The 72,089-nt window shown below is 44.4% G+C and overlaps 1 protein-coding gene and 1 long non-coding RNA gene across 2 annotated transcripts; both read right to left on the bottom strand.

Annotated features, from left to right (window-relative positions):
* Positions 1 to 9,264: 9,264 nt before the first annotated feature.
* On the bottom strand, positions 9,265 to 18,370 carry LOC143784350 (uncharacterized). Its single transcript, XR_013217767.1, has 3 exons — positions 18,297 to 18,370; positions 9,577 to 9,788; positions 9,265 to 9,383 (listed from the first exon to the last, which is right to left on the bottom strand). It is a non-coding gene; the product is annotated as an uncharacterized LOC143784350 (long non-coding RNA).
* Positions 18,371 to 23,087: 4,717 nt separating this feature from the next.
* On the bottom strand, positions 23,088 to 24,362 carry LOC143784347 (uncharacterized; the record flags this gene model as incomplete). Its single annotated transcript, XM_077272542.1, has 1 exon — positions 23,088 to 24,362. A coding segment is annotated over one exon (1,017 nt), but the record flags the coding sequence as incomplete, so codon positions are not given.
* Between the last annotated feature and the right edge of the window lie 47,727 nt (positions 24,363 to 72,089).

Here is a 72,089-nt window from a genome sequence, read left to right on the forward strand (position 1 = left end):
GGCGCATTCTTCAGCAGCTAGTGAGCTGGTCACATATGCATCCTTTTTCTTCCAATCACCCGTATGCAATCGACTCAAAGCACCAAATTTATTACTTTGTGATCTCAGCATTTTGATCCAGATCCAGTACCAGCTATTCCTATCTATCTAATTGTTTCTCCCTCCACCATGCAGTTTATTTTTAAATAACTGATTGGTGGCTATTCTGGCTTTTTTGTTTCCCCAGACAAAAAGGTTAACATGAGATTGAATACTGGTCAAAAATGGGGTAGATATCATTAATGGAAGGGATTTAAGAACATATAAAAAATTGGGCAAAATAATAGAATTAATGATGACAGCCCTTTATGTTCGTAAAAATTGAGAGCTTTACTGATGGATTTTATGAGAATATCCAAATTAGTAGGGATCAAAGAATTAATGTCTCTTGAAAATTTGAGTCCTAATTATGTTATATGTTTTCCACCCAACTCCAAGGGGATATACTTTTAATATCATGTTTTTGAGGTTTGGTTAGGTTAAAATGGAGGATTTTTTATTTAATCACATTTATTTTGAAATACGAGATAAGTGAAAATGTATGAAGTGGCATCTGTACTTTACGTATGGAGTTAGTTGGATCTGTCAGAGTCAGTAAAATGTCATCATATAGACTTATTTTGTAGTCTCTAGAGTTTGTTCTAATACCTTTTATGTCATCCCTTATCAACTGAGCAAGGGGCTCAACGGCCAAAGCAAACAATAATGGGGAAAGAGGGCATCCCTGTCGTGTTCCATTAGAAATGTTAAAAGGGGAAGAAATTTGATTATTTACATAAATTTTATCTTGTGGGTTGGAGTATAGGGCCATGATTTTGGTACTACAAGTGACATTGAAACCAAATTTTTGGAGGGTAAGTTTGATTATTAAGATTACAAATCAGACTATGGAAGTGCCCATTTTTATCTAAAATTTCTGCTATTCAAAGGATAAAGAATTTTTATTCAAGGTGACAACTCCTGCCCTTTTAGGTGGAGTTTGAAGATTCATTAAGGGGGAACAAGCAACATGAGCTGGAGTTTCGTGACACAATTGTTAGAAGAAATCCATAATCTCAACATTTATTGGAAAAATTTGGCTGACTGTGCTTATAGTGTTCCGCATTGTTCTGACTGTGGTGGGAGGAGAATCCATTTACAATGATGAACAGTCTAATATTGAGTTCAATACTTTGCAGCCCGGCTGTGTGAACAGGTGCTATGATTCGTTCGCCCCCATTTCTCAAATTCTGTTCTTGGTATTGCAGATTATCTTGGTAACCACTCCACCTCTCTTTTACTTGGGCTTTGCATGCGCGGCCCCACTTTTTTTTGTGGGGGAGCAGCTTTTCTCCCTTTTTTAGGTGGTGCCTGGTTCTCATTATGCGCAGTCCCACTTTTTTTTGTGGGTGCTGCAGCTGTTAAGAGGATCAGCTTTTCTCCTCTTTTCAACAGATGGTGCCTGGACAGAATCTACAGTAGTACCATGAGCTGCCCCACTTTTTTATTTTTTTTTGTGGGGGAGCAGCTTTTCTCCCTTTTTTAGGTGGTGCCTGGTTCTCATCATGCGCGGCCCCACTTTTTTTTGTGGGGGAGCAGCTTTTCTCCCTTTTTTAGGTGGTGCCTGGTTCTCATTATGCGCAGTCCCACTTTTTTTTGTGGGGGAGCAGCTTTTCTCCCTTTTTTAGGTGGTGCCTGGTTCTCATCATGCGCGGCCCCACTTTTTTTGTGGGGGAGCAGCTTTTCTCCCTTTTTTAGGTGGTGCCTGGTTCTCATGTGCGGCCCCACTTTTTTTGTGGGGGAGCAGCTTTTCTCCCTTTTTTAGGTGGTGCCTGGTTCTCATCATGCTTGGCTTGAACTTCTGTGAGTGCTGCAACTGCAGAGACATATTTTCTTAAACTATATCTAGTTGTTGAAAAAGCCACTTCAATCCTCAAGGGGCTTTCAAATCCAGGAGTCGTGGAAAAACGTTTATTTGGACTGTTAATCCCCTCACATTATACAGTATATGTGCAACCTAATAGTCATTTATGAAAAGAATGGGCCGTTGACTACTTGCTATGGAATGTGAGGGCCTGTAAATCGAATATATATGAACATAATGACAAAATTACATTTAAGAAATATCACTATAAGAAATCTATCACAGTCCACTACAGGGAAACCAGTACAACGGCTTATCCTTCTTGTTCGAGGGAAAGTCCGTGATTTCATTACTTTGCTGTATAATAGATCAGGCTTTTTCCTTACTGTTAAAAATGGGATGTCGCTTTGTCTGCTGTTATCTGCTTTCTAATCCATGTGTCTGTCCTTTCCAATTTCATCAACCTTGAGATTAGTCATCTAGTTGGACTTTTGCTTTCATCTTTTAGAATAATTTAGGGATGAAGATCTCCAATCAGAAGTTTCTCCATGTCATTAATCTCACAACTATTCCCCCAAAAAATGGCTCACCAGTCTGCTGCCACTTTGTCCTTTCTTCCTGCATTACACATGCACTGGCCAAAAGATAGGTTTACATTTATATTTGCTAGCAAAAATGGTTGCTTGTGTTATGGAGTGTGGCCAGAACTTTTGCTGGTGAAGGTAAAGAGACGTAATAGAGGAGAGAGTCCCTGTGAGAGAGCCAAGTGTAGCAACAGCAGGGGGACTGTGTAACTGAATGAAACTTATCAAAGCACGTCAGAAGGGTTGTGTCTAAAAGCGCTCACGAGTGCGCATCACCTTGAAATCATGTAAGAGCCTGTGGGAATAGATGAAGAAAGAGGACATAAAAGAAATATTGGATGGGTAGAGAAGAATGTTGATATAAAAGACAGATACAAGGAAGAGAAAACAAAGTAATGACTGGGAAATAAAAGTGAAACATGAAAAGATGAAGTATTGATGTTGGGAGTAAAGAGAGTGAAGCTAATTTTTGTATAAACTGCATATCACTCAACATCAAATCTGATTCAGCTCATAAGGCTGTTAGCCATTCTGATGTTTTATGATGGATCACTGTTTTGACTTGAGTGACCCAAATTTGTATTGGTGTTGCCATTGTAGTAAAAATATGCCTTATTGTCAAAGTGAGTCTATGCTTATCTCTGATGGTTTACCATGTTTTGGGGGACAAGTGTCAAGACTCATGGCTTTTAGCATAGGAATCATCCCTGACGTTTTCAATTTCTGATGCATAAATTGAAATAATTAACAACATTTCCTATCTAACTTGGAAATCGAAGTCAGAAGCTGCGACTCAACCTGTTTGACTTTTTGAGATAGCCACCTTTCTTAAAGTTGGAATAACTTTGAGGGCATAATATAAGTCTGTTTGCACCAATGGTAACTTAAATCCTTTCAGGAGTCGAGAGAGGAGGAATCTCCATGACATTGTCATACATTTCTGTAGCTTCCTGACGTCCTTGGATCTCTCTTTGAACCAGTTGATATGACATTTGAGATATTGATCACTGGTTTTGGATAAGCCCATCAAGCCCGCCATGGCACAAGATAATGTTGGTAATATTGAGAACAATGAGGCAATTGAAGTGAGCTTCAGAAATAATTTTGTTGGTCTAGTTTGGTTTCGACATCCAAAGTGTCCATCTTTCATCTCCTAAAAGTAAGGTGATGTTATATTCCCTGTTTTAAGCAATGTGGTGTGTATCTGGCATGACTCCCTTTGTTTTATTAATCTAACTAGTCTCGTATGTCTCTGTACCTGCTCTATGACTTGGAACCTCAATTGAGTGTTTTGCTTTTATCAAGGACATAATGGGTATAAATCATATTAAACAAACAAGCCTGCAGTATTATCAAAGGATAACGTGTAGTCAAATGCATTGAGATATAGGGAGTAAAGACTTGTATTGTAGAGGAGCTGAGTATTAGATGTGGCTTTGTGCAGATTGGAAGGTGTGGACAAATGGTTCTCTGTTGGGTGGCTTTGTGCAGATTGGAAGGTGTGGACAAATGGTTCTCTGTCGGAGTTTGCAGGTGACCGTTGAGTGTTGAGATTTCTATTGGTCATCTGTAGTAAATGTCAAGGATAACTCTTGTTAGGTATTTGTTATATATTCTTGTAATCCTTGTTAGTCTGAAGGTGCCTGCCATCTGACCAAATTCTACAGTGGAAAAATCAGAATGCAGTGGACCCATGTGGTTAAGATAACGGTAACATATGTGCAAAAATACCGATGAAACAGCCAATCTTGACCTATGAATCCGTTGAGGGGGTGGATGCTTTGTATACTAATTAATGCACAGCATCCAGGTTAACGGTCTATTAGTGACGTTCATACTATTCGATCAGGCGGGCTACCCAGTGCTTTCCAAATCCATCCCATATGAACAGACACCACAGTTTACAAGACCAAATGGGCCCCACTGCACCCTAAAAAATAAAGTGCAGAAAATACATATAAAAATATGTGAGGTATTGTTCAATATTTTGGCCAAGATAAACCTAGATGATGGAGCTTGACCGGGGTCATATGCCATCTGGTTAGTATCTTCTATGAATTTTCCTGTAGCAGGATACAGCAAGAAAAACCCTGGGCAAACATCAACATCCTGGAGATCTGATCGTCTGAAAAAGTAGTATTAAATTCAGATTCCCAGGAGTAAATAAAAGACGGTTTAGAGTATTGAGAAGGGGTAATAAGTCGGGAGTATATGCGAGATATTACTTTATATCTAGCTGAACCCGTTTTAAGCATGAGATCCAACCATGACCAGTTGGACTTGTGTGGGAATTGTTTTCTGAATTGCGTAAGAATACGTTTAGTGTGGTGTTCTTGAAGGACATTTTTTAGGGAAGTCAGAGCGTTGCTAGGCCAAATATCGTTTTTAAAAGTTTTTTCATCATAAAAATTAGTAAGAGAATCCATAGGAAGCTTCGACCATAAGTTATATGAATCCTTGAAGTTAGGGTCAACTAGATAAGGAATGACTGCAATGGGGATTAATGATGAAGGGAATGACTCTGATGGTAATTCATTTAAAACGGAGCGTCTGATATGCAGGGTAGCTGAGGTTATATCGTCCAGGACCAACGAATCCAACGGTTTTGAACGCGACCATAAGAATGGAATTCCCCCATTGCCCAATAGAGCCATATCTATCATGTCCGGTATACCCCTCTCGAGCTCTATCATGTCCGGTATACCCCTCTCGAAGCCGAGTGCAATTCTCAGCCATCTACTTAAGTGTATAATAGATATAAGGGTCAGGGACTCCCAAACCACCGCATGAGGTGGGATATGTTAACAATTTGAAGGGTAGCCTAGCTGGTTTATTTCTCCATATGCATTTAGATATTAAGGACCTTATATTTTTGAAGAAAGTAAGGGGAAGACGAATGGGGACCATACTCATACAGTATAATAATATAGGCACCAGGTATGCTTTAAATACGTTGATATGTCCTATCAACGATAGAGTGGGTAAATTATACGATTTCATCAACGTGTCTAATTTCTTTAGTAAGGGTAAAAAGTTAGAACTGAATAAGTCCATGGGATCTTTGATAACCCAGACTCCCAAATATTTTATGGAGGATGCAGACCAAGAGAAGGGGGTTAGTTTACGCAAATTAGATAACTGAAAGTTTGATAAGGTAATATTGAGAGCTTCCGATTTAGCGTTGTTAACTTTAAAATTTGATAATTTACCAAAATAATTAAGTATATTAAGGATAATAGGAAATACTTTAAAAGGATTAGAGATAAGGAAAAGCAAATAATCTGCGAATGCTTATGTTTTTATTTCCATTCTGCCTATCTGTAATCCCCTGACCTGATCCTCCTGTCTAATTCTCTGTATCAGCGTTTCGATAACAAGTATAATGTCAGCAGGATTTTATTAAGTAAACTACAGACACTAATAATCTCAGGCTCCTTATAGAACATGAGTGGAGTGGCCATGATGCATATTGATATGTGACTCTTAATCTCTTTTTCTGTAAATAACCTGGATTTTCTATGGGTGGGTAACAACGTCCGATGTATACTTATGTTTTCTATATGTGTGTTATTGTAATATGTTCTATTTTTTGATAATATAATAAAAGGTTTTATTGGAAAAATTGCTCCTTCGTTGCCTCTATTGGTATACAGACACTGTCAGGTTGGCAGTGTTAAACTGATTCAAATTATACTTGGGGTGAAGAAATCCATCTTGTGATTTGGTTTTCAATTAATAATATGCTTGATCTCCAGGGCAGGACTTTAGACAGAGTCTTATTTTCCTGCTTTAAGCCAGAGAAACAAAGGAGAGACCCGCCCACAAGCTGCCCCAAAATACAAACATGTTCCTCACCATAGATGCCACAGCATCTCAATCAGATTAAGGTCAAGACTTTGCCTAGGCCACTCCAAAGTCATAATTTTTTTTTTCTTAAGCCGTTCAGAGGTGGACTTAGGGTACTGTCACACAGTGCAATTTTGATCGCTACGACGGCACGATTCGTGACGTTCTAGCGATATCGTTACGATATCGCTGTGTCTGACACGCTACTGCGATCAGACATCACGCTGAGAATCGTACGTCGTAGCAGATCGTTTGGAACTTTCTTTCGTCGCTTGATCACCCGCTGACATCGCTGGATCGTTGTGTGTGACAGCGATCCAGCGATGTGTTCGCTTGTAACCAGGGTAAACATCGGGTAACTAAGCGCAGGGCCGCGCTTAGTAACCCGATGTTTACCCTGGTTACCAGCGTAAACGTTAAAAAAACAAACAGTACATACTTACATTCCGGTGTCTGTCCTCCGGCGTCTCAGCTTCTCTGCACTGTGAGCGCCGGCCGGAAAGCGAGCAGAGCGGTGACGTCACCGCTGTGCTTTCCGGCTATGGTGCTTACACAGTGCAGAGAAGCTGAGACGCCGGGGGACAGACACCGGAATGTGAGTATGTACGGTTTGTTTTTTTAACGTTTACGCTGGTAACCAGGGTAAACATCGGGTTACTAAGTGCGGCCCTGCGCTTAGTAACCCGATGTTTACCCTGGTTACCCGGGGACTTCGGCATCGCTCCAGCGCCGTGATTGCAAAGTGTGACCGCAGTCTACGACGCTGGAACGATAATCATACAACGCTGCGACGTCACGGATCGTGCCGTCGTAGCGACGAAAATTGCACTGTGTGACAGTACCCTTACTGTTGTGTTTTGGATCTTTCATGAGACGTACAGGAGGGCCTCCTGAAAAAATGTTCCCATTATAAGAAAGTTGGTCTCCCATAGTGTTTGCCTATGCATTGAATGCAAGGCCTGCCCTGCCCCAAAGTTACAGGCACCAAAATAAGCCTTTGAAACGACGTAGTGGATGGCCACTTGAAAACCAAGTTCACATTCATTTGGTACTCCCATACTGTTTGCTTATGCATTGAATGCAAGGACTGCCCTGCAACAAATTCACACGCACCCCAATAAGCCTTTGAAATGACGTACTGGATGGCCACATCTAAACCATGTTCACATTTTTCATTTGGTACTCCCATACTGTTTGCTTATGCATTGAATGCAAGGACTGCCCTGCAACAAATTCACACGCACCCCAATAAGCCTTTGAAATGACGTACTGGATGGCCACATCTAAACCATGTTCACATTTTTCATTTGGTACTCCCATACTATTTACTTATGCATTGAATGCAAGGCCTGGACTGCACCAAAGTTACACGCACCCCAATAAGCCTTTGAGCCCACTTACTGGATATGGCCACAGGAAAACCAAGTTCACATTATTCATTTGGTACTCCCATGCTGTTTGCTTATGCATTAAATGCAATGCCTGCCCTTCACCAAATTCACACGTACCCCAATAAGCCTTGGAAGAGACGTAGAGGTGGGCGGGCATCCTAAACACCCTTGCCAAAAACTAGAGTGGCTGTTGCATCACGGAATACGTTCACCCTGGTGTTCTAGTGGTGGAGTCTGATGAGACGTGGAGGATGTCCTCCTATGAATCTTTTCCCAACCACCAACCTTTTGACACTGCTCTGGGTTCAATAGTGGTGTGCTGCGGTCCCCTAGTAATTTAGACAGGAAGGTCGAGGAGTTGTGGGAGTTTGTTGTGGCCCACTTTCAGCTTGTCCACGGCCTATGATATGATATCTATATAGCCACATTCAGTGCCTGCATGCCTTGCACTGTGTATACTGTATATGCACATACACTCCCCTGCCTACCTAGCACTGCAATCTATACACTCCGTAGTTAGTCATTACAAGGACTGTTGGTTTAGCTGTATTTGTGGATTCAACGATGGTATAGCCACACTAACTAATAAAGCACAAATCTGACTATCTCAGCAGAACCTCTTCCTACACTGTCTGATTCCAAACGTCTATGCGCCGAGCCGGGCGGCGCCAGGTCTCGCGGCACCAGGTTTCATATAGACCTGATGACGCTGTGTGGACAGCCAATCACTAATAACACAACAAAGATGGCTGCAACATTACATTGCATGGCAGGCAATCCCTGCATGTTGATTGGTTCTGTAAAAAGCGCCAATCATGCTGGGCGGAGACCCAAGATCCCCCTATGCAAACCTGAAAATGCTAAGTGCTCGCCATTTGCCGAGTACCACGAGTATAGCGATGCTCGGGCGAGTACCGAGTATGCTCGCTCATCACTACAATCGACACCAAGAATGTATTACACATCAGGTGGTACAGTTTTCTTGCCAGTGTATGGATCCCTCAGGTGTCGAAAAGTAATCCGCAAGAAGTTCACGAAACCTGGGGCCTGAACGATCCCTGTGTGTCTGGGCAAAGCCTGTGCAATTCAGCCAGGATCGTTAGCCAATCTTCTCATCATCCAGTGACACAGGCGAATCATGTTTATGAGTAAAATTGTGTAATATTATACAGGCCTTAATGACACAGTTGACATTTTGTTCAATTAACTGTAGGGCACTAAGCAGAACCTTCCAGTTGGCAGTCGAAATGCGAAAGGCACATTTTACCAGACGCCGTGCCATACTGTGTCTGCTGAAATGCCTCATCAGCTGCAGTCACAAAAGACATTGGCTGGCCAGCTGAATCCAGAAGATTCCTTGGGGTGGCACATCCAGTTTGTCCCAAAGCCGCCAACCCATTAAGGAAGAGTTGAAGTTCTTGGAATCTCCAGTTCTTCCATATGCCCCAATATCTGCACTGCTGACCTTGTAAATCCCCCAGACAATTTGGGAAATTACATGTCTGGTAGATCCCATTTGCAATGTGCTCCCAGTGTTTCAGGGTTGGCTCCGGCATAACTTTTTCCTTCAGACGCTCCCAGATTAGGCCACAGTTGTGCTTAACTACATTTAATATGGTAGTACATCTGAGGAGAAATTCCAAATGGGGGGAAGCATATGACTGTCCCGTAGCAACAAACCTACAAAAAAATATTTTTTTTTTAGTAAGGTTACACATTGCTTCAAAGTAATATTAATCTTTTAGATGTAGGTGTTGTTAATATTTTAAAGCTTATAGAGCTTAATATTCCAGGCAAATATAGGCTTTGTGAAAAATATCAAAAGTATTTTCAAACGTTCATAATAGGCAAAATTACAATTTAATAAACATACCTCAGTAAGCAGAAGTCGTTGCGGAAACGTGAGGTTTGAAACGTTATGACTGGACGAAGCTCCGCAAGTAGTACTATGTCATAGGTCTTCAGTAACATTCTGGTGTAGGCCATAAATTTATCAGGATGGCTTCTTAGATTTTCATAGAGCCTTGCAAAATGGCCTCTGGTAGGGTGGATGGTGAGTAGTGGATGTACCAAAATCTTCACCGCCTATTCGGAGCAAAAACAGGTGAATAGCCAACCCCATACTCCCGGGATAACACCCAGTTAAATAAAAGCTCCTCGGTAGTATTCAAACTGAGATTCCTAGCAGCCATACTTCCTTTTGGGGGAAAAAAAATCCTGAAGAATGTATGTATGTGCTCTGTATCACACATGTTGCTAAAGGGGTTTATATAGGGATTGCACTGTGCAATTCACCAAACATATCAAGTATAATTTTGCTTTTGTAACTCCTGAGAAAAACGCATGATATACCGATGTCAAACGGATGTTGCGACTAAAAAAACGCATTGCACTTGCAAGCCAATCTCATTTCACTCACATAGCACACATCCGTTTTTGAAGTCCAGATTACGGACTTTTTTTCCACACATATGGGTATGAGCCCTTATTGAATACATGGTTTGGACAGATGGTAGGACTATGGAAACAGGTGCACTCACAATAGAATCTCATCACGTTAAAATTAGGATATGTCCAGTGTAATAGTAGCTGGGCACAACACAGGTAGGACACAAAAGATCCAAAAAATATGATGGACATTGATATATACGCATTGTACGTACAGCAAAATATTAAGGTTGGAAAACTAGGCAATGAGGGCGGGACTATCAAGGTATTTGCAGTACTTAAAGATCATATCATATTGTCAAGTACGTCATAGTTCCCAAACATTGTGGTAATACATGTGAAGGGCTGCATGCCTAAGATTTATACTATTCTATGATATTCCAAAATATAAACAATGTAAAATAAATTGTGACTTAAGTAATCAGATTGCACAATACCTATGTGGTCTAAGAGATATGTGTGGTGCCTACCTCGATGTGCGTTTCGGCGTGAGCTTTAATCGGGGTGGTGTCGGACTGGGGGGCGGTAGTTGAAAAAAGGATGGCAGCCGATGAATGTCAACCGGAAGCGCTATGACGCATCCACCGCCAAAAGGATCCGGAAGTCGACCAGCCGTATCGGGGCCCATGTAAATACACAGATGCCGGGAATCACCCGGGCCACTAGCAGCGCATGCCTAACAGTGTGGTTGTGTGTATTGGCTGCTGGCAAAAGGGAAATACTTGTATAATACTTACAGACAATCCTCTTGGTCTTTGTAAATAAATATATGTAACATTTGTCTAAAGATTTGCCTTAAACTTTTCGATAAATGAATAAATTGTGTGGTTTTATAGGCCAATTTCCATCACTACATTACTCCCTGATCAGAACCTCTGATGAATTATTTCTTCCCTTACTGTAGTAAATCAAGCGACTTCTGTAGTTTTCAGGTCCTCTAATAGTCCCCATAAATATTTATAGCTATTTACTACTGTGCGTAATTGATGTTAGGAAAATATTACAATTTGAGAATCTTCAGTGGTTGATGCATATTAATGGCTAACTGAAAAGATAAATTGCAGCATTCGAGACTTCTCAGATCTGTTCATCAGGTATAGAAATAATAATCTGAAAAGTCATATTCATGCACAAGAGGACAGAGGAATACTGCAATAGCTAAGATAAGTGACATGAAGCAGAACGCTCAGTGTAGGACTGGTGATAACAGTTGTGGCCATAAATATGGAACAGTTTATAGACAAGGAGTGTGAAAGTTTTATTGTCGTGTAATTGAGGTTTGTTCAGGCTGTGATGCCCCCATACGGTCAGGGGAGCAAAATCCTTGGTTGATATAGAAAGACATAAATCCATGCGACACATTCATTCCTGAACTGAGTGCGTCAAAAGTTGTCATAAATTTATACTCCCAAAATGTTTCTGTCTCTCTGAGATTTGAAATTATTTTTAATAGAAGTACACTTTGAAATAGTCTTTTGTACACAGATCTGTTTTTTGGGGGCAGATGTCACATTGCCAAGGGGTTTTCTTTCTTATCCCGTTTGTAATACACACTGCACTTTATTCCTTTTTTTCCTTGCAGTTTGGAGGATCACTCCAGGAAAATGTTGCCTGGTGCAATATGGGCATCTTGAGTTCTAGAAGTACTGATGCCTTCCTCGTCCCGACTTCCAAATACTAGGTCCTTGATCACTACCTCCTGACACTTGGAAAATGCCAGGTCTGGCCTGCACATCGTGAAAGCCCTTAATCATACAGTACTATCTGTACGATGTGCTCGCCCAACCCTTTATACCACACTTTTGTTTTCCTCATGTCACAAGGCTGAAGGACTTGATTAGGGAGATCGACTCCCCCATGTTCTTATTTTACCACAGCACACAGTCTGGTTTTAGGCCCCGTCTCACACAGCGACGCTGCAGCGATACAGACAACGATGCTGATCGCTGCAGCGTCGCTGTGTGGTCGCTGGGGAGCTGTCACACAGACCGCTCTCTCCAGCGACCAAGGATCAGGGGAACGACTTCGGCATCGTTGAAACTGTCTTCAACGATGCCGAAGTCCCCCTGCAGCACCCGGGTAACCAGGGTAAACATCGGGTTACTAAGCGCAGGGCCGCGCTTAGTAACCCGATGTTTACCCTGGTTACCAAAAAAACAAACACTACATACTCACCATCTGTTGCCCGTCAGGTCCCTTGCCGTCTGCTGCCTGCTCTGACTGAGCCGCCGTACAGTGAGAGCTGAGAGCAGAGCGCAGCGGTGACGTCACCGCTGTGATCTGCTTTCACTTTCACTTTGCGGCGCTCAGTCAGGGAAGGAAGCAGACGCCAAGGGACCTGACGGACATCAGATGGTGAGTATGTACTGTTTGTTTTTTTTTACATTTACGCTGGTAACCAGGGTAAACATCGGGTTACTAAGCGCGGCCCTGCGCTTAGTAACCCGATGTTTACCCTGGTTACCAGTGAAGACATCGCTGGATCGGTGTCACACACACCGATTCAGCGATGTCAGCGGGACCTCAACGACCAAAAAAAGGTCCAGGCCATTCCGACACGACCAGCGATCTCGCAGCAGGGGCCTGATCGCTGGTACGTGTCACACATAGCGAGATCGCTACTGAGGTCGCTGTTGCGTCACAAAACTAGTGACTCAGCAGCGATCTCGCTAGCGATCTCGCTATGTGAGACGGGGCCTTTAGAGATCTGTGCTAGTGGTCCCTTATACAGCTGTGGACGTGCTGAGATTTACATGTATTGTGGCAAAGATAAGGACTTAAACAGCAGCAGGTTGTCCCTACATTGGGCTCTGCTCTCACCCTTTTTTAACAGTTAACCAATTAGCAACTTTGGGAGGCCTCTCTGGTTCCTCAGCACAGTATGACAAGCTGCAGGAGCTCTGGCAATGTTATCTGCAGTCTTGGGGGCATCTACTTTGGGTTTCATTCTCACTAGAGTAGGTTTATTAGGGAGAAGAGTAAAATAGAGGAATGTGGCATCCTCTCTCTCAATAATGGTGTAGGAGATAAGGATGGCGTACGTAAACTCTGCTGAATGTTCGTGAAGAGCCAACAAAGTACGTTTTATGGCACCAATCTCAATATTCAGGATAATAGTAGAATTCATTATACAAAATGTTTTGGGCTTGACAGAGATCTGCTCAGAATGTGGATTAAAATGGATGAAATTGCAATGCAGGGAAGATGGTCTATAATATAATTGCAAAAGAAAGCAGTGCTTATAGTTTGCCCTCATAAGAATTTTTTTCAGAACAAGTTTCATTAACATAATTGTCTCTCTCTGGGTACGGACATTTTTAAGACCACTTTAAATTTTTCACTGCAGCCATTTGGTGAATTCAAAAAAGTTCATTTTTTTCTCATTAATGTGCACTCTGCACCCCATCTTGACTGAAAAAACAAATGTACAAATTGTTACAAATTAAAGAAAAACTGAAATATCACATGGTCATAAGTATTCAGACCCTTTGCTCAGTATTGAGTAGAAGCCCCTTTTGAGCTAGTACAGCCATGAGTCTTCCGGAGAATGATGCAACAAGTTTTTCACACCTGGATTTATAGGGCTATAGGAAAAAGACGGTGCAGGCACCCTAACTCCGTCATCCCTTCAGGGGGTGAGGAGAGGGACCGTCCGCCTCCCTTAATCTCCGCTGTCAGAGCATTGGTGATGTAGTGGAGGCCGCACGGACAGTCCATATGCGCCTGTACAGCCTAGGGTTTCGTTACCTTAGGGTTGATAGGGAAATCAGGGACCACCTTAGGCTACGTTCACACTAGCGTTGTGCGCCGCTGCGTCGGCGACGCAACGCACAACGCACGCAAAAACGCGTCAAAACGCACGCAAAAACGCTGCGTTTTGCGACGCATGCGTCGGTTTTTGCCGAAAATCGGACGCAAGAAAAATGCAACTTGTTGCGTTTTCTTGGTCCGATGCTTGCGGCAAAAAAGACGCAAGTGTCGCACAACGCAACACAAAAAAACGCATGCGTCCCCCATGTTAAGTATAGGGGGCGCATGACGCATGCGTCGCCGCTGCGTCGCCGACGCAAACCCGACGCACATTAGCTTAACGCTAATGTGAACGTAGCCTTAATGTGGCCTATAATTCACATATGGGATTCTTAGGAATATGTTTTGACATGTCTGAGACTTTGCTAAGTCATACCTGCTGACAACATGATCACTGATCACCTTCGATGATTAAAGTTGTTGACGAGGGTTAGGCCTAATAAAGATAAGACTTAGACCCTTAGCCCCTGACATGGATAAACCTAAGTCACCCCTTATGTCATAGTCACCTTCTCAGAGATGTCCTTATTAGGAATTAGACCTGATGAATTATAGGATGATTTCATATGTAATAAACAGCTGATTGGTGGACATAATGTATACGCCTACTCAAAAGTGTATATAACTTCATGTCTCAATAAACTGCTTATGGCAATGATCAGATACCACATCTGTCTATGTCCATCACTCTCGAGAGAATCGACTCATTTGGAAGCCATCCAATATCCCTAAAGGGTCTGACTTGCAGACCACCCCAACATATTTGGCGTCCCTTTGGGTGGGCGGCCACAACAGCAGACCGTCAATATCTGGAAGCCGGCATTTCGCAGCCCTGAGACCAGGACACACAGACAACATCACCGGTGAAGGTAAGAACCTTAGCTTCTTACAATCTCTGTGTCTCCACCTGTCTCACAATCTGCAGCCGACTTCCGGGTATATTATAGTTTGGTCTATCCTTACAAGGCCGTCCGTATTGGCAAAGAACCGTAGAATATCCTAGTGATACTTAAAAGGCATATTGGATTGGTTAATTTTATGTGCTGTTATATGTCTAGTGTTATGGTTACCCCCAATGACCAGGGAAATAAAAATACTAAACGGACTAGCTCTCGGGTGATGGAAACTAAGGTCGACCGAGACCTGAACCTGACACAACACTTACAGTAGCCGGGGGATGTACCTACGATGCCCTAGACACCACGCGCCAGCCGGAGATCTAACTACCCCTATAAGAGGAATATACAGGCCTGCCTTACCTCCAGTGAGGAACCCCAAAAGATGATAGTAGGCCCCCACAGATAGACACCACGCGCCAGCCGGAGATCTAACTACCCCTATAAGAGGAATATACAGGCCTGCCTTACCTCCAGTGAGGAACCCCAAAAGATGATAGTAGGCCCCCACAGATATTGACGGTGAGTTCAGAGGAAATGACATACGTAGGATGAACAGCAGATTTAGCACAGTGAGGTCCGCTTACTAGATAGCAGAAGGACAGGAAAGAGTTACTTCACGGTCAACCTAAAAAACACTATTCAAAAACACCATCCAGAAATTACTTTAAACTCCAGTGACAACTCATGCCACTGGAGTGGTAATTTTCTGTCCACAAGAGCTTCCAGCACTGAAAGGTCACATTGCAGATAGCTGGACAAAAATAGCAAAACAAGAAACAAAATTCAACTTAGCTGAACTGGGACTTGAGGCAGGTGAATGCAACAGAATGCTACTAGCACATTGTTGGCCGGCATATGACTAACAGCCAAGCAGCCTTAAATAGGAAACTCCCCTAGAGGGTGGCGACAGGTAATCAGAGATGGAGGAAGGCACATAAGAGACACTACCATAACAGACCACCGGGGGAGCCCACAAACCGAATTCACAACAGTCTAGGTTATGACTGAAGATTGACTGAGTGTGTGAATTTGCCCTTGGGGACACGTCCTCTCGGGAGGGAGTGATAGAGATACGGTGTAAAAGCCGGTTGAATCGGGTCAGGGTCTCTGCAGTTCCCTCCGGTGACTCTTTGGAGCATCCTGGGTCAGAGATCACGTCTGTACGTCTGTTTGTGTCCATCTGTCCTTGCACGCACAAGCTGCCCCTCCCTAGATGGTGCTGGTAGGTAGAGAGAGAATTTTAGTTGCAGTAATCTGCCTGCTGTTAGCTACTTTTGTTCTCTGGTTAGTATATAGGGTTTCTGTGTATGCCATAATAAGTCTGAAGGGGGTGCCCTTAGAAGGCCTGAGGAGGATTAGTGAGTGACGCTGCGGCGGTCACATACGGGCCAAATCACTAATCATTATATTATCCCCATGGTCGCCACACCTATTGGCTGTATGTTCACCATAGGTTGCGAAGAGGAAGAAAAAGGGGGATTACGTTTCGAGCACACCAAACACTGTGACGTAGGTGTTGGTCAAGAAGTTGCTACGAGTTAGAGGCCGTGAGGAGTGGGCACAAAAAGAGGCTACACATTAGAACAGTGAGATATCAGTGTCAGTCAGGAAGACCAGAGAACGCAGGAAAAGAGCAGGCTGAAATGGGGAATATAGACAGCAAAGAGCACAGGGAGGGGTGCAGCGCTTATGAGATAGTAAAGAAGAGGAAAGGCAAAGCTGCTGTGAAAGACTCTAGAAAGTTGTTGAAAGGTTTGGGCATGAAGAATGACCCGTTAGATTCTTTCCTTTGGAACGCAGCTTTGAAAGAGAGTCAAGGGTGGCTAACAGATAACAAGTTGTTAGTACAGGCAAGGGGCGTGGACAGATGTAGCAAACGAGTTAAAGAGAGAAGGAAGTTGGGTGAAGGTAGAAACACCGCAAGGAATGAGATACAGACAGAAAACAAAAACGCCTCCGCCATATCAACCTCATCTTACGGCTCCTGCTCTGCCAGGTCCGGAAGGGTGGGTTTGTGTGTGTGGACAGCAAAACCCCGACTGGCGTGAACAATGTTCTGCCTGCGGGAGAGCGAGACCCTACGGGGTGACAGGACTTTATCCTGTCCTACACACCCACACTGCAGTACTGGACCCTGGGCGCAATGTGACAATAAAAACAGAAGGAAATGTAGGCACATCAGTAGATTACGAAGACGATCAACCATCAGCATTAGGCCAACCTCCAGTTCTCCACACCCTGGACGAAACTGGTACTGCTGCAGCAACATCCACCCCCAGACGTCCAACTGCACCCTTCACTGCCACGACTGTCTCCCATTACAAACCATGGGGCCCAAAAGACCACATGACACTGGTCAAGGACGCACCAGACCCATATGACTTGCCCATGGCCTTCTACAGATGGATGGTAGGACTGAACAATACCTACACATGCACTTGGGGAGATCTAGAGTCCATCTTAAGAGGGAAAATTGGGGACGCAAGAATGGAGTCAGTTCTGGATGCAATAAATAGGGCAGGGAGAGGATATGGTTTAGAACGAGAATTGGGAGCACAGTATGTCAGGACTGTGGAATCAGGGCTGCACTTTCTACACGGACTACATGCATGGTGTCAGGCACGGGTGGGGGAATCCACAATCTCTCTGCTAGACATAGTACAAGGTCCAAATGACACAGTGGAACACTTCTGGGGGAACTTGAAACTGCGACATGCAGATTTGGGCTATGAGAGCATGGGGGAGGCAGGTAGGAAACTGTTCCATGGAGCATTCATGGCAGGGCTTAAGCCACAGCTCAGGCAGAAGGTCCAGGCAGCTAAGCCCGACTGGAGAATATGCCAGATTGAGGAGTTGGTGCGGGTGGCAAAAGGGGTGGAATTGGATCAGAAGGCAAAGCCAGTACAGATACATTATGCTTCCAATAACGTTCAAGGGGACGGGACAAATTCTGCCAGAACAGACCGACGACAAATTAAGTGCTACAACTGTGGGAAGAGGGGGCACATTAGCCGTCAGTGTAGGGCACCTAGGAAAGAGACTCAGCCCAAGACGGACGCCCCAGCCCAGAACCCACAATAGGAAACAGGCAACCCCGTAGCCATCTACCCCCTTAGGGCACGCACACAGACAAGCCCACAAGGGGTAGTCCCAGTACATCTCCCAGATGGTAGAAAAATCCCATTCCTGGTGGATACGGGGGCAGCCAAAACAGTAATCCGCCAGGAACATGTCACATCATCAGACATATTAGATGACACCCTCTACACTCAAGGCTTTGAGGGATTGATCCAAGAATGCAAACTGACTAAACCACTGCCCCCCCGTTTAGTTGACCACACTTGCCTTGCCAGACTACTGATTAGTGACAAGTCACCTGTCAATCTGCTAGGTTCTGACGTACTACAGGCAATACAAGCACATATCATGTACGAACCTGACGGTACTGTTAAGTTGACAGCTGGGATCCCAGAATCCGCACTGTGTACAGTGCTAGCGTGCCTGCATGTGACAGACTCCCTCTCCCCTCCTGAAGCAAACGAGTCGCTGGCACAGGTCCCAGACGTGCTGTGGGCAAAGTCCAAGACTGATATCGGACATATGCCTGTTCCTCCGGTAATGATTAACTTGAAGCCAGGGGCGCAGCCTCCGCAAGTTAGGCAGTACCCTCTAAGTTCTGCTCAGGAAGAAGCAATAGGGAAGAATATCACAGATCTAATTGATTCTGGGGCCATAAAACCTACAAAGTCTGTAGCGAACACTCCCTTCTTTCCAGTAAAGAAAAAGGGTAGGAAAGGGGAGCCGGTCACCTACAGAATGGTCCATGACCTTAGAGCCATAAACGCAGTCACTGAATTACTCACACCAGTGGTACCGAACCCGCACACCATCATGTCACAAATCCCGACAACTGCAGCTTGTTTCACCTGCATTGACCTTGCAAATGCTTACTTTTCTGTGCCTTTACACCAGGACTGTCAATATCTTTTTGCTTTCACTTTCAGGGGCCAGCAGTATACTTGGATGGTGCTACCGCAGGGGGCTCGCAACTCTCCAACCTTGTATACGGCTGCTTTGCAACTTGTTTTGCAGGACTGGATCATTCCACATGCTGAGGTAGTCCTCCTCCAGTATGTGGATGATCTTCTCCTTTGTGCCCCAAACAGAGATGTATGCTGTGAAGCTACAATCTCACTGCTCCTGCACCTTGCTTCCAAAGGGTGTAAAGCTTCGAGAGAAAAGTTACAGTTTTGTCAGTTAAAGGTTGTATTTCTGGGACATTGCATATCACAGGGAGCACGCCACCTAACTGAGGACAGGAAAAAGGCAATCCAACTGCTAACGCCTCCCACAGGCGTCCAACATCTCCGCACCTTCTTGGGTCTGGCATCATATTGTAGGCCTTGGATTCGCTCTGCATCCATTCTCATGCAGCCACTCTATGATTGTCTGCCCACACAGCCTTTTCTCCTCAGTCAGGAAGCCTTAGACAGTTTCTACTCACTCAAACTAGCAATTGTCTCTGCTCCAGCCCTAGGCACCCCAGATTATGCAAAACTTTTTCTTTTGTACTGCACAGAAATGCAGGGACATGCTACAGGGGTCCTAGCCCAGAAACATGGCCAGCAGAACAGGCCTGTTGCATACTACTCTGCCCGGTTAGATCCTGTTGCTAGAGGAGCCCCATCATGTGTTCGAGCAGTAGCGGCAGTCTCACTTCTGCTAGACAAGGCCTCAGAGATTGTGCTTGACTACCAAGTCACTGTCTACACTCCACATGATCTACACAGCATACTCAGCCAGGTCCAACCTAAGCACATTGCCGTAGCCAGACACCTCAGACTGCAATGTGCACTCCTAATGCCTCCCAATGTCACATTAAAAAGATGCATGACTTTGAACCCAGCTACTCTCATTCCAATTGATGTAGTGGATTCAAAAGGGGGGAAAAGGAGGAAGGCCAAGGAAAACCACTGTTTTTGCAAAATTTGACAGAAGAAGAGCTATTTGATGTATACCATGAGCATGACTGTATAGCCCTTATGGCTCAGGAAACTGCAGGGTTTTCACATGTTTCTGATGTACCTCTCACTAATCCAGATGTTGAGCTTTTTGTAGATGGTTCAAGGAGCATCGGTGAGGATGGCCGGTTCTACACTGGGTATGCAGTGGTCACACAGCATGGGGTAGTAAAAGCTGAACCACTCCCTCCTCATATGTCGGCGCAGGAGGCGGAGCTGACGGCACTTATTGAAGCGCTTAAAGGGGCTGAAGGTAAACGCTACACCATTTACACAGACTCCAGGTACGGTTTTGGAGTCGCACATGACTACGGCCCCATATGGAGGGCAAGAGACTTTCTTACATCAACAGGTACTCCTATTAAGCATGGGCACCTCATCAAGCAGCTAATGGATGCACTACTACTTCCAAAGGAGGTTGCCATAGTTAAGGTAAAGGCACACACCAGGCTTGCGACCAACGAAGCACGAGGCAACGACAAAGCAGACAGGGCAGCCAAGGAAGCTGCAAGGAAGCCACGGCGACATGAGACCCCTGCGGCCACCCCACTGATCATGGTAAGCACTGAGTGTAACCAGTTGGACTTGAGTATCTTACAGGCTCTGACTCGGCAAGCCACCGGGGAAGAGAAAAAGGTCTGGTCGAAGGCTGGAGCTCAGGAGCACGGAGGTTTGTGGAAGGTGGGACAGCAGGTGTGTCTGCCAAGATCTCTGTATCCTGCAATGGCCCAAGCGGCCCACGGTCCAACACACCTGTCTAAGAACGGCATGTGTGCTCTGGTGGAGAAGCAATGGGTCGCACCTGGTTTCACAATGGTTGCTACTAGGTTTACACAGGCATGTCTCACATGTGCACAACACAATCCAGGAAGTGTAGTGAAAGTACCACAGAAACACACACCTAAGCCCCTCTACCCGTTTCAACGACTGCAGATTGAATTCATACAGCTTCCCAAGGTAGGAACGTATGAATATTGTCTTGTGTGTGTTGACCTCTTCTCAGGGTGGCCGGAAGCTTTCCCGATGCCAAAAGCTACTGCACGAGCCACTGCAAAGAAATTGATGTCAGAAGTCTTCTGTAGATTCGGACTGCCTGAAACCATAGAATCTGACAGAGGTACCCATTTCACTGGAGAGGTAATGCAAAATGTCATGCAAATGTTAGGGGTTACACAGGCGTTTCACACCCCCTATAGACCACAAGCTAGTGGCAAGGTAGAACGGCTAAATGGTACACTTAAGCTAAAAATCCAGAAAGCAAGTGAGGAATTGGGGAAGCCATGGACAGAGTGTTTGCCTTTAGCTCTGTTCTCCATCAGGTACACGCCTAACAGGAAGACAAAGGTGTCCCCCTTTGAGGTTCTGTTTGGGTCAGCACCAAGACTAGGCCTGTACTTCCCACAGACACTGCAGCTTCAGTGTGACAGCCTTACCAGCTATGTCCAGAGCCTTCAAAAGAGGCTCTCATTCGTGCATAAACAAGTGTTTGATTCTATTCCAGACCCAGAGAGCCGAGAGGGAACTCACTCTCTACAGCCTGGAGATTGGGTGGTGGTCAAAAGACACACGAGGAAGCCTCTGGAGCCGAGGTTTGATGGCCCCTTCCAAGTCCTCCTCACCACAGCCACATCAGTGAAGCTTGAGGGGAAGCCCACCTGGATCCATGCAAGCCACTGCAAGATCCTGGAACGGAAGAGTGACCATCCTGCTCCTGATGATGCTGATGACCCTTCCCCAAAGAAGACAGACGGCTCAGACAAGCCAGCGCAACACTGATAATAAAATAGCCCCGCCTAGACTTGACTTTGTGAAAAATGTGGACTGGATACACTACATTTGTTATAATCGACAAAGATTTCTAAAGTATACTAGGGAAGCATTGACAAACCTGGTAAAACACTCCACAGACAAATAAAAATGCCATCAGTTAAAATCACACACATAAAAATTGACAATAATGAATATATGAAATTCTGTGATTGAGAATAGGATATGATCTCCCCATCCTATGGGGGATTCGGCCGAAGAATTGACAAGAAAGTCCGACATTGGCACTAGGCCAGTGACAGCACCTGTAGGTTAGGGGTAGAATCATATCTAATCTCAAAAGGGGGGACTGATAGGGAAACCAGGGACCACCTTAATGTGGCCTATAATTCACATATGGGATTCTTAGGAATATGTTTTGACATGTCTGAGACTTTGCTAAGTCATACCTGCTGACAACGTGATCACTGATCACCTTCGATGATTAAAGTTGTTGACGAGGGTTAGGCCTAATAAAGATAAGACTTAGACCCTTAGCCCCTGACATGGATAAACCTAAGTCACCCCTTATGTCATAGTCACCTTCTCAGAGATGTCCTTATTAGGAATTAGACCTGATGAATTATAGGATGATTTCATATGTAATAAACAGCTGATTGGTGGACATAATGTATACGCCTACTCAAAAGTGTATATAACTTCATGTCTCAATAAACTGCTTATGGCAATGATCAGATACCACATCTGTCTATGTCCATCACTCTCGAGAGAATCGACTCATTTGGAAGCCATCCAATATCCCTGAAGGGTCTGACTTGCAGACCACCCCAACAGGGTGGTCAGGGGCTAAGTCCGGCAAGTGGTCTCACATTGCGGGAAAGGATACGTGGAGGCGACACTCCACGTGCTCGTCCATTGTTGGTTTGGGGAGATCGGACCCTTTTAAAAAGGGTCCGTCGCCCCTCTCGTCTTCAAGGCAAAAATACGGGAGGTCTGTAAACCAGACCTGTGCCTCCTTCAGACACTAAGCATGAACTAGGTCTGCCTGCAGCCAGTGTCAGGGTATATACGACGGAAAAGGAGCTAATTTTCTTCTATGTTTACTTATTGTCAGCCTCCTGGCGGCAGTAGCATACACCCACAGTCCTGTGCCCCCCAATCAGACAAAGGAGAAAAAATTGTTCTGGTAATGCAGGTGTAAGTGAAAACAGCATTCCTTTAGGGGAATCCCCAATATATTAGCTCCTCAAAGTCACTTCAAAACTGAATAGCTCCCCAAAAAAGGAGTTCTGCACATTGCCCTAAAATAAGGAAAAATTACTAAACTACTAAACTTTTAATCCTTCAAACAAAATAAAAGGATGTTTGAAAAATTACTGACATAGAAGACATAAGGTAAATGTTTTTGTAAGTTTTTTTATGTAGTATAACTACACGGTTTACAGGTATAAAGATGCAAAGCTGGAACTTTGCATATTTTTAATTATTACCAAAATAAAGCACAACATATAGGGAAAATAACATTTTAAGAATAATTGAGATATGAGACATTCCATCGTTATTACCGCAAAAAGTGACATTTCAGATTTCAAAAATTGGGCTTGGTCACTAAAGGATTACAATGCCTCCTTCCCAATGTGAGTTTTCTGATGTCTAACAAGTTGAGACTTAAATAAAAAAAAAATCCCACATTCAGGTCATGAAAATAGCTTCTCTCCTGTGTGAATTCTCTCATGTGTAACAAGATTAGATTTTGCAGAAAAACATTTCCCACATTCTGAACATGAAAATGGCTTCTCTCCTGTGTGAACTCTCTCATGTCTAACAAGATGTGATTTATCTTTAAAACATTTTCCACATTCCGAACATGAAAATGGCTTCTCTCCTGTGTGAACTCTCTCATGTGTAACAAGATGTGATTTTTCAGTAAAACATTTTCCACATTCTGAACATGAAAATGGCCTCTCTCCTGTGTGAAATTTCTCATGTGTAACAAGAGTAGATTTGTCTTTAAAACATTTCCCACATTCTGAACATGAAAATGGTTTCACTCCTGTGTGAACTCTCTCATGTGTAACAAGAGTTGATTTTTGAGTAAAACATTTTCCACATTCTGAACATGAAAATGGCCTCTCTCCTGTGTGAAATCTCACATGTGTAACAAGTGAAGATTCGTTTTTAAAACATTTTCCACATTCTGAACATGAATATGGCTTCTCGCCTGTGTGAACTCTCTCATGTCCAACAAGAGTTGATTTTTGAGTAAAACATTTTCCACATTCTGAACATGAAAATGGCCTCTCTCCTGTGTGAAATCTCACATGTGTAACAAGTGCAGATTCGTGTTTAAAACATTTTCCACATTCTGAACATGAAAATGGCTTCTCGCCTGTGTGAACTCTCTCATGTCCAACAAGAGTTGATTTTTGAGTAAAACATTTTCCACATTCTGAACATGAAAATGGATTCTCGCCTGTGTGAACTCTCTCATGTTTAACAAGATATGATTTATCTTTAAAACATTTCCCACATTCCGAACATGAAAATGGCTTCTCTCCTGTGTGAACTCTCTCATGTTTAACAAGAATTGATTTTACATTAAAACATTTCCCACATTCGGAACATGAAAACGGCTTCTTCCTTGTGGGAGCTTTTTTATTATCCACACTTCTGTGACTTTTATTTTGTGTAACTGTCTGTGGAGAATTAGGACATTGTACTTTAACCCTCCGTCACATACAATATTCGGACTAACGAGTTCACATACAATGTGCCTGTCAGGCGCCTGCTGGAAAAATACCTATAATATCTAATGTTTGCAATTTCAGTGCTCTAAAAGTGATCAGTGACCTTCATAGGGATGTAATAAAAGAGACTACACATAATCAGTTGCAAAAAAAAACATTTACTTAACATAAAACTAATAACTATGAAATACAAACTTTTCAAAACTCCCGCCAAATAGTCCCCAGTTCGACTCTCTCAAAAAAATGTACAAAGAAAATTTTTGAACACAAACTTAATTTTAAGGTACCTTAAGTACTATTAAAAACATATTCAATCAGAAGTAGATGCTGAGGTTTCCCCAGAAAAGTCACACTTGCAGAGCAAATAGCAAGAATTACACACCATTTTTGCATGTGTCAGGCAAATTGCTTTATGACATTTGAGACATTCATAATTTGAAAGCCTTCTGGTTCCGCTTTCCGTTTGGCAGGTGGTGCATCTCCTTCTTTTGTGAGGTGGTGCAGATGGTGACTTTTCACCATCATCTTCTGGGCGGAACCTTTTGAGCTGAACTTGAAGGCGAGAGGGGATACCGATTGTTTTCACGCTTCTCCTGCGTAGCTCTCCAAGTACTAGTTCATGGGCCAATTTTTTCAGATACAATCGTCTACGGAGTGGTTCAAGCTTGTTTTCAAGATAAATCACTTGTGAATTTATACCACCCAAATTCAACATAGCAAAAAATATGACCATTGGCCAGCGTTTGATGTTTCTGCTGACGTTGAAAGTGGAGCATCTGATCTGCTGTATCCACACCCCCTTTGGTGGCATTGTAAAATGTAATTATCTCCGGGTTTTTTTCTGCCCCAGTCCCAGGATCGATGGCAGCATCATCATGAAGTGTTGATAGAAGAAGTACGATTTTTTTGGCATGTGGTACATAGGAAACTAAAGCCTTTCCATTATGGAATGTAAACATACTGCTGTACTGTTGTCTCTCTTTCACACTTACAAACTGTGGCGGCAATTCCCTTTTGTTTTTTCTTACAGTTCCCACATATGACAGCTTCTGAATTTTCAGATAATCAATCAGATCACAACTTGTAAACCAATTGTCAGCTGTAATATTGCGACCCGATCCAAATAAGGGTTCAGCCAGTCTTTTTACAACATCAATGGGTTTGTTGCTCACACAGTAAGGACCTTCTGGTTGTTTTCCTGCATAAACTTCCAGGTTGTAAGTGTAGGTCTTACTGGCATCAACAAGGGCATACATTTTTATTCCATATTTGTTTGGCTTTGATGGAATATATTGACGAAAGGCACATCTACCACGAAAACCAGGGAGCATTTCGTCAATAGTGAGATTCTCTCCAGGGTAATAACTTTGTTTACAGTTTACAACAAATCTTTGAAATATATCACGAATTGGAGCAAGTCGGTCATGTGTTTTGCGTTCGGTTCGGGTAGTTCTGTCGTCAAACCGAAGGCAACGAATTAGAATCTTGAATCTGTTTATGGACATAACAAGGCTAAATTTTTAAACTCCATCCCCATCTTTACCCCAAAGTTCCTCCAAACTTTGTCTATTTGCCCTATAAGCTCCTGCAAGGTACAGTAATCCAAAAAAAGCACGCAGTTCTATTGTGGGCTTGATGGTTCTGTTGCAGATGTACTTGTCCTTTATAATGTCTATATATTGGTTGGTATATGTGACAATAGAGTCCAGAATGTCATCTGTAAATATACTGTTCCAGCATTCAACTGCAGTTTTTGCATTACGTGCAGTTCCTATTACTGCAGGAAGGTGAGTAATAATGTTTAAAGGTTCCCTACGTTTTTTCTGGAATGGCTTCTTGTTCCATTTAGTATTTTTATCTTTTCCAATATAATATGATCCAACTTCTTCATCCTCACCACTGTCACCATCTTGCTCTGTTTCAGAATCCAGGACACATTCTTCCACCTCATCATGAGAATCAATCTCACTTTCCTCTCCTAAATCCTCATTCAGTGTGAGGTCTCTATCATCTAACAGCATGTTTGTTACTTCCTCAACATCAAGTTGTTTGGATAAATTGTACATTTTCCTCTCCATTTCAGCAGATAATCTGAAGCAAGAGAAGGAATATGTTAGGGAACTACTGTATATGCCTGAGCAGCACACTTTCTTTTATAAAATCTCCCTTATTTCTATGAAATATCCTCACATTTTGTGCTATACATTCATAAAACAAGCTAAATAAACTATTGTGATGAATAAAAACATAAAATACCAACCTTACTGAATGTGACGTATTCACATACAATGAGCCTGAGAGATCTGTGCAGCTATATCCTCTCCCCTGAAGCTCTGAAATCCAACTGTGATATCAGGTTTCACAGACCTTCAAGAGACAGGAGACTACCTGGAGGGAGGGGCTTTCCTCACAATCTGGTGAGGAAGGAGAAATGAAAGTAAAAGAGAAGCGCCTGTCAGATCAGTTGTATGTGACGGAGGGTTAAAAGGATCCATGTCTGAGATGGTGGCATGTTCATCATATGGGTCATGTGAAATACTTTTTTGGATTTTGGAGCTGCTGCTACGGCCACCTGTCAAGAATACAACTGGTGTGATTTTTTTTAGTCAAATAACCTTAATACTCATATTTATCTAAATATAAAAAACATTAAGTAAAAAAAAAATACATAGAAATTGCAAAGTGTAGTAAAGTTCTATTATTAACTGACTGAAGTATAATTTACATGATGTGATGATTTCACAAAGAATCAATTGTGCTAATGTTCATTCTCAATCATGGGCCAGTGGAAATATCAAATAATAAGACATTTGTCATTGGTCGCATATTTTATATGGGAATAAAAATGATCGTTGTTGACAGCACATCATCCCCTTTGAATAAATTAAGGATGTTCTGCAATAATAAAAAAGTTATGAGATAAGGAAACAAATCATCATTCCTTCACCAAAATGAAAGCTAATAAGCCCCAATCACCTTCCTATACCATCAATCACTGCTCATTGATGAAATTATACTCTCCTTGCAGACACTCGATTTTTTTCTTCAGAAGTAGTGGGCTGTAGCAGTCACCTCTCTCTGTTAGAGCTCAATGCAACACCACAATGACTGGAAGCGGTCGGCTGCAAGGAATACATTTCAATTTCTCCTGGTAGCCGCTCTCCCAGTAAAAAAGCCTAACATGCTCTAAATTCTATTCTTCTACAGGTTACCAATATACCCGCAGGTAAATTGCGTTTTTGTAGCTGACAGGTTATCTTTAGAGGTTAATTTACACAGGCAGGTATTGACCTGTAACAAGCATTGATTCATGATATGGGAGAAGCTTTGTTCTCTCTCCCCATAGAAAATAGATGAATGCTTGGCCGAACCGTCATGGCTATGGTGGATTTCAGAGACAGTGCGGTCAGCAGACTCAGGTACAAGTAATGTCTATACTAACATCTCTAATTACATGTCTATGTCTGTGGTCTGGACTGTTTTAGAATAATAAAGCATAATTGGTTTCCATATTGCATCCTGTGGCGTTTGCTGTGGAAATTATGTCTATTCACTGAACACTTCAAATCGACCACTCCCCATCTTCCATGTGACAGAGCGAGGACTTGCTCATATGGTGTCACTTAGTACTACTACGTCATGTCCGTCTCACACAATCGCTGACTGCTAAATGCAGAACAGAGAAGCCGTATGGTCGTGTATTTGGAAGTCATGGCCATGGAGCAAATATAAAGCTGGATAAACCCAGGCAATTCTCTGCTTTCTCTTATAATCTACTCATGGCTGTGACTATGAGACAATTGTCATAAAACAGGTTTTTTTTAATCTCCAGATAGTTCAGTATATCAAATAGGTTACTTAGGTTATATATTAATCCTGGAACCAGAACTCTGATGGATATAATGTAAAACACTAAACTAGATACTTTGCCCATGAGGTGCCACGCGTCTTTGATGATCTATCATCCCAGTCTATTCTTAAATCCATATTATAGATACACAGCCGGTCTTATTACATATTGCGTCATTACATTGTCAGCCCTATATAATCTGTATTTTAGCTGAATGGGGAAATCTATGGCCAAAAAACTGATAAAACACATAATAAAAAACGTCAAGCCTAAAATTATCCAGTCCGGTGAATGAGGAGAATGTGACTATTCTCTACTTTATTTAGTGGTGACTCCTCACTGGGGCAGTTACCTGTAGGAACGTCCTCTTTGCACCACTCATCATCCCACACATCACTTTCTCCTTTCTCCATTATGGCTTCAGCTTTGATATTCTTTAGATATTTGCCTGGATGTCAAAGCTGCGAATGTAATAATGTAAAAGTCACAGACAGAAGGAAAACTCACATGGAATGTTCTAGATGGAGGCTTTTACTACAAGCTCATGGGGCACCTGAGCCGTCAAAAGATGCTGACATCTCCGCCTCCTATATCACTGGCACTGCCCGCAGTCAGTATGGTGGTGTGTAGTGATAGAAGAACATGTCACTGTAAGTAATTACATTATGGCAAAGTCATTTCCTTCATTAACCCCTTAGTGACCGGGCCAAATTTTTGAATTCTGACCAATGTCACTTTATGTGGTAATAACTCTGGAATCCTTCAACAAATCCCACTGATTTTGAGAGTGTTTTTTTGTGGTACATTATAATTTATAATAACGATAAATTTAAGTTGATATGTTTTGTGTATATTAATAACATTATCAGAAATTTGACAAAAAATGTAAAAAAAAGTAGCAATTTTCAAATTTTGAATGATTATTCCTTTAATCTAGACAGTCATACCACAGAAAAACATTAATAAATAACATTTCCCTCATGTCTGCTTTACATCAGCACCATTTATAAAATGTTATTTTATTTTGGTAGCCTTTTAGGAGGTTTAAAAATGTAGCAGCAGTTTTTCATTTTTTCATGAAAATTTACAACAAAATTTGTTTGAGGGACCTATCCATCCAGATTTGAAGTGACTTTGGGGTCCTATATATTTTTTAAAACATAACCCCCTCCCCCCCCCCATACACACACATATATATTTAAAACTGCTGTCAGGTAGTTTATTAACCATTCAGGTGATTTTAAGGAATTAATGTAAAATGGCATAACAGGAATAAAAAAGTGTATTTTTACCACCTAAATGTCCCTAACTTCTGAACAGGCCGCTATAGCCGGGAGACTCTAAGGCCGCTATTTGGCCGTGAATTGCTATGGCAAACATCAGGATCACACAATCATGATCTAAGATGATCTAAGGGTGTCGATCAGATTAAAGTGGAAGCGCCGACAATCTGTTAACCATTTATATGATGTAGTCACTATTGACAGCAGCATCTAAGGGGATTAACATATATGGATGGTGCCAACACTGATCGTGGCTGATACAGCAAGTGGTCAGCTATAGCGGACAGCCGACAGCTACTGGATTGTCACTTGTATGGGGATGCTAGTCTCTTATATCTCAGATCAGTAAAAATATGCTTTAAAGGGCCACTGTCACCCCCCTCCAGCCGTTATAAACTAAAAGAGCCACCCTGTGCAGCAGTAATGCTGCATTCTAACAAGGTGGCTCTTTTAGTTTTTGGTTCAAGTATTCCCAAAATAAAGCGTTTTGAAACTTATCCAAAATACCGTATATACTCGAGTATAAGCCGACCCGAGTATAAGCCGACCCCCCTAATTTTGCCACAAAAAACTGGGAAAAAGTATAAGCCTATGGTGGAAAATGCAGCAGCAGTCTCTCTTCCCTTCCAGGTTGAAGTTGATGCTTCTGAGATTGGTGCAGGGGCTGTTTTGTCGCAAAAAAGTTCTGATGGCTCCGTGATGAAGCCATGCGCTTTCTTTTCAAGGAAATTTTCGCCTGCTGAGCGGAACTACGATGTTGGTAATCGGGAGTTGTTGGCTATGAAGTGGGCATTTGAGGAGTGGCGACATTGGCTCGAGGGAGCTAGACATCGTGTGGTGGTCTTGACTGATCATAAAAATCTGACTTACCTCGAGTCTGCCAAGCGCCTCAATCCTAGACAGGCTCGTTGGTCGTTGTTTTTCTCCCGTTTTGACTTTGTGGTCTCGTACCTGCCTGGTTCGAAGAACGTGAAGGCTGATGCACTTTCTAGGAGTTTTGTGCCTGACTCTCCGGGAGTCTCTGAGCCGGATAGTATTCTCAGAGAGGGAGTGATTTTGTCTGCCATTTCCCCAGATTTGCGACGAGGGCTGCAAAAATTTCAGGCGGATAGGCCTGATCGTTGTCCACCAGAGAGATTGTTTGTCCCTGATGGATGGACCAGCAGAGTTATTTCTGAGGTTCATTCTTCGGTGTTGGCGGGACATCCTGGGATTTTCGGTACCAGAGATTTGGTGGCTAGGTCCTTTTGGTGGCCTTCCTTGTCACGGGATGTGCGTTCCTTTGTGCAGTCCTGTGGGATTTGTGCTCGGGCTAAGCCTTGCTGTTCTCGTGCCAGCGGGTTGCTTTTGCCCTTGCCTATCCCAAAGAGGCCTTGGACGCACATTTCCATGGATTTCATTTCGGATCTTCCGGTATCTCGGAAGATGTCTGTCATCTGGGTGGTGTGCGATCGTTTTTCTAAAATGGTCCATTTGGTGCCCTTGCCTAAGTTGCCTTCCTCCTCTGATTTGGTCCCTTTGTTCTTTCAAAATGTGGTTCGTCTGCATGGCATCCCTGAGAATATTGTATCTGACAGAGGATCCCAGTTTGTGTCCAGGTTCTGGCGATCCTTTTGTGCTAAGATGGGTATTGATTTGTCTTTTTCGTCGGCTTTTCATCCTCAGACTAATGGCCAGACCGAGCGAACTAATCAGACGTTGGAGACTTATTTGAGATGTTTTGTTTCTGCTGATCAGGACGACTGGGTTACCTTTTTGCCACTGGCCGAGTTTGCACTTAATAATCGGGCTAGTTCTGCCACCTTGGTTTCACCCTTTTTCTGCAACTCTGGTTTTCATCCTCGTTTCTCATCAGGCCAGGTTGAGCCTTCTGACTGTCCTGGGGTTGATTCTGTGGTAGATAGGTTGCAGCGGATTTGGAACCATGTGGTGGACAATTTGAAATTGTCTCAAGACAAGGCCCAGCGTTTTGCCAACCGCCGCCGCGGTGTGGGTCCCCGACTTCGTGTTGGGGATTTGGTTTGGTTGTCTTCTCGGCATGTTCCTTTGAAAGTCTCCTCTCCTAAGTTCAAGCCTCGCTTTATCGGTCCTTATAAGATTTTGGAAATCCTTAACCCGGTGTCTTTTCGCTTGGACCTTCCAGCGTCATTTGCTATTCATAATGTGTTCCATAGGTCCTTGTTGCGGCGGTACGTGGTGCCTATGGTTCCTGCTGTTGAGCCTCCTGCCCCGGTTTTGGTTGAGGGCGAGTTGGAGTACGTGGTGGAGAAGATTCTGGATTCTCGTATCTCTAGACGGAAACTCCAGTATTTAGTTAAGTGGAAAGGCTATGGTCAGGAGGATAATTCCTGGGTTGTCGCCTCTGATGTTCATGCGGCTGATTTGGTTCATGCCTTTCACGCCGCTCATCCTGATCGCCCTGGGGGTCTTGGTGAGGGTTCGGTGACCCCTCCTCAAGGGGGGGTACTGTTGTGAACTGTGTTTCTAGGCTCCCTCTGGTGGTCACTAACAGTATTGTGTTAGGCATGTCTTGTTGCAGGCCTGAGCTCCAGCTGTGTCGTTAAGCAGCGGGTGTTCCCTATTTAAGTCTCCTCTGGACTCAGTCTCTTGCCTGGCATCGTTGTATCCAGACCTATATGGTCTCCTCCGGATTCCTTTCAGTCTGCCTCATGCAAGAAAAGCTAAGTCTGTTTTGTACATTTGGATCAGTTGCATTATTCAGTGTTTTTGTCCAGCTTGCTTTACATTTGATTTTCTGACTCGCTGGAAGCTCTAGGGCGCTGATATTCTCCCTCCACACCGTCAGTCGGTGCGGGGGTTCTAGAATATTCAGCGTGGATGTTTTTGGTAGGGTTTTCTGCTAACCGTATAGTCCACTATCTATTTTCTGCCTATTTAGACTAGAGAGCCTCACTTTGCTTAATCTAGTTCATCTCTACATTTGTGCCTTCCTCTTGCCTCACCGTTATTATTTGTTGGGGGCTTTCTATATCTTTGGGGTTCAATTTCTTTGGAGGCAAGTGAGGTCTTATTTTTTCCCTCTAGGGGTAGTCAGTTCTCCGGCTGGCTCGAGATGTCTAGAACCAACGTAGGCACGTTCACCGGCTACTTCTAGTGGTTTGTGTTAGGATCAGGTATGCGGTTAGCCCAGTTTCCACCTCCCTAGAGCAGTATTTATATTTTTGCTCTCTTGCCGGAATATCAGAGATCCTCTGCCATTGGGATCATAACAGTTTTGCAGACAGCTTACCTTTAAATTGTTGTATCATCGCCCTTCTGCTCTAGATGATCTACCCCCGGCTGATAGATTGGTCTTCAGGGACCTTCTAGACCTTCTGGATGAGGGTGAGGAGTGCCAGCCCAGAAGAAAATTTACTGGAAGGCTTCCCTCACAAGCCACTCCCCCGTTTACCCTGTTCCCGGCAGTACAGAGTTTCTTCAATGCCGTCTGCAGAGAGGTATATGATCTCAAATTGGACTCCACTAGGGGGAGGAATATTAGCCAACAGGATCAGGCTATTTTGGCTAAACTAGGCTCCAACCGGGATTTTGTTATCCGTGAAGCGGACAAGGGGGGTAACCTGGTCATTTGGCCAGTTGATTTATATACCCAAGAAGCCATGCGCCAACTGGGCAATACAGAGTGTTACCAAGTGTTGCCCTCAGACCCCACTTTTGTTTTCCAGACCAAATTGAACCGCTTATTGGAGGCTGCGCACACACGTAATATCATCAACAAACGTGAAAGGGACTTTCTATCCAACCAATATCCCAGGACTCCCACCTTCTACATGCCTGCCTAAGGTGCACAAATCCATACAGGCCCCTCCCGGTAGGCCGATTGTCTCCGGGATTGGTGGGTTACTTGAAAAACCATGTGTTTACATTGATTTTTTTCTTCAACCTATAGTCTTGTCCCTCAAGTCCTATGTTAAGGATTCTACATCCCTTATTCTACAACTTCAAGATCTTGAGATTCCATCGGGGGCATGGCTTGTCACGCTCGACGTTGAATCGTTGTACACGTGCATTGGACACGATTGGGGCATCGGTGCTGTGTCGTACTTTCTGGACCTGAAGACCACAGGAGATAGAGGACATGATTCGTTCATCTTGGACTTGTTGCTTTTTGTTTTGGACCAAAATTATTTTATCTTTGATCGTGTCTACTACAGGCAAGTAAGGGGCACTGCCATGGGGGCACGCTGTGCCCCTGCATATGCCAACCTCGCCTTGGGCTGGTGGGAGGCTACTAGGGTCTATTGCTCTGAGCACTTTGTAGAACATGTCAGTAAGTGGTTCCGCTATATTGACGATGTTGTCTTTATTTGGACAGCTACTCAGGAACTTTGTAAGGATTTTGTGGATACCCTGAATGATAATCCCTGGAATATCCGCCTTACATCTCACTATTCCCAGACTGAAATTGACTTCTTGGATTTGAAATTGCAGGTGAGGGGTAGGCAAATTCAGACATCTCTCTATCGGAAGCCAACGGCTTCGAATAGTATTCTTCATTTCGATAGTTTCCACCCCCTGCATCTAAAAACTGGTATCCCCAAGGGTCAATTTTTAAGAGTCAGAAGAAATTGCAGTGAGCGTGGGGATTTCACCAGACACTCCCGTGAGCTCACCACACGTTTCCGAGAGAGGGGTTATCCCAAGCGGGTAATTTCCCAGGCGTTTACGGTGGCTAACAATAGCAACAGGGATGATCTGCTACAGGGTAGACACAGGACAAAAGATAAGCCGCTTGGTATAATCACAGCCTTTAACAATCAATGGCAAGACCTGCGAGGGATCCTGTCCAAATATTGGGGTATTTTACAGAGTGAGTCGAAACTCCTCCCCCATATTGCCTCCCATCCAAATTTAGTAGCTAGGAGGGCCAGGAGTCTTAGGGACCAATTGAGCCATAGTCATTTTCAACGGCCAGTCACCAGGCTTGGCAGAGGGGTCAGACTCAAGGGTACCTTCCCGTGTGGCAATTGTAGTATTTGCCCCTTTACCAGTCGTGATGAGAAAATGATGGTGCCTCTTTTGTCTTCACAGACGCCTACCAAGACCTACTTCAATTGCAGGTCCCGGAACTTGATCTATGCGTTGGTGTGCCCATGTCCTAAAATCTATGTGGGCCAGACCACACAGGAGCTCAGGAGACGCACACAGCAACATTTCTCCAATATTACTACAGCACAAAGGGACAAGGCCAAGGGGAAAACTCTCACATCTGTGGCTGCGCATTATTTGGTGGAACATAACTCACAGTGGGCTGGCACGAAGATTTTGGGACTTGAAGCAGTAAATATGAACATGAGGGGTGGAAATGTCACCCTTGAGCTTCTCAAGCGGGAATCCAAGTGGATTTTTGACCTGAACTGTGTCATCCCTTTTGGCATTAATGAAGATCTTCTGTTCACTGGCTTTTATAAACAATAAACTGGACAATTGAATGTGCACATGGGTTGACTTTGTAGTATATGAGTTTATTATTATTGTATACTCTATGTACAGCATTGTAATTGGTTCCCAATATATATATATCTGCTGAACAGTTTATTTAATTTATTTTGTTATTTTTCCAGCTATTGAATGTCGTGCCTCTTCCTCATTGGCATGCTGCCTACAAGGATATTCTCTGTATCACAGGAGTATACTATAACCATTATGCATTTTGTGCGCAGCCTTTAATCCGCAACCCTTCCCCAGTATATATATTTTTATATCTGGGTATATTCATCTTTGCTTTTTTCCAGCTATTTAATGTTTTTGTCTCCTCTTCTATAACATGCTGCTTACAATGACATATCACACTGTCTTATCGTTCTGAGTGGTACGTTAGCCCTCTATTAGTATAGCTAGTGTAAACCTCCTTTCCCCTTTAAATCACGTAATTTATATCTGTTATACCTGGGCTATAGCACTATCACCTTGCCCTTGTAGGCACCGTGCCTTGTTTTTATATTTCAAGGCTGCACCTCATATTTGTCCTCCACTTCTTTGTCTCCATTCCTTTTATTGCAAGCGCTGTCCATTCTGTATACGCGCTGCTACGGCAACCATGAGCGGAGCTCACACTTCCGCTCTGGGACGCCGGCGCATGCGCAGTATACACCTGCTGGGCCCGGTATACTGAAAACGCCATTTTACCCACTCCATGTGGCTCATCTCGTCCGCCCACACAGCTGCTAATTGGTATGTTACCGTAGATTATTTTTTCTATTTAAGCAGAGGACGGGGCATGTTTACTTCACCCCTGACGAAGCCACCGCTGCGTGGCGACACCCGTTGGGTGTCTGCTGCCCGCACACACCTCTCATAGGGAACACATGCCCTTGGTCACACTATTGGTTTTTCATGGGTCATCTTCTGCCCTGATACTCTAAATCACCGGTCCTGTTTCCTCTGGTTGGTATGGTGTTTATGTCTGTCTACAGCTATTTTCACAGCTGGACAGATTATTATACGTAATATTGTGTTTATTATTGTTGGTTTGCACATTTTTATGCCATCACAGGGGGCTGGTGTATCAGCCATTTGGCTTTTACCTTTTTTACATCGGAGTTATTGCATGGACCGGGGGGATTTGTTATTGACAGCTATTTGACCACTTCTTAGGTCATTTTGTTCACCTTATTGGGCATGTGTATTTAATCCTTGTGTGGAGGGTGCGGTGCTTAGGCCCTATTATGGGCTATCTGCTTGTACATGGATATGTGTCATCCCCTTGTTTTTAAATGTTTTTAAATGTTCTGTCCTTTGCATTAGTGTGTAATAAAGTTGTTATTGAATATTATACATTTCTGTAGTGGTGACTCCCATTTTTGTCAGGCCTACTTCTTTTCTCTATTTACATTATCTGTAGTTACCTTGAGTCGCGGTGATGCGCCCTCTGCTGGATGTCCTCATATGAACTCGAGCATCTTATATTCTAGATTCTTCAAAGTAGTCACCTTTTGCTTTGATTACTGCTTTGCACACTCTTGGCATTCTCTTGATGAGCTTCAAGAGGTAGTCACCGGGAATGGTTTTCACTTCACAGGTGTGCCCTGTCAGGTTTAATAAGTGTGATTTCTTGCCTTAGAAATGGGGTTGGGACCATCAGTTGTGTTGTGCAGAAGTCTGGTGGATACACAACTGATAGTCCTACTGAATAGACTGTTAGAATTTGTATTTTGGCAAGGAAAAAGCAGCTAAGTAAAGAAAAACGAGTAGCCATCATTAATTTAAGAAATGAAGGTTTGTCAGTCCGAAAAATTGGGAAAACTTTGAAAGTGTCCCCAAGTGCAGTGGCAAAAACCATAAAGCGCTACAAAGAAACTGGCTCACATGAGGACTGCCCCAGGAAAGGAAGACCAAGAGTCACCTCTGCTTCTGAGGATAAGTTTATCCGAGTCACCAGCCTCAGAAATAGCAGGTTAACAGCAGCTCAGATTAGAGACCAGGTCAATGTCACACAGAGTTCTAGCAGCAGACACATCTCTACAACAACTGTTAAGAGGAGACTTTGTGCAGCAGGCCTTCATGGTAAAATAGCTGCTAGGAAACCACTGCTAAGGACAGGCAACAAGCAGAAGAGACTTGTTTGGGCTGAAGAACACAAGGAATGGACGTTAGACCAGTGGAAATCTGTGCTTTGGTCTGATGAGTCCAAATTTGAGATCTTTGGTTCCAACAGCCGTGTCTTTGTGCGACGCAGAAAAGGTGAACGGATGGACACTACATGCCTGGTTACCACCATGAAGAATGGAGGAGGAGGTGTGATGATGGTTTGCCGGTGACAATGTTGGGGATGTATTCAAAATTGAAGGCATACTGAACCAGCATGGCTACCACAGCATCTTGCTGCATCCGCTATTCCATCCGGTTTGCGTTTATTTGGACCATCATTAATTTTTCAACAGGACAATGACCCCAAACACACCTCCAGGCTGTGTAAGGGCTATTTGACCAAGAAGGAGAGTGATGGGGTGCAGTCACCAGACCTGAACCCAATCGAGATGGTTTGGGGTGAGCTGGACTGCAGAGTGAAGGCAAAAGGGCCAACAAGTGCTTAGCATCTCTGGGAACTCCTTCAAGACTGTTGGAAGACCATTTCCGGTGACTACCTCTTTAAGCTCAGCAAGAGAATGCCAAGAGTGTGCAAAGCAGTAATCAAAGCAAAATGTGACTACTTTGAAGAACCTAGAATATGTCATATTTTCAGTTGTTTCACACTTTTTTGTTAAGTATATAATTCCACATGTGTTATTTCATAGTTTTGATGCCTTCAGTGTGAACGTACAATTTTCTTAGTCATGAAAATACAGAAAAATCTTTGAATGAGAAGGTGTGTCCAAACTTTTGGTCTGTACTGTATATAGATACTGTATATATGATTTAACGAACATTTGAGCACATAAATCCATTAGATGTCGGTTTTGCAAGCCTGCGACAAAAATATCGCAGTACGGATGCCATACGGATTACATACGGAGGATGCCATGCGCAAAATACGCTGCCACACCCTGCCTACGGATGACATACAGATCACTATTTTGGGAACATTTCTGCGTATTACGGCCATAAAAAACGGACCGTATTTTCATACGCTGAGTGTGACGCCGGCCAAACAGCGAGGACAGGACGATCACAAAAACGGTGCAGAGTATGTTCCAAGAGGGGAATCCGAAAGGACACAAATTACCATTGTGAAACCTGCCCTGAGAAACCTGGCCTTTGCATTAAAGATTGCTTCAAAGCATACCACACATCCACAAATTAATAAAATTAGTTTATACCCTGTTGACACAACACACTTTTATTATCTGATGTACCCCGCACATCTTACACATACCGCCACATTATAAATTCATACACCAGTAAAACCAAAAGAATTATAATCAATACTATAAAACTATGCTTCTAGATTTATTCCTTCAGGGGTGTAGTTTCCAAAATGGGGTCACTTGTCCTAGCTAAAAGATCATTTTTGTGGAAAAAATGTGTTTTCTCTTTTTTCACGACTCATCGTTATAATTTTTGGTGAGGCACTTGGAGGTTTACGGTGCTCACCACATATCTAAATAAATTCCTTGGGAGGTCCAGTTTCCAAAATGGGGTCACTTGTGGGAGATTTCCACTGTTGAGGCACATTAGGGGCTCTGCAAATGCAACATGATGCCCGCAGACCATTCCATCAAAGTCTGCAATCCAAAATGTCACTTATTCCATTCCGAGCCCCAACATGTGCCCAAACAGTGGTTTTTACCCACAAATGGGGTATCAGTGTATTCGTGAAAAATTGCACAACATCTTTTTCTGTCTATTTTGTCCTATAACCCTTGGGAAAACAACAAAATCGTAGCTAAAAGATCATTTTTGTGGAAAAAAATGTGTTTTATTTTTTTTTCATGACTCATCGTTATAATTTTTGGTGAGGCACTTGGAGGTTTAGGGTGCTCACCGCATATCTAAATAAATTCCTTGGGAGGTCCAGTTTCCAAAATGGGGTCACTTGTGGGAGATTTCCACTGTTGAGGCACATCAGGGGCTCTGCAAATGCAACATGACGCCCGCAGACAATTCCATCAAAGTCTGCAATCCAAAATGTCACTTATTCCATTCCGAGCCCCGACGTGTGCCCAAACAGTGGTTTTTACCCACATATGGGGTATATGCGTACTTGTGAAAATTGCACATCTTTTTCTGTCTATTTTGTCCTATAACCCTTGGGAAAATAAAAAAATCGTAGCTAAAAGATCATTTTTGCGGAAAAAATGTGTTTTATTTTTTTTCACGACTCATCTTTATAATTTTTGGTGAGGCACTTGGAGGTTCACGGTGCTCATCACATCTATATATATATAATTGTCTAATGGTTTTTCTGTCTGTCTGTCCTGGAAATCCCGTGTCTCTGATTGGTCGAGGCTGCCAGGCCTCGACCAATCAGCAATGGGCACAGCATGGCGACAATGATGTCATAAAGGTCGCCTCGACCAATCAGCGACGGGCACAGTCTGCCGCGAATTCGCCTCGACCAATCAGTGACGGGCACAGTATCAACGTAGATGTCATAATGGTTGCCATGGCGACGATGATGTCATAAAGGTTGCCTCGGCCAATCAGCGACGGGCACAGTCTGCCGCGAATTCTGGAATAATCATTGTCCATATACTACGGGGACATGCATATTCTAGAATACCCGATGCGTTAGAATCGGGCCACAGTCTAGTAGCTAAATAAGTTCCTTGAATGGTCTAGTTTCTCAAATGGGGTCACTTGTGGTGGTTTTCCACTGTTTAGGTACATCAGGGGCTCTTCAAATGAAACATGGTGTCCGATCTCAATTCCAGCCAATTTTGAAAAAGTCAAATGGCGCTCCTTCCCTTCCGAGCCCTGCCGTATTCAGGAGAAATTGCACAACAACTTTAGTGGTCCATTTTCTCCTTTTATACTTGTGAAGATAAAAAAATTGTTGCTAAAAGATCATTTTTGGGGGAAAAATGTGATTTTTTATTTTCTCGCCTCTACGTTCTAAACTTCTGTGAAGCACCTGGGGGTTCAAAGTGCTCACAACATAGTTCGATGAAGGGTCTAGTTTCTCAAATGGGGTCACTTGTGGTGGTTTTCCACTGTTTAGATACATCAGGGGCTCTCCAAACGTGGCATGGTGTCTGATCTCAATTCCAGCCAATTTTGGTTTGAAAAAGTCAAAAGGCGCTCCTTCCCTTCCGAGCCCTGCCGTGCACCCAAATAGTGGTTTTCCCCCACACATGGGGTATCAGTGTATTCAGGAGAAATTGCACAATAACGTTGGTGGTCCATTTTCTCCTTTTACACTTGTGAAGATAAAAAAATTGTTGCTAAAAGATCATTTTTGGGGAAAAAATTTGATTTTCTATTTTCACGCCTCTACGTTCTAAATTTCTGTGAAGCACCTGGGGGTTCAAAGTGCTCACCACATAGCTAGATAAATTCCTTGAAGGGTCTAGTTTCCAAAATGGGGTCACTTGTGGCAGTTTTCCACTGTTAGGTACATCAGGGGCTCTCCAAACGCGACATGGTGTCCGATCTCAATTCCAGACAATTTTGGTTTGAAAAAGTCAAATGGCACTCCTTCCCTTCCGAGCCATGCCGAGCGCCCAAACAGTGGTTTTCCCCCACATGTGGGGTATCTGTGTATTCAAGAAAAATTGTGCAACAACTGTAGTGGTCCATTTTCTCCTTTTACACTTATGAAGATAAAAAAATTGTTGCTAAAAGATCATTTTTGGGGAAAAAATGTGATTTTCTATTTTCACGCCTCTACGTTCTAAATTTCTGTGAAGCACCTGGGGGTTCAAAGTGCTCACCACATAGCTAGATAAATTCCTTGAAGGGTCTAGTTTCCAAAATGAGGTCAATTGTGGCGGTTTTTCACTGTTAGGTACATCAGGAGCTCTCCAAACGCGACATGGTGTCCGATCTCAATTCCAGACAATTTTGGTTTGAAAAAGTCAAATGGCACTCCTTCCCTTCCGAGCCATGCCGAGCGCCCAAACAGTGGTTTTCCCCCACATGTGGGGTATCTGTGTATTCAGGAAAAATTGTACAACAACTTTCGTGATCCATTTTTTCCTTTTACACTTATGAAGATAAAAAAATGTTACTAAAAGATAATTTTTTGGGAAAAAATGTGATTTTTTTATTTTCACGCCTCTACGTTCTAAACTTCTGTGAAGCACCTGGGGGTTTAAAGTGCTCACCACATAGCTAAATAAATTCCTTGAAGGGTCTAGTTTCCAAAATGGGGTCACTTGTGGCAGTTTTCCACTGTTTAGGTACATCAGAGGCTCTCCATACGCGACATGGTGTCTGATCTCAATTCCAGCCAATTTTGGTTTGAAAAAGTCAAATGGCGCTCCTTTCCTTCCGAGCCCTGCCGTGCGCCCAAACAGTAGTTTCCCCCCACATATGGGGTATCAGTGTATTCAGGAGAAATTGCTCAACAACTTTAGTAGTCCATGTTTTCCTTTTACACTTGTGAAGATAAAAAAATTGTTGCTAAAATATTATTTTTGGAGAAAAAATGTGATTTTTTATTTTCACGCCTCTACATTCTAAACTTCTGTGAAGCACCTGGGGGTTCAAAGTGCTCACAACATAGCTCGATAAGTTCCTTGAAGGGTCTAGTTTCCAAAATGGGGTCACTTGTGGCGGTTTTCCACTGTTTAGGTACATCAGGGACTCTCCAAACTCAACATGGTGTCTGATCTCAATTCCAGCCAATTTTGGTTTGAAAAAGTCAAATGGCGCTCCTTCCCTTCTGAGCCCTGCCGTGCACCCAAATAGTGGTTTTCCCCCACATATGGGGTATCAGTGTATTCAGGAGAAATTTCACAATAACGTTAGTGGTCCATTTTCTCCTTTTACACTTGTGAAGATAAAAAAATTGTTGCTAAAAGATCATATTTGGGGAAAAAATTTGATTTTCTATTTTCACGCCTCTACGTTCTAAATTTCTGTGAAGCACCTGGGGGTTCAAAGTGCTCACCACATAGCTAGATCAATTCCTTGAAGGGTCTAGTTTCCAAAATGGGGTCACTTGTGGCAGTTTTCCACTGTTAGGTACATCAGGGGCTCTCCAAACGCGACATGGTGTCCGATCTCAATTCCAGACAATTTTGGTTTGAAAAAGTCAAATGGCGCTCCTTCCCTTCCGAGCCTTGCCGTGCGCCCAAACAGTGGTTTTCTACCACATATGGGGTATCAGTGTATTCAGGAGAAATTGCACAACAACGTTAGTGGTCCATTTTCTCCTTTTACACTTGTGAAGATAAAAAAATTGTTTCTAAAAGATCATTTTTGGAGAAAAAATGTGATTTTTTATTTTCACGCCTCTACGTTCTAAACTTCTGTGAAGCACCTGGGGGTTCAAAGTGCTCACAACATAGCTAGATAAGTTCCTTGAAGGGTCTAGTTTCCAAAATGGGGTCACTTGTGGCGATTTTCCACTGTTTAGATACATCAGGGGCTCTCCAAATGCGACATGGTGTCCGATCTCAATTACAGTCAATTTTGGTTTGAAAAAGTCAAACGGCGCTCCTTCCCTTCCGAGCCCTGCCGTGCGCCCAAACAGTGGTTTTCCCCCACATATGGGGTATCAGTGTATTCAGGAGAAAATGCACAACAACGTTAGTGGTCCATTTTCTCCTTTTACCCTTGTGAAAATAAACAAAATGTTGCTAAAAGATCATTATGTGAAAAAAAAAGTTAAATGTTAATTTTTTCCTTCCACATTCCGTTAATTCCTGTGAAGCACCTGAAGGGTTAATAAACTTCTTGAATGTGGTTTTGAGTACCTCGAGGGGTGTAGTTTTTAGAATGGTGTCACTTTTGGGTATTTTAAATCATATAAGCCCCTCAAAGTGACTTCAAATGCGATGTGGTCCCTAAAAAAAATGGTTTTGTAAAGGTTTTTGAAAAAATGAGAAATCGCTGTTTAACTTTTAACCCTTATAACTCTCTAACTAAAAAAAATTTGGTTCCAAAATTTTGCTGATGTAAAGTAGACATGTGGGAAATGTTATGTATTAACTAATTTGTGCAATATGAGTCTCTGATGCAAGGGTATAAAAATTCAAAGTTTGAAAATTGCAAAATTTTCTAAATTTTCACCAAATTCCAATTTTTTTCACAAATAAACACAAGTAATATGAAAGAAATTTTGCCACTATCATAAAATACAATATGTCACGAGAAAACAATGTCAGAATCACCAGGATCCGTTGAAGCGTTTCAGAGTTATTACCTCATAAAGTGACAATGGTCAGAATTGTAAAAATTGGCCCTGTCACTTAGGTGAAAACAGGCTTCGGGGTGAAGGGGTTAACATTGGGTATGCAGGACATGCATTGTTTTGATGCGGCCGCCGACCACACGGGAACGCAACGGGAAGTGTTGGTGGGTACGGTAATGTGGGTGCAGGGGAAGGGGTTTCTTTGTCTGTGAGAGAGAGGAGTGGCGTATCAGGCGTTAGTACACCTGAGGGTAACTTGGCAAGTTTGGATCAAGTGGCTAGCGGGAAAAAAGAGGATACAGTGCATTTGGATGATGCAGCAAAAGAGGAGGTATATGTTTTGAGGGATCGTTGGGGGATCATCTGAATCAAGAGGTTAGGGAAAAGATATGGAAAGGGGATTACATTGAAATATTTTCTTTGTTGCAATTGAAACGTTTTAATTTAGACAGGTTGAGGAGAGAGGATTCCGAAAAAGAGGACGAGGGGGTACCATTTAATTCCCAGGAACTTCTCTAACTGGTTACAGGTGTTCGTCATTTTAGCTAGTGTGATTGGTGAGAAGGCCCTGGAAAAGTGTTCTGGCCTTTTTTGTTACATGGATACCATAGGTGAGGGTTATTGGGTGTATGGCAGCCAGGGTTGGTTAAGGTATGACGAGCAGTTTCATCAGCGGAAAGCAGTTTGGCCTAGTATCCGATGGGATCATAAGGACATAGCTTTGTGGATGAGGGTTGTGGTCCCATCTTGGATGGGACAGAGCAGTCAACCTTTTCAAGGGGGCATCGGGGGTTCGGGTCAGGACACTCTGTGGCAATGCAATGAGGACTGTGTTTCGCGTTCAATGAGGGGTCATGTAAATTTGGTAACAAATGTAAATTCAAGCATGAGTGTTCAGCTTGTGGGGGCACACATGGAGCAGCGGAGTGTTTTAGATGAGGCAAACAAACAGGGGGCGACGTCACTGAAAAAAGGAGTGATGCCAGTTCGGCTGGACGCCATGGAGGGATTTCTAAGCAGGTATCCAGATGCAGGGTCGGCTGCATTGCTAAGGGAGGGGTTCAAGGTAGGTTTTAAGATTCCGTCTGTTGAAACGGCAGTTTATTTTGCTTCAAAAAATTAAAGTCAGCGCTGCAATTTCCCAAAGTAGATACTGATAAGCTGAAGAAAGAGGTTGTTTTGGGTCAGATGGCTGGTCCATTTACGGTGGCTTCCCTCAGTAATTTGAGGGTTTCGCCACTGGGCATGGTTCCCAAAAAGGAGCCCAATAAATTTAGGTTAATTCATCACCTATCCTTTCCTAACGGTTCCCCAGTGAATGATGGGATAGATCCTCAGCTGTGTTCCGTGTTGTATACATTGCTTGATGTGGCTATAGATTGGGTGCGGTTCTTTGGAGAGAGGGCATGGTTAGCAAAGACATACATAGAGGCAGCATTTTGCCTTACTACCGGTACACCCTGATAGCATGCACTTTTTGAGCTGTTTTTGGGTAGGAGAACTTTTTGTTGATCGGTGTCTTCCGATGGGCTGTTCTCTTTCTTGCACTTATTTCGATACATTTAGTACTTTCTTGGAATGGGCTATGAAGGACATGTCGGCAGGGGTGGATTAAGGGTAGCCAGGGCTAGGGGGCTGTTCAGACTCTGTGTGGCCCCCTGGTCATGTGGCGGGGTCATGCGACGGGGTCATCATATACCTGAACCAGATTATTCCAGAAAAATAGTTGCTGAGTGAAACTCCACTTCTCACCTATCACACATTAACAGTTCCCATTTTGGCCAAAAGATTTTTCTAGCCGCCACCATAACACGGTACACTCTTTTGGCCAGGCCCTACTCTATTGTAACCTATTAAATATTTGTTAAAATATGCAATACAATTTAGGTATATTTTTATTTATTTTTCAATTTTTTAAATGACCAATAATATCACATACAAGGAACAAATACAACACCATGACCAGACCACATATTACCACCAGTGACCGAATAATATCACATACAAAGAACAAATACCACCGCACCATGACCAGACCACATATTACCACCACAAAGTGACCAAATAGCACATACAAGGAACAAATACCACAACTCCATGTCCAGACCACATATTACCACGACATAATGACCTAATACTGCAATACTGATCAGTAATAAAAACCCACAATACTATCATCATAAGTGCCATTATACACAGGAGACCTGTACTTAGTATGCAGTGTCTGTGTGGAGGTTATACAGCGATCACTGGTGACATTATACACAGGACCTCTGTATATAGTATACAGTGTATAGTGTCAGTGTATAGGTAACACACTGACTCACCAGTGACGTCTCTAGGTGAAGTCCTTCATCTTTCATCCAGCACAGACCGCCGTCACTTCTTCCAGCCAAGGCTCATCTCTGCAGGAAATAACACAGTTATCTCGAGCTCCTTTGCAGAACGCATTACTTAATTTTTCCCAACTTCTACATTACACCACATGAAGAAAAAGAGGCAACATAGTGTCACTCTACACAGTAACAGGCCTTCCCCTCATTTAAAACAGTATACTCAAAAAATTAAATAAATACATCACTGCAGTAATAATATCCCTAAATTAGTCCCTATGGTAATAATATTCCCCACCCTGGCCCCTGTGTGTCTCATTCCTGGCTTCAGCCATATGTTCTCCCATCCTGCCCTCATGAGTATCCATTCTGCCTCATATGATCTCCCCATCCTGCCCCATCTGTCTCCATCGTATCCATCCTGCCCCATGATCCAATCCTGCCCCATGATCTTGCACGATCTGTCTCCAATCCTGCCCCGTATCTCCATTCTGCCCCGTATCAATGTAATAGTATGCAGGTACTGAGTATGTCACCACGGAACAGACAGACCAACAGTTGAGGGGTTTAATAACAGGAATAAGGTTCTCCTCGCAGGGAGGAAGCAATGGAAAATAACTAGCAATAAAACAGTGCAAAAATATGGGAGTCAAACAATGTAACAGGAGTAAGCAAGATTTCTTGAGAAAAGAACACTTATCAGTCTGATGAGGAATTGCTTGAAAGGTCGTCTTCTCCAACGTTGGCACAGAGAAACAGCGGCACTTGTCAGCCCTCTGTTGTCCATGGGCTGAGTAGTCTCTAGGAGCCCGCTGCCTGGGGTTTCGGGAGTTAATGTGATATACACAGGCTCTGAGTCTTTAGCTTTTACAGCACAGCCTATCCCGGGAAAACGATGGTCAGTCTATTATTAAGTCTCTCACCAGGAATCAGGGGCTCTGCACTATTAAGTCTCTCACCAGGAATCACAGTCTCTGTACTGATACCGCGGGTACCAGGGGGTCGCAGTCTATGCACGGGCCAATGTCTCTACAAGGGTCTCAAAGCGCACCTCTCCAGTCACAGCAGAGTCCACTTTCATGTACTCACAAGATGCAGTCTTTCTGGGCAATCTCCCTGTATTTGTCCTCTGAATGGGAGCTCTCTCTCCCGGAGCGCAGCTGCACCCTGCTCTGGCCGCTGCTCAGTCCCTCTGCCCAGCTTCCTTCCTGTCTCAGTCTGCACTCTGGGGAACCTGTAGCACACCTCAATGGTTCCAGTCACAGAGCCGAGAAGGTAACCGCCCCCGGACTCTCCTTGTGCTTCACCTCCTTACATCTCCATTCTGCCCCTTATGTCTCCAGCATTCTGCCTTGTGTCTCCAACATTTCTGCCCCCAGTGTCTCCAGCATTTCTGCCCCCAGTGTGTCCAGCATTCAGTCCCCAGTGTGTCCAGCATTCAGCCCCCAGTTTGTCCACAGCATTCTGCCCCCAGTGTGTCCAGCATTCAGCCCCCAGTGTGTCCAGCATTCAGCCCCCAGTGTGTCCAGCATTCAGCCCCAAGTGTGTCCAGGATTCAGCCCCCAGTGTGTCCAGCATTCAGCCCCCAGTAGTGTTCAGCATTCAGCCCCCAGTGTGTCCAGCATTCAGCCCCCAGTGTGTGCAGCATTCAGCCCCCAGTGTGTCCAGAATTCTGCCCCCAGTGTGCCCAGCATTCTGTCCCCAGTGTGTCCAGTGTTGTGAATTCGCTTTTTGCTCCCTCTAGTGGTTACTAGTTTTTTGGACTCTGGTTTTTCTGTCATCCCTTTTATCCGCACCTGGGTCGTTAGTTAGGGGTGTTGCTATATAAGCTCCTTGGACCTTCAGTTCTATGCCTGGCAACGTAGTTATCAAAGCTAGTCTGCTGTGCTCTTGTCTACTGATCCTGGTTCCAGTTATATCAGCTAAGTCTGCCTTTTGCTTTTGCTATTTGTTTTGGTTTTTGTATTTTTGTCCAGCTTGTTCCAAATCTATATCCTGACCTTTGCTGGAAGCTCTAGGGGGCTGGTGTTCTCCCCCCGGACCGTTAGACGGTTCGGGGGTTCTTGAATTTCCAGTGTGGATTTTGACAGGGTTTTTGTTGACCATATAAGTTACCTTTCTTTATTCTGCTATCAGTAAGCGGGCCTCTCTGTGCTAAACCTGGTTCATTTCTGTGTTTGTCATTTCCTCTTACCTCACCGTTATTATTTGTGGGGGGCTTCTATCCAGCTTTGGGGTCCCCTTCTCTGGAGGCAAGAAAGGTCTTTTATTTTCCTCTACTAGGGGTAGCTAGATTCTCCGGCTGGAGCGTGTCATCTAGAACCAACGTAGGAATGATCCCCGGCTACTTCTAGTGTTGGCGTTAGGAGTAGATATATGGTCAACCCAGTTACCACTGCCCTATGAGCTGGATTTTTGTATTCTGCAGACTTCCACGTTCCTCTGAGACCCTCGCCATTGGGGTCATAACAGTTTGCCAGGCCAGTATTAAATGTTTAATGCATTGCAGAAGAGGGATTATAAGAAAGAAGATTCTGAGGTTTTTTTTTTTTTTTTTTTTCCTCTTTCTCCTTCCCCTTTACCTCAGAGTGGCTATGCTTGCTGCAGACATGAATGTCCAGACCTTGATTACAAGTGTGGACCAGCTGGCTACTCGTGTGCAGGGCATACAAGACTATGTTATCAGAAATCCTAGGTCAGAACCTAAAATACCGATTCCTGAACTGTTTTCCGGAGACAGGTTTAAGTTTAGGAATTTCGTGAATAATTGTAAATTGTTTTTGTCCCTGAGACCCTGTTCATCTGGAGACTCTGCTCAGCAAGTAAAAATTGTAATTTCGTTCTTACGGGGCGACCCTCAGGATTGGGCTTTTTCGCTGGCGCCAGGAGATCCGGCATTGGCTGATATTGATGCGTTTTTTCTGGCGCTCGGTTTACTTTATGAGGAACCCAATCTTGAGATTCAGGCAGAAAAGGCCTTGCTGGCTATGTCTCAGGGGCAGGACGAGGCTGAAGTGTATTGCCAAAAATTTCGGAAATGGTCTGTGCTGACACATTGGAACGAGTGTGCACTGGCCGCTAATTTCAGAAATGGCCTTTCTGAAGCTATTAAGAATGTTATGGTGGGTTTTCCCATTCCCACAGGTCTGAATGAAACTATGGCACTAGCTATTCAAATTGACCGGCGGTTGCGGGAGCGCAAAACCGCAAATTCCCTCATGGTGTTGTCTGAACAGACACCTGATTTAATGCAATGTGATAGAATCCTGACTAGAAATGAGCGGAAAATTCATAGACGCCGGAATGGCTTGTGCTACTACTGTGGTGATTCTACACATGTTATCTCAGCATGCTCTAAACGTATAGCTAAGGTTGTTAGTCCTGTCACCGTTGGTAATTTGCAACCTAAATTTATTCTGTCTGTAACTTTGATTTGCTCACTGTCGTCTTATCCTGTCATGGCGTTTGTAGATTCAGGTGCTGCCCTGAGTCTTATGGATCTGTCATTTGCTAAGCACTGTGGTTTTACTCTTGAACCATTAGAAAATCCTATTCCTCTTAGGGGAATTGATGCTACGCCATTGGCAGCAAATAAACCGCAGTATTGGACACAGGTTACCATGTGCATGACTCCTGAACACCGCGAGGTGATACGTTTCCTGGTTTTACATAAAATGCATGATTTGGTTGTTTTAGGGCTGCCATGGTTACAGACCCATAATCCAGTCCTGGACTGGAAGGCTATGTCAGTCTCAAGTTGGGGCTGTCGTGGTATTCATGGGGATTCCCTGCCTGTGTCTATTGCTTCTTCTACGCCTTCGGAAGTTCCGGAGTATTTGTCTGATTATCAGGATGTCTTCAATGAGTCTGAGTCCAGTGCACTGCCTCCTCACAGGGACTGTGACTGTGCTATAGATTTGATCCCAGGCAGTAAGTTTCCTAAGGGAAGACTGTTTAATCTGTCGGTGCCTGAACATACCGCTATGCGTTCATATATCAAGGAGTCTCTGGAGAAAGGACATATTCGTCCGTCTTCTTCCCCTCTTGGTGCTGGATTCTTTTTTGTGGCAAAAAAGGACGGATCTTTGAGACCTTGTATTGATTATCGGCTTTTAAATAAGATCACTGTCAAATTTCAGTATCCTTTACCGCTGTTGTCTGACTTGTTTGCCCGGATTAAAGGTGCCAAGTGGTTCACCAAGATAGACCTTCGTGGTGCGTACAACCTTGTGCGCATTAAGCAAGGTGATGAATGGAAAACCGCATTCAATACGCCCGAAGGTCATTTTGAGTACTTGGTGATGCCTTTTGGGCTTTCCAATGCGCCTTCAGTTTTTCAGTCCTTTATGCATGACATTTTCCGGAAGTATCTGGATAAATTTTTGATTGTTTATCTGGATGATATTTTGGTTTTTTCTTATGATTGGGACTCGCATGTGGAGCAGGTCAGGTTGGTCTTTAAAATTTTGCGTGAAAATTCTTTGTTTGTCAAGGGCTCAAAGTGTCTCTTTGGTGTACAGAAGGTTCCCTTTTTGGGGTTCATTTTTTCCCCTTCTGCTGTGGAGATGGACCCAGTCAAGGTCCGAGCTATTCTTGATTGGACTCAGCCCTCGGCAGTTAAGAGTCTTCAGAAGTTTTTGGGTTTCGCTAACTTCTACCGTCGTTTTATCGCTAATTTTTCTAGCATTGTGAAACCTTTGACGGATATGACCAAGAAGGGCTCCGATGTAGCTAACTGGGCTCCTGCTGCCGTGGAGGCTTTCCAGGAGTTGAAACGCCGGTTTACTTCGGCGCCTGTTTTGTGCCAGCCCGATGTCTCACTTCCCTTTCAGGTTGAGGTGGATGCTTCAGAGATTGGAGCAGGGGCCGTTTTGTCGCAGAGAGGCCCTGGTTGCTCTGTTATGAAACCTTGTGCCTTTTTCTCTAGGAAGTTTTCGCCTGCCGAGCGAAATTATGATGTGGGCAATCGGGAGTTGTTGGCCATGAAATGGGCATTTGAGGAGTGGCGTCATTGGCTCGAGGGTGCTAAGCATCGTGTGGTGGTCTTGACTGATCACAAAAATCTGATGTATCTCGAGTCTGCTAAACGCCTTAATCCGAGACAGGCCCGCTGGTCATTGTTTTTCTCCCGCTTTGATTTTGTTGTCTCGTATTTACCAGGTTCAAAGAATGTGAAGGCCGATGCTCTTTCTAGGAGCTTTGTGCCTGATGCTCCTGGAGTCGCTGATCCTGTTGGTATTCTTAAAGATGGAGTTATTTTGTCAGCTATTTCTCCTGATCTGCGACGTGTGTTGCAGAGATTTCAGGCTGATAGGCCTGAGTCTTGTCCACCTGACAGACTGTTTGTCCCGGATAGGTGGACCAGCAGAGTCATTTCCGAGGTTCACTCCTCGGTGTTGGCAGGTCACCCGGGAATTTTTGGCACCAGAGATCTGGTGGCCAGGTCCTTTTGGTGGCCTTCCTTGTCAAGGGATGTGCGGTCATTTGTGCAGTCCTGTGGGACTTGTGCTCGAGCTAAGCCTTGCTGTTCTCGTGCCAGCGGTTTGCTCTTGCCCTTGCCTGTTCCAAAGAGACCTTGGACACATATCTCCATGGATTTCATTTCTGATCTTCCGCTATCTCAGGGCATGTCCGTTATCTGGGTGATATGTGATCGCTTCTCCAAGATGGTCCATTTGGTTCCTTTGCCTAAGCTGCCTTCCTCTTCCGATCTGGTTCCTGTGTTTTTCCAGAACGTGGTTCGTTTGCACGGCATCCCTGAGAATATTGTGTCAGACAGAGGATCCCAGTTCGTTTCCAGGTTCTGGCGATCCTTTTGTAGTAGGATGGGCATTGATTTGTCGTTTTCGTCTGCTTTCCATCCTCAGACTAATGGACAGACGGAGCGAACCAATCAGACTTTGGAGGCTTATTTGAGGTGTTTTGTCTCTGCTGATCAGGACGATTGGGTGACATTCTTGCCGTTGGCTGAGTTTGCCCTTAATAATCGGGCTAGTTCCGCCACCTTGGTTTCGCCTTTTTTCTGCAACTCTGGTTTCCATCCTCGCTTTTCTTCGGGTCATGTGGAGCCTTCTGACTGTCCTGGGGTGGATTCTGTGGTGGATAGGTTGCAGCGGATCTGGAATCATGTGGTGGACAACTTGAAGTTGTCACAGGAGAGGGCTCAGCGCTTTGCCAACCGCCGCCGCGGTGTGGGTCCCCGACTACGCGTTGGGGATTTGGTGTGGCTTTCTTCCCGCTTTGTTCCTATGAAGGTCTCCTCTCCCAAATTTAAACCTCGTTTTATTGGGCCTTACAAGATATTGGAAATCCTTAATCCTGTGTCTTTTCGTCTGGATCTTCCTGTGTCGTTTGCTATTCACAATGTATTTCATAGGTCCTTGTTGCGGCGGTACATTGTGCCTGTAGTTCCTTCTGCTGAGCCTCCTGCTCCGGTGTTGGTTGAGGGCGAGTTGGAGTACGTGGTGGAGAAGATCTTGGATTCTCGCCTCTCCAGGCGGAGGCTTCAGTACCTGGTCAAGTGGAAGGGCTATGGTCAGGAGGATAATTCCTGGGTGGTCGCCTCTGATGTTCATGCGGCCGATTTAGTTCGTGCCTTTCATGCCGCTCATCCTGATCGCCCTGGTGGTCGTGGTGAGGGTTCGGTGACCCCTCACTAAGGGGGGGGTACTGTTGTGAATTCGCTTTTTGCTCCCTCTAGTGGTTACTAGTTTTTTGGACTCTGGTTTTTCTGTCATCCCTTTTATCCGCACCTGGGTCGTTAGTTAGGGGTGTTGCTATATAAGCTCCTTGGACCTTCAGTTCTATGCCTGGCAACGTAGTTATCAAAGCTAGTCTGCTGTGCTCTTGTCTACTGATCCTGGTTCCAGTTATATCAGCTAAGTCTGCCTTTTGCTTTTGCTATTTGTTTTGGTTTTTGTATTTTTGTCCAGCTTGTTCCAAATCTATATCCTGACCTTTGCTGGAAGCTCTAGGGGGCTGGTGTTCTCCCCCCGGACCGTTAGACGGTTCGGGGGTTCTTGAATTTCCAGTGTGGATTTTGACAGGGTTTTTGTTGACCATATAAGTTACCTTTCTTTATTCTGCTATCAGTAAGCGGGCCTCTCTGTGCTAAACCTGGTTCATTTCTGTGTTTGTCATTTCCTCTTACCTCACCGTTATTATTTGTGGGGGGCTTCTATCCAGCTTTGGGGTCCCCTTCTCTGGAGGCAAGAAAGGTCTTTTATTTTCCTCTACTAGGGGTAGCTAGATTCTCCGGCTGGAGCGTGTCATCTAGAACCAACGTAGGAATGATCCCCGGCTACTTCTAGTGTTGGCGTTAGGAGTAGATATATGGTCAACCCAGTTACCACTGCCCTATGAGCTGGATTTTTGTATTCTGCAGACTTCCACGTTCCTCTGAGACCCTCGCCATTGGGGTCATAACAGTCCAGCATCTCTGCCCCATCTGTGTCCAGCATCTCTGCCCCATCTGTGTCCAGCATCTCTGCCCTCATCTGTGTCCAGCATTTCTGCCCCATCTGTGTCCAGCATCTCTGCCCTGTCATGATTCCCAATGGCACTAATGGGACTAAGGCAAAAAACGGACTAGCTCTCGGAAGATGGTATCTCAGGTAACCGCGATGCTGAACCTAACACGCAAATAAAAGTAGCCAGGGGGTGTGCCTACGTTTTATCCCTAGACACCTCGCGCCAGCCGGAGATCTAGCTACCCCTAGTAGAGGAAAACACAGACCTGGCTTGCCTCCAGGGGAACCCCAAAAGTTATAGTAGCCCCCCACATATAATAACGGTTAGGTAAGAGGAAAACACAAACGCAGTATGAATATAGATTCAGCAAAGTGAGGCCCTCTGACTAGATAGCGGAAAATACAAAAGAGGACTTCGCGGTTACCTCAAAACCCTAACAGCCATCCTGAAATTACCTTAACTCCGTTATCAACTCATGACACCGGAGTAGTAATTTCAGATCACAAGAGCTTCCAGCAGCACGAGAAATATTAATGCATGCTGGACAAAACAAACACAAAAAATGCCAAAGATTCAACTTAGCTGAATTGCAGACTTGGAGCAGGTAGCAAGCAACAGAGGTGCTCTGGTAACATTGGTTGCCGGCACTAGAATGACTGAGAAGCCAGACTAAATAGGAAACTCCCACTCTCCAGATGGAAACAGGTGCACTGGAAACACAAGACCAAAGTCACCCAATACCACCAGTAGCCACCAGAGGGAGCCCAAAAACAGAATTCACAACAGTACCCCCCCTAAGGAGGGGGCACCGATCCCTCATGAGAACCACCAGGGCGATCTGGATGCGCCCTATGAAAGGCGCGAACCAAATCAGAGGCATGAACATCAGAGGCAGTCACCCAAGAATTATCCTCCTGACCATATCCCTTCCATTTAACCAAATATTGAAGTCTCCGTCTGGAAATGCGAGAGTCCAAAATCTTCTCCACAACATACTCCAATTCACCCTCCACCAGCACAGGAGCAGGAGGCTCAACAGAAGGAACAACCGGTACCTCGTACCTCCGCAACAACGACCGATGGAAGACATTATGAATGGTGAAAGATGCTGGTAGGTCCAAACGAAAAGATACAGGATTAAGAATCTCCAAAATCTTATAAGGACCTATGAACCGAGGTTTAAACTTAGGAGAAGAGACCTTCATAGGGACAAAACGAAAAGATAACCACACCAAGTCTCCAACACGGAGATGATGACCCTCATGACGATGACGATTAGCAAACTGCTGAGTCTTCTCCTGAGACAACTTCAAATTGTCCACCACATGACTCCAAATCCGGTGCAGTCTATCCACCACAGTGTCCACTCCAGGACAATCCGAAGATTCCACCTGGCCAGATGAAAAACGAGGGTGAAACCCTGAATTGCAAAAGAAAGGAGAAACCAGAGTGGCAGAACTGGCCCGATTATTGAGGGCAAACTCTGCCAACGGCAAAAAGGCGACCCAATCATCCTGATCAGCAGACACAAAACACCTCAAATAAGTCTCCAAGGTCTGATTAGTTCGCTCCGTCTGGCCATTAGTCTGAGGATGGAACGCAGACGAAAAAGACAAATCAATGCCCATCCTGGCACAGAACGCTCGCCAGAACCTAGACACAAATTGAGATCCCCTATCAGAAACGATGTTTTCCGGGATACCATGTAAACGAACCACATTCTGAAAAAATAAAGGAACCAACTCCGATGAAGAAGGCAATTTGGGCAAGGGTACCAAATGAACCATCTTAGAAAAACGGTCACACACCACCCAAATGACGGACATTTTCTGAGAAACCGGGAGATCCGAGATAAAGTCCATAGAGATGTGCGTCCATGGCCTCTTCGGAATAGGCAAGGACAACAACAATCCACTAGCCCGAGAACAGCAAGGCTTGGCCCGAGCACAAACATCACAAGACTGTACAAAGGTACGCACATCCCGAGACAGGGAAGGCCACCAGAAGGACCTGGCCACCAAATCTCTGGTACCAAAAATTCCAGGGTGGCCTGCCAACACAGAAGAATGAACCTCTGAGATGACTCTACTGGTCCACTCATCTGGAACAAACAATCTCCCAGGCGGACAACGATCAGGCCTATCAGTCTGAAACTCCTGCAAAGCACGTCGCAAGTCTGGGGAGACAGCAGACAAAATCACTCCATCCTTAAGGATACCCGTAGGCTCAGAATCACCAGAGGAGTCAGGCTCAAAACTCCTAGAAAGAGCATCTGCCTTCACATTTTTCGAGCCCGGCAAGTATGAAACCACAAAATTAAACCGGGAGAAAAACAATGACCAGCGTGCCTGTCTAGGATTCAGACGCCTGGCAGACTCAAGGTAAATCAGATTCTTGTGATCAGTCAAGACCATCACCTGATGTCTAGCACCCTCGAGCCAATGACGCCACTCCTCAAATGCCCACTTCATAGCCAATAGCTCCCGATTACCGACATCATAATTTCGCTCGGCGGGCGAAAATTTTCGAGAGAAGAATGCACATGGTCTCATCACTGAGCAATCAGGACTTCTCTGCGACAAAACCGCCCCCGCTCCAATCTCGGAAGCATCAACCTCAACCTGAAAAGGGAGTGAAACATCAGGCTGGCGCAACACAGGGGCAGAAGAAAAGCGGCGCTTAAGCTCCCGAAAGGCCTCCACAGCCGCAGAGGACCAATTGGCAACATCAGCACCCTTCTTAGTCAAATCAGTCAGAGGTTTAGCAACACTTGAAAACCCAGTTATAAATCGACGATAGAAATTAGCAAAGCCCAAGAACTTCTGAAGACTCTTCAGGGACGTAGGCTGCGTCCAATCACAAATAGCCCGAACCTTGACAGGATCCATCTCAACAGAAGAAGGGGAAAAAATATATCCCAAAAAGGAGATCTTCTGAACCCCAAAAATACACTTTGAACCCTTTACAAACAAAGAATTGGACCGCAAAACCTGAAAAACCTTCCTAACCTGTTGAACATGCGACTCCCAGTCATCCGAAAAAATCAAAATATCATCCAAATATACAATCATAAATTTATCCAGGTATTTACGGAAAATATCGTGCATAAAGGACTGAAAGACTGAAGGGGCATTAGAAAGACCAAAAGGCATTACCAAATACTCAAAATGGCCCTCGGGCGTATTAAATGCAGTTTTCCACTCATCTCCCTGCTTAATCCGCACCAAATTATACGCACCCCGAAGATCAACCTTAGAGAACCACTTTGCCCCTTTAATACGAGCAAACAAATCAGTCAATAGTGGCAAAGGATACTGATATTTGACTGTAATCTTATTCAACAGGCGATAATCAATACAGGGCCTCAGGGAGCCATCTTTTTTACCCACGAAAAAAAAACCTGCTCCTAAAGGGGATGAGGATGGACGGATATGTCCCTTTTCCAAGGACTCCTTAATATACTCTCGCATAGCAGCATGCTCAGGCACAGACAGATTGAACAAACGACCCTTGGGAAACTTGCTGCCAGGAATCAAGTCTATAGCACAATCACAATCCCTGTGAGGGGGAAGAGAACTAAGTTTAGGCTCCTCAAAAACATCACAATAATCAGACAAAAATTCCGGAATTTCAGAGGGAGTAGATGAAGCAATGGAAACCAAAGGTACTTCCCCATGAACCCCCTGACATCCCCAGCTTAACACAGACATTGTTTTCCAGTCAAGGACTGGATTATGAGTTTGCAACCATGGCAATCCAAGCACTAAGACATCATGCAAGTTATGCAACACAAGGAAGCGAATCACCTCTAGATGGTCAGGAGTCATACTCATAGTCACTTGTGTCCAGAATTGTGGTTTATTCCTAGCCAAAGGTGTGGAGTCGATACCCTTCAGAGGGATAGGAACTTCCAAAGGCTCTAGGCTAAACCCACAGCGTCTGGCAAAGGACCAATCCATAAGACTCAAGGAAGCGCCAGAATCCACATAGGCATCCACAGTAATAGATGATAATGAACAGATCAAAGTTACAGACAAAATAAACTTAGACTGTAAGGTGCCAATTGCAAAAGGCTTATCAACCTTTTTTGTGCGTTTAGAGCATGCTGATATAACATGAGCAGAATCACCACAGTAGAAGCACAACCCATTTTTACGCCTATAATTCTGCCGTTCACTTCTGGACAGAATTCTATCACATTGCATAATCTCCGGTGCCTGCTCAGAAGACACCGCCAAATGGTGCACAGATTTGCGCTCCCGTAAACGCCGATCAATCTGAATAGCCATAGTCATGGACTCATTCAGACCTGTGGGCGTAGGAAACCCCACCATGACATCTTTAACGGCGTCAGAGAGGCCTTCTCTGAAATTCGCCACCAGGGCGCACTCATTCCACTGAGTAAGCACAGACCATTTTCGAAATTTTTGACAATATATTTCAGCTTCATCATGCCCTTGAGAGAGGGCTATCAAGGCCTTTTCAGCCTGAATCTCCAAATTAGGTTCCTCATAGAGCAACCCCAGTGCCAGAAAAAACGCATCCACACTGAGCAGCGCAGGGTCCCCTGGTGCCAATGCAAATGCCCAATTCTGGGGGTCACCCCGCAACAAGGAAATAACAATTTTAACCTGCTGAGCGGGGTCTCCAGCGGAGCGAGATCTCAGAGAAAGATACAATTTACAATTGTGCTTAAAATTAAAAAAACGAGATCTATCTCCAGAAAAGAACTCAGGTATAGGGATCTTGGGTTCAGACCTGGGAGCATGTATAACATAGTCTTGGATATTTTGAACCTTAGAAGCAAGAGTATTCAGGTTTGAAGCTAACCTCTGGATATCCATTTCTCAACAGCTGAGATCCGAGCCATTCAGGGGTTAAGAGGAGAGAAAAAAGCAGCAGATTGCAATTATGGCTAGACAGAACTTCTGAGTAAAAAAAAAAAAAAAAAAGTGTCAGAACCTTCTTTTTTCTCTCTTTCTTCAGCCAATACTTTTAATACATTTGGGCCGGCAATACTGTCATGATTCCCAATGGCAGGGACTAAGGCAAAAAACGGACTAGCTCTCGGAAGATGGTATCTCAGGTAACCGCGATGCTGAACCTAACACGCAAATAAAAGTAGCCAGGGGGTGTGCCTACGTTTTATCCCTAGACACCTCGCGCCAGCCGGAGATCTAGCTACCCCTAGTAGAGGAATACACAGACCTGGCTTGCCTCCAGGGGAACCCCAAAAGTTATAGTAGCCCCCCACATATAATAACGGTTAGGTAAGAGGAAAACACAAACGCAGTATGAATATAGATTCAGCAAAGTGAGGCCCTCTGACTAGATAGCGGAAAATACAAAAGAGGACTTCGCGGTTACCTCAAAACCCTAACAGCCATCCTGAAATTACCTTAACTCCGTTATCAACTCATGACACCGGAGTAGTAATTTCAGATCACAAGAGCTTCCAGCAGCACGAGAAATATTAATGCATGCTGGACAAAACAAACACAAAAAATGCCAAAGATTCAACTTAGCTGAATTGCAGACTTGGAGCAGGTAGCAAGCAACAGAGGTGCTCTGGTAACATTGGTTGCCGGCACTAGAATGACTGAGAAGCCAGACTAAATAGGAAACTCCCACTCTCCAGATGGAAACAGGTGCACTGGAAACACAAGACCAAAGTCACCCAGTACCACCAGTAGCCACCAGAGGGAGCCCAAAAACAGAATTCACAACAGTACCCCCCCTTAAGGAGGGGGCACCGAACCCTCATGAGAACCACCAGGGCGATCTGGATGCACCCTATGAAAGGCGCGAACCAAATCAGAGGCATGAACATCAGAGGCAGTCACCCAAGAATTATCCTCCTGACCATATCCCTTCCATTTAAGCAAATATTGAAGTCTCCGTCTGGAAATGCGAGAGTCCAAAATCTTCTCCACAACATACTCCAATTCACCCTCCACCAGCACAGGAGCAGGAGGCTCAACAGAAGGAACAACCGGTACCTCGTACCTCCGCAACAACGACCGATGGAAGACATTATGAATGGTGAAAGATGCTGGTAGGTCCAAACGAAAAGATACAGGATTAAGAATCTCCAAAATCTTATAAGGACCTATGAACCGAGGTTTAAACTTAGGAGAAGAGACCTTCATAGGGACAAAACGAAAAGATAACCACACCAAGTCTCCAACACGGAGATGATGACCCTCACGACGATGACGATTAGCAAACTGCTGAGTCTTCTCCTGAGACAACTTCAAATTGTCCACCACATGACTCCAAATCCGGTGCAGTCTATCCACCACAGTGTCCACTCCAGGACAATCCGAAGATTCCACCTGGCCAGATGAAAAACGAGGGTGAAACCCTGAATTGCAAAAGAAAGGAGAAACCAGAGTGGCAGAACTGGCCCGATTATTGAGGGCAAACTCTGCCAACGGCAAAAAGGCGACCCAATCATCCTGATCAGCAGACACAAAACACCTCAAATAAGTCTCCAAGGTCTGATTAGTTCGCTCCGTCTGGCCATTAGTCTGAGGATGGAACGCAGACGAAAAAGACAAATCAATGCCCATCCTGGCACAGAACGCTCGCCAGAACCTAGACACAAATTGAGATCCCCTATCAGAAACGATGTTTTCCGGGATACCATGTAAACGAACCACATTCTGAAAAAATAAAGGAACCAACTCCGATGAAGAAGGCAATTTGGGCAAGGGTACCAAATGAACCATCTTAGAAAAACGGTCACACACCACCCAAATGACGGACATTTTCTGAGAAACCGGGAGATCCGAGATAAAGTCCATAGAGATGTGCGTCCATGGCCTCTTCGGAATAGGCAAGGACAACAACAATCCACTAGCCCGAGAACAGCAAGGCTTGGCCCGAGCACAAACATCACAAGACTGTACAAAGGTACGCACATCCCGAGACAGGGAAGGCCACCAGAAGGACCTGGCCACCAAATCTCTGGTACCAAAAATTCCAGGGTGGCCTGCCAACACAGAAGAATGAACCTCTGAGATGAATCTACTGGTCCACTCATCTGGAACAAACAATCTCCCAGGCGGACAACGATCAGGCCTATCAGTCTGAAACTCCTGCAAAGCACGTCGCAAGTCTGGGGAGACAGCAGACAAAATCACTCCATCCTTAAGGATACCCGTAGGCTCAGAATCACCAGAGGAGTCAGGCTCAAAACTCCTAGAAAGAGCATCTGCCTTCACATTTTTCGAGCCCGGCAAGTATGAAACCACAAAATTAAACCGGGAGAAAAACAATGACCAGCGTGCCTGTCTAGGATTCAGACGCCTGGCAGACTCAAGGTAAATCAGATTCTTGTGATCAGTCAAGACCATCACCTGATGTCTAGCACCCTCGAGCCAATGACGCCACTCCTCAAATGCCCACTTCATAGCCAATAGCTCCCGATTACCGACATCATAATTTCGCTCGGCGGGCGAAAATTTTCGAGAGAAGAATGCACATGGTCTCATCACTGAGCAATCAGGACTTCTCTGCGACAAAACCGCCCCCGCTCCAATCTCGGAAGCATCAACCTCAACCTGAAAAGGGAGTGAAACATCAGGCTGGCGCAACACAGGGGCAGAAGAAAAGCGGCGCTTAAGCTCCCGAAAGGCCTCCACAGCCGCAGAGGACCAATTGGCAACATCAGCACCCTTCTTAGTCAAATCAGTCAGAGGTTTAGCAACACTTGAAAACCCAGTTATAAATCGACGATAGAAATTAGCAAAGCCCAAGAACTTCTGAAGACTCTTCAGGGACGTAGGCTGCGTCCAATCACAAATAGCCCGAACCTTGACAGGATCCATCTCAACAGAAGAAGGGGAAAAAATATATCCCAAAAAGGAGATCTTCTAAACCCCAAAAATACACTTTGAACCCTTTACAAACAAAGAATTGGACCGCAAAACCTGAAAAACCTTCCTAACCTGTTGAACATGCGACTCCCAGTCATCCGAAAAAATCAAAATATCATCCAAATATACAATCATAAATTTATCCAGGTATTTACGGAAAATATCGTGCATAAAGGACTGAAAGACTGAAGGGGCATTAGAAAGACCAAAAGGCATTACCAAATACTCAAAATGGCCCTCGGGCGTATTAAATGCAGTTTTCCACTCATCTCCCTGCTTAATCCGCACCAAATTATACGCACCCCGAAGATCAACCTTAGAGAACCACTTTGCCCCTTTAATACGAGCAAACAAATCAGTCAATAGTGGCAAAGGATACTGATATTTGACTGTAATCTTATTCAACAGGCGATAATCAATACAGGGCCTCAGGGAGCCATCTTTTTTACCCACGAAAAAAAAACCTGCTCCTAAAGGGGATGAGGATGGACGGATATGTCCCTTTTCCAAGGACTCCTTAATATACTCTCGCATAGCAGCATGCTCAGGCACAGACAGATTGAACAAACGACCCTTGGGAAACTTGCTGCCAGGAATCAAGTCTATAGCACAATCACAATCCCTGTGAGGGGGAAGAGAACTAAGTTTAGGCTCCTCAAAAACATCACAATAATCAGACAAAAATTCCGGAATTTCAGAGGGAGTAGATGAAGCAATGGAAACCAAAGGTACTTCCCCATGAACCCCCTGACATCCCCAGCTTAACACAGACATTGTTTTCCAGTCAAGGACTGGATTATGAGTTTGCAACCATGGCAATCCAAGCACTAAGACATCATGCAAGTTATGCAACACAAGGAAGCGAATCACCTCTAGATGGTCAGGAGTCATACTCATAGTCACTTGTGTCCAGAATTGTGGTTTATTCCTAGCCAAAGGTGTGGAGTCGATACCCTTCAGAGGGATAGGAACTTCCAAAGGCTCTAGGCTAAACCCACAGCGTCTGGCAAAGGACCAATCCATAAGACTCAAGGAAGCGCCAGAATCCACATAGGCATCCACAGTAATAGATGATAATGAACAGATCAAAGTTACAGACAAAATAAACTTAGACTGTAAGGTGCCAATTGCAAAAGGCTTATCAACCTTTTTTGTGCGTTTAGAGCATGCTGATATAACATGAGCAGAATCACCACAGTAGAAGCACAACCCATTTTTACGCCTATAATTCTGCCGTTCACTTCTGGACAGAATTCTATCACATTGCATAATCTCCGGTGCCTGCTCAGAAGACACCGCCAAATGGTGCACAGATTTGCGCTCCCGTAAACGCCGATCAATCTGAATAGCCATAGTCATGGACTCATTCAGACCTGTGGGCGTAGGAAACCCCACCATGACATCTTTAACGGCGTCAGAGAGGCCTTCTCTGAAATTCGCCACCAGGGCGCACTCATTCCACTGAGTAAGCACAGACCATTTTCGAAATTTTTGTCAATATATTTCAGCTTCATCATGCCCTTGAGAGAGGGCTATCAAGGCCTTTTCAGCCTGAATCTCCAAATTAGGTTCCTCATAGAGCAACCCCAGTGCCAGAAAAAACGCATCCACACTGAGCAGCGCAGGGTCCCCTGGTGCCAATGCAAATGCCCAATTCTGGGGGTCACCCCGCAACAAGGAAATAACAATTTTAACCTGCTGAGCGGGGTCTCCAGCGGAGCGAGATCTCAGAGAAAGATACAATTTACAATTGTGCTTAAAATTAAAAAAACGAGATCTATCTCCAGAAAAGAACTCAGGTATAGGGATCTTGGGTTCAGACCTGGGAGCATGTATAACATAGTCTTGGATATTTTGAACCTTAGAAGCAAGAGTATTCAGGTTTGAAGCTAACCTCTGGATATCCATTTCTCAACAGCTGAGATCCGAGCCATTCAGGGGTTAAGAGGAGAGAAAAAAGCAGCAGATTGCAATTATGGCTAGACAGAACTTCTGAGTAAAAAAAAAAAAAGTGTCAGAACCTTCTTTTTTCTCTCTTTCTTCAGCCAATACTTTTAATACATTTGGGCCGGCAATACTGTCATGATTCCCAATGGCAGGGACTAAGGCAAAAAACGGACTAGCTCTCGGAAGATGGTATCTCAGGTAACCGCGATGCTGAACCTAACACGCAAATAAAAGTAGCCAGGGGGTGTGCCTACGTTTTATCCCTAGACACCTCGCGCCAGCCGGAGATCTAGCTACCCCTAGTAGAGGAATACACAGACCTGGCTTGCCTCCAGGGGAACCCCAAAAGTTATAGTAGCCCCCCACATATAATAACGGTTAGGTAAGAGGAAAACACAAACGCAGTATGAATATAGATTCAGCAAAGTGAGGCCCTCTGACTAGATAGCGGAAAATACAAAAGAGGACTTCGCGGTTACCTCAAAACCCTAACAGCCATCCTGAAATTACCTTAACTCCGTTATCAACTCATGACACCGGAGTAGTAATTTCAGATCACAAGAGCTTCCAGCAGCACGAGAAATATTAATGCATGCTGGACAAAACAAACACAAAAAATGCCAAAGATTCAACTTAGCTGAATTGCAGACTTGGAGCAGGTAGCAAGCAACAGAGGTGCTCTGGTAACATTGGTTGCCGGCACTAGAATGACTGAGAAGCCAGACTAAATAGGAAACTCCCACTCTCCAGATGGAAACAGGTGCACTGGAAACACAAGACCAAAGTCACCCAGTAGCCACCAGAGGGAGCCCAAAAACAGAATTCACAACAGTACCCCCCCTTAAGGAGGGGGCACCGAACCCTCATGAGAACCACCAGGGCGATCTGGATGCGCCCTATGAAAGGTGCGAACCAAATCAGAGGCATGAACATCAGAGGCAGTCACCCAAGAATTATCCTCCTGACCATATCCCTTCCATTTAACCAAATATTGAAGTCTCCGTCTGGAAATGCGAGAGTCCAAAATCTTCTCCACAACATACTCCAATTCACCCTCCACCAGCACAGGAGCAGGAGGCTCAACAGAAGGAACAACCGGTACCTCGTACCTCCGCAACAACGACCGATGGAAGACATTATGAATGGTGAAAGATGCTGGTAGGTCCAAACGAAAAGATACAGGATTAAGAATCTCCAAAATCTTATAAGGACCTATGAACCGAGGTTTAAACTTAGGAGAAGAGACCTTCATAGGGACAAAACGAAAAGATAACCACACCAAGTCTCCAACACGGAGATGATGACCCTCACGACGATGAAGATTAGCAAACTGCTGAGTCTTCTCCTGAGACAACTTCAAATTGTCACCACATGACTCCAAATCCGGTGCAGTCTATCCACCACAGTGTCCACTCCAGGACAATCCGAAGATTCCACCTGGCCAGATGAAAAACGAGGGTGAAACCCTGAATTGCAAAAGAAAGGAGAAACCAGAGTGGCAGAACTGGCCCGATTATTGAGGGCAAACTCTGCCAACGGCAAAAAGGCGACCCAATCATCCTGATCAGCAGACACAAAACACCTCAAATAAGTCTCCAAGGTCTGATTAGTTCGCTCCGTCTGGCCATTAGTCTGAGGATGGAACGCAGACGAAAAAGACAAATCAATGCCCATCCTGGCACAGAACGCTCGCCAGAACCTAGACACAAATTGAGATCCCCTATCAGAAACGATGTTTTCCGGGATACCATGTAAACGAACCACATTCTGAAAAAATAAAGGAACCAACTCCGATGAAGAAGGCAATTTGGGCAAGGGTACCAAATGAACCATCTTAGAAAAACGGTCACACACCACCCAAATGACGGACATTTTCTGAGAAACCGGGAGATCCGAGATAAAGTCCATAGAGATGTGCGTCCATGGCCTCTTCGGAATAGGCAAGGACAACAACAATCCACTAGCCCGAGAACAGCAAGGCTTGGCCCGAGCACAAACATCACAAGACTGTACAAAGGTACGCACATCCCGAGACAGGGAAGGCCACCAGAAGGACCTGGCCACCAAATCTCTGGTACCAAAAATTCCAGGGTGGCCTGCCAACACAGAAGAATGAACCTCTGAGATGAATCTACTGGTCCACTCATCTGGAACAAACAATCTCCCAGGCGGACAACGATCAGGCCTATCAGTCTGAAACTCCTGCAAAGCACGTCGCAAGTCTGGGGAGACAGCAGACAAAATCACTCCATCCTTAAGGATACCCGTAGGCTCAGAATCACCACAGGAGTCAGGCTCAAAACTCCTAGAAAGAGCATCTGCCTTCACATTTTTCGAGCCCGGCAAGTATGAAACCACAAAATTAAACCGGGAGAAAAACAATGACCAGCGTGCCTGTCTAGGATTCAGACGCCTGGCAGACTCAAGGTAAATCAGATTCTTGTGATCAGTCAAGACCATCACCTGATGTCTAGCACCCTCGAGCCAATGACGCCACTCCTCAAATGCCCACTTCATAGCCAATAGCTCCCGATTACCGACATCATAATTTCGCTCGGCGGGCGAAAATTTTCGAGAGAAGAATGCACATGGTCTCATCACTGAGCAATCAGGACTTCTCTGCGACAAAACCGCCCCCGCTCCAATCTCGGAAGCATCAACCTCAACCTGAAAAGGGAGTGAAACATCAGGCTGGCGCAACACAGGGGCAGAAGAAAAGCGGCGCTTAAGCTCCCGAAAGGCCTCCACAGCCGCAGAGAACCAATTGGCAACATCAGCACCCTTCTTAGTCAAATCAGTCAGAGGTTTAGCAACACTTGAAAACCCAGTTATAAATCGACGATAGAAATTAGCAAAGCCCAAGAACTTCTGAAGACTCTTCAGGGACGTAGGCTGCGTCCAATCACAAATAGCCCGAACCTTGACAGGATCCATCTCAACAGAAGAAGGGGAAAAAATATATCCCAAAAAGGAGATCTTCTAAACCCCAAAAATACACTTTGAACCCTTTACAAACAAAGAATTGGACCGCAAAACCTGAAAAACCTTCCTAACCTGTTGAACATGCGACTCCCAGTCATCCGAAAAAATCAAAATATCATCCAAATATACAATCATAAATTTATCCAGGTATTTACGGAAAATATCGTGCATAAAGGACTGAAAGACTGAAGGGGCATTAGAAAGACCAAAAGGCATTACCAAATACTCAAAATGGCCCTCGGGCGTATTAAATGCAGTTTTCCACTCATCTCCCTGCTTAATCCGCACCAAATTATACGCACCCCGAAGATCAACCTTAGAGAACCACTTTGCCCCTTTAATACGAGCAAACAAATCAGTCAATAGTGGCAAAGGATACTGATATTTGACTGTAATCTTATTCAACAGGCGATAATCAATACAGGGCCTCAGGGAGCCATCTTTTTTACCCACGAAAAAAAAACCTGCTCCTAAAGGGGATGAGGATGGACGGATATGTCCCTTTTCCAAGGACTCCTTAATATACTCTCGCATAGCAGCATGCTCAGGCACAGACAGATTGAACAAACGACCCTTGGGAAACTTGCTGCCAGGAATCAAGTCTATAGCACAATCACAATCCCTGTGAGGGGGAAGAGAACTAAGTTTAGGCTCCTCAAAAACATCACAATAATCAGACAAAAATTCCGGAATTTCAGAGGGAGTAGATGAAGCAATGGAAACCAAAGGTACTTCCCCATGAACCCCCTGACATCCCCAGCTTAACACAGACATTGTTTTCCAGTCAAGGACTGGATTATGAGTTTGCAACCATGGCAATCCAAGCACTAAGACATCATGCAAGTTATGCAACACAAGGAAGCGAATCACCTCTAGATGGTCAGGAGTCATACTCATAGTCACTTGTGTCCAGAATTGTGGTTTATTCCTAGCCAAAGGTGTGGAGTCGATACCCTTCAGAGGGATAGGAACTTCCAAAGGCTCTAGGCTAAACCCACAGCGTCTGGCAAAGGACCAATCAATAAGACTCAAGGAAGCGCCAGAATCCACATAGGCATCCACAGTAATAGATGATAATGAACAGATCAAAGTTACAGACAAAATAAACTTAGACTGTAAGGTGCCAATTGCAAAAGGCTTATCAACCTTTTTTGTGCGTTTAGAGCATGCTGATATAACATGAGCAGAATCACCACAGTAGAAGCACAACCCATTTTTACGCCTATAATTCTGCCGTTCACTTCTGGACAGAATTCTATCACATTGCATAATCTCCGGTGCCTGCTCAGAAGACACCGCCAAATGGTGCACAGATTTGCGCTCCCGTAAACGCCGATCAATCTGAATAGCCATAGTCATGGACTCATTCAGACCTGTGGGCGTAGGAAACCCCACCATGACATCTTTAACGGCGTCAGAGAGGCCTTCTCTGAAATTCGCCACCAGGGCGCACTCATTCCACTGAGTAAGCACAGACCATTTTCGAAATTTTTGACAATATATTTCAGCTTCATCATGCCCTTGAGAGAGGGCTATCAAGGCCTTTTCAGCCTGAATCTCCAAATTAGGTTCCTCATAGAGCAACCCCAGTGCCAGAAAAAACACATCCACACTGAGCAGCGCAGGGTCCCCTGGTGCCAATGCAAATGCCCAATTCTGGGGGTCACCCCGCAACAAGGAAATAACAATTTTAACCTGCTGAGCGGGGTCTCCAGCGGAGCGAGATCTCAGAGAAAGATACAATTTACAATTGTGCTTAAAATTAAAAAAACGAGATCTATCTCCAGAAAAGAACTCAGGTATAGGGATCTTGGGTTCAGACCTGGGAGCATGTATAACATAGTCTTGGATATTTTGAACCTTAGAAGCAATAGTATTCAGGTTTGAAGCTAACCTCTGGATATCCATTTCTCAACAGCTGAGATCCGAGCCATTCAGGGGTTAAGAGGAGAGAAAAAAGCAGCAGATTGCAATTATGGCTAGACAGAACTTCTGAGTAAAAAAAAAAAAAAAAAAGTGTCAGAACCTTCTTTTTTCTCTCTTTCTTCAGCCAATACTTTTAATACATTTGGGCCGGCAATACTGTCATGATTCCCAATGGCAGGGACTAAGGCAAAAAACGGACTAGCTCTCGGAAGATGGTATCTCAGGTAACCGCGATGCTGAACCTAACACGCAAATAAAAGTAGCCAGGGGGTGTGCCTACGTTTTATCCCTAGACACCTCGCGCCAGCCGGAGATCTAGCTACCCCTAGTAGAGGAATACACAGACCTGGCTTGCCTCCAGGGGAACCCCAAAAGTTATAGTAGCCCCCCACATATAATAACGGTTAGGTAAGAGGAAAACACAAACGCAGTATGAATATAGATTCAGCAAAGTGAGGCCCTCTGACTAGATAGCGGAAAATACAAAAGAGGACTTCGCGGTTACCTCAAAACCCTAACAGCCATCCTGAAATTACCTTAACTCCGTTATCAACTCATGACACCGGAGTAGTAATTTCAGATCACAAGAGCTTCCAGCAGCACGAGAAATATTAATGCATGCTGGACAAAACAAACACAAAAAATGCCAAAGATTCAACTTAGCTGAATTGCAGACTTGGAGCAGGTAGCAAGCAACAGAGGTGCTCTGGTAACATTGGTTGCCGGCACTAGAATGACTGAGAAGCCAGACTAAATAGGAAACTCCCACTCTCCAGATGGAAACAGGTGCACTGGAAACACAAGACCAAAGTCACCCAGTACCACCAGTAGCCACCAGAGGGAGCCCAAAAACAGAATTCACAACAGTACCCCCCCTTAAGGAGGGGGCACCAAACCCTCATGAGAACCACCAGGGCGATCTGGATGCGCCCTATGAAAGGCGCGAACCAAATCAGAGGCATGAACATCAGAGGCAGTCACCCAAGAATTATCCTCCTGACCATATCCCTTCCATTTAACCAAATATTGAAGTCTCCGTCTGGAAATGCGAGAGTCCAAAATCTTCTCCACAACATACTCCAATTCACCCTCCACCAGCACAGGAGCAGGAGGCTCAACAGAAGGAACAACCGGTACCTCGTACCTCCGCAACAACGACCGATGGAAGACATTATGAATGGTGAAAGATGCTGGTAGGTCCAAACGAAAAGATACAGGATTAAGAATCTCCAAAATCTTATAAGGACCTATGAACCGAGGTTTAAACTTAGGAGAAGAGACCTTCATAGGGACAAAACGAAAAGATAACCACACCAAGTCTCCAACACGGAGATGATGACCCTCACGACGATGACGATTAGCAAACTGCTGAGTCTTCTCCTGAGACAACTTCAAATTGTCCACCACATGACTCCAAATCCGGTGCAGTCTATCCACCACAGTGTCCACTCCAGGACAATCCGAAGATTCCACCTGGCCAGATGAAAAACGAGGGTGAAACCCTGAATTGCAAAAGAAAGGAGAAACCAGAGTGGCAGAACTGGCCCGATTATTGAGGGCAAACTCTGCCAACGGCAAAAAGGCGACCCAATCATCCTGATCAGCAGACACAAAACACCTCAAATAAGTCTCCAAGGTCTGATTAGTTCGCTCCGTCTGGCCATTAGTCTGAGGATGGAACGCAGACGAAAAAGACAAATCAATGCCCATCCTGGCACAGAACGCTCGCCAGAACCTAGACACAAATTGAGATCCCCTATCAGAAACGATGTTTTCCGGGATACCATGTAAACGAACCACATTCTGAAAAAATAAAGGAACCAACTCCGATGAAGAAGGCAATTTGGGCAAGGGTACCAAATGAACCATCTTAGAAAAAAACGGTCACACACCACCCAAATGACGGACATTTTCTGAGAAACCGGGAGATCCGAGATAAAGTCCATAGAGATGTGCGTCCATGGCCTCTTCGGAATAGGCAAGGACAACAACAATCCACTAGCCCGAGAACAGCAAGGCTTGGCCCGAGCACAAACATCACAAGACTGTACAAAGGTACGCACATCCCGAGACAGGGAAGGCCACCAGAAGGACCTGGCCACCAAATCTCTGGTACCAAAAATTCCAGGGTGGCCTGCCAACACAGAAGAATGAACCTCTGAGATGAATCTACTGGTCCACTCATCTGGAACAAACAATCTCCCAGGCGGACAACGATCAGGCCTATCAGTCTGAAACTCCTGCAAAGCACGTCGCAAGTCTGGGGAGACAGCAGACAAAATCACTCCATCCTTAAGGATACCCGTAGGCTCAGAATCACCAGAGGAGTCAGGCTCAAAACTCCTAGAAAGAGCATCTGCCTTCACATTTTTCGAGCCCGGCAAGTATGAAACCACAAAATTAAACCGGGAGAAAAACAATGACCAGCGTGCCTGTCTAGGATTCAGACGCCTGGCAGACTCAAGGTAAATCAGATTCTTGTGATCAGTCAAGACCATCACCTGATGTCTAGCACCCTCGAGCCAATGACGCCACTCCTCAAATGCCCACTTCATAGCCAATAGCTCCCGATTACCGACATCATAATTTCGCTCGGCGGGCGAAAATTTTCGAGAGAAGAATGCACATGGTCTCATCACTGAGCAATCAGGACTTCTCTGCGACAAAACCGCCCCCGCTCCAATCTCGGAAGCATCAACCTCAACCTGAAAAGGGAGTGAAACATCAGGCTGGCGCAACACAGGGGCAGAAGAAAAGCGGCGCTTAAGCTCCCGAAAGGCCTCCACAGCCGCAGAGGACCAATTGGCAACATCAGCACCCTTCTTAGTCAAATCAGTCAGAGGTTTAGCAACACTTGAAAACCCAGTTATAAATCGACGATAGAAATTAGCAAAGCCCAAGAACTTCTGAAGACTCTTCAGGGACGTAGGCTGCGTCCAATCACAAATAGCCCGAACCTTGACAGGATCCATCTCAACAGAAGAAGGGGAAAAAATATATCCCAAAAAGGAGATCTTCTAAACCCCAAAAATACACTTTGAACCCTTTACAAACAAAGAATTGGACCGCAAAACCTGAAAAACCTTCCTAACCTGTTGAACATGCGACTCCCAGTCATCCGAAAAAATCAAAATATCATCCAAATATACAATCATAAATTTATCCAGGTATTTACGGAAAATATCGTGCATAAAGGACTGAAAGACTGAAGGGGCATTAGAAAGACCAAAAGGCATTACCAAATACTCAAAATGGCCCTCGGGCGTATTAAATGCAGTTTTCCACTCATCTCCCTGCTTAATCCGCACCAAATTATACGCACCCCGAAGATCAACCTTAGAGAACCACTTTGCCCCTTTAATACGAGCAAACAAATCAGTCAATAGTGGCAAAGGATACTGATATTTGACTGTAATCTTATTCAACAGGCGATAATCAATACAGGGCCTCAGGGAGCCATCTTTTTTACCCACGAAAAAAAAACCTGCTCCTAAAGGGGATGAGGATGGACGGATATGTCCCTTTTCCAAGGACTCCTTAATATACTCTCGCATAGCAGCATGCTCAGGCACAGACAGATTGAACAAACGACCCTTGGGAAACTTGCTGCCAGGAATCAAGTCTATAGCACAATCACAATCCCTGTGAGGGGGAAGAGAACTAAGTTTAGGCTCCTCAAAAACATCACAATAATCAGACAAAAATTCCGGAATTTCAGAGGGAGTAGATGAAGCAATGGAAACCAAAGGTACTTCCCCATGAACCCCCTGACATCCCCAGCTTAACACAGACATTGTTTTCCAGTCAAGGACTGGATTATGAGTTTGCAACCATGGCAATCCAAGCACTAAGACATCATGCAAGTTATGCAACACAAGGAAGCGAATCACCTCTAGATGGTCAGGAGTCATACTCATAGTCACTTGTGTCCAGAATTGTGGTTTATTCCTAGCCAAAGGTGTGGAGTCGATACCCTTCAGAGGGATAGGAACTTCCAAAGGCTCTAGGCTAAACCCACAGCGTCTGGCAAAGGACCAATCCATAAGACTCAAGGAAGCGCCAGAATCCACATAGGCATCCACAGTAATAGATGATAATGAACAGATCAAAGTTACAGACAAAATAAACTTAGACTGTAAGGTGCCAATTGCAAAAGGCTTATCAACCTTTTTTGTGCGTTTAGAGCATGCTGATATAACATGAGCAGAATCACCACAGTAGAAGCACAACCCATTTTTACGCCTATAATTCTGCCGTTCACTTC

This window comes from Ranitomeya variabilis, chromosome 7, assembly GCF_051348905.1.
Source record: "Ranitomeya variabilis isolate aRanVar5 chromosome 7, aRanVar5.hap1, whole genome shotgun sequence".
In the NCBI taxonomy this organism is placed as follows: Eukaryota; Metazoa; Chordata; class Amphibia; order Anura; family Dendrobatidae; genus Ranitomeya; species Ranitomeya variabilis.